Source organism: Ipomoea nil, unplaced genomic scaffold, assembly GCF_001879475.1.
Source record: "Ipomoea nil cultivar Tokyo-kokei standard unplaced genomic scaffold, Asagao_1.1 scaffold3162, whole genome shotgun sequence".
NCBI classification, from domain to species: Eukaryota; Viridiplantae; Streptophyta; class Magnoliopsida; order Solanales; family Convolvulaceae; genus Ipomoea; species Ipomoea nil.
This window is the reverse complement of record NW_017619590.1, coordinates 1,538,255-1,610,343: the sequence shown is the minus strand read 5'-3', so window position 1 is coordinate 1,610,343 and position 72,089 is coordinate 1,538,255. Positions and strand designations below refer to the sequence as shown.

Below are 72,089 nucleotides of genomic sequence, written 5' to 3'. Positions count from 1 at the left end.
ATTATCCGTTTTGAGCGTACAATATATCAATCTCTTCGTCTTACTACGAAGAATCCGAATCCACTTTGACCCGACCAAATCGGTAGTGGACCCCACTGATAATTGTACCACAAAATAGCCACTTAATATGTCATTTTATGCCATTTTAAGCTAATTTTTCCAACATAATCTCCCTAAAAGCCAAATTGGCTAGAAACCCAAAGGGATCTCGCCCTGTAGTTGATTTTTTACAAGATATGAAAAGTATTGCAGATGACCTTGCTTTAGCTCAAAGCCCCATCAGTGAAGAAGATTTGGTCATTAGTATCATTACTCAATTAGGTGATGATTTTCATCCAACCCTGGTAGCTATTCGAGTACGTATAACTCCTATCACCTTCTCAGAGCTTCATGACATTCTCATAGATTACGAACGATCACTGAAACACTCTGCTGATCAACAATTATTATTGGCCACAGCAAATGCCACTCAGAAGCAAACACCTAAGGGCCCGTCGACTGGGAGATCACCAATGTCTACAGGACAATCTCGGGATCATAATGTAAGCTATCGAAACAATCGGGGCGGCTCATCTGGTCGGGGAAATAACTCTACTTATCGTCAAGGAAGATTCTGCAATTTTTGTGAGATTCCAGGCCATGATATTAAATACTGTAGGAAGCTCGCTACACTCCTACGAGAAAACAACCTCCAGTTAAATGATTCCCAAACCTCTCGGAATCATTCGCCAGTGGCTAACACGACCACTTCTTCACCTATGCCAACATAGCAATGGATGTTCGACACTGGAGCCTCACACCATGCTACATCCAACACCTCCACATTGCATGGTTTCACAGACTACGGGGGTCCTGATGAAATCAGCCTCGGTGATGGTAAAACTCTTAGCATTTCTCATATTGGTCATACTAGCCTTCCTACCTCTGCTCGTTCTTTATCCTTGACTGATGTCCTATGTGTGCCTAAGTTACAAACTGATCTAGTCTCTGTTTCCAAATTATGTAAGTCTAATCAAGTTTCTGTTGAATTTTTTCCAACATATTTTTTGGTGAAGGATTTGGGCACGGGGGCGTCGTTTCTACGGGGGGAGAACGTCCATGACGTGTACTATGCTCCAATCGTTTCAAAACCACAAATAAATGTTGCAGTTCAATCATCCCTGATGTCCTGGCATCATCGCTTTGGCCACCCGCCAAATGTCACTCTCAAAAAGTTATCAAAATGTAACAATCTAAATTTCCGGTCTTCCATTATTGATAATTTTAGTTGTTCATCTTGTCATATTAATAAAAGCCATAAATTGCCATTCGCAGAAAATTCCCTAGTCAGTTCAAAACCTTTACAATTAGTCTACACTGATGTTTGGAGTGCCTCAAATAAATCTATAGATGGTTATTTGTATTACGTAATCTTTGTTGATTTTTAGACGAAATACATCTGGCTATATCCTCTCAAGAAAAAAATCTGAAGTTTTCATAGTTTTTCCCCAGTTCAAGCGTCTAGTTGAAAAATATTTTGGCCTTAATATTGTTTCTATTTTTTCTGACAACGGGGGTGAATATTTAAAACTTCTTCCAATGCTTAATTCCTTTGGAATTTCACACTTCACATCACCGCCACATACCCCGGAACATAATGGCATTGTCGAGCGGCGTCATCGCCATGTGGTTGAAACCGCCATGTCTTTGTTATATGCAGCATCTCTTCCAAAGGAGTTCTGGTCATACGCTGTCCAAACAGCAGTTTATGTCATAAATAGGCTTCCCACACCTATTCTTGGAAATAAATCTCCATTTGAATGTTTATATCAAAAGCGTCCAAACTATGAGCGGTTAAAATGCTTCGGGTGTCTTTGTTTTCCATGGTTGAGGCCCTACATGAAAACTAAGTTACAACCCAAATTAGTTCCGTGTTTGTTCCTAGGATATTCTACTTCACAGTCTGCCTATAAATGCTGGGATCCAGAATCAAATCGATTGTATATTTCACGGCATGTGAGATTTATTGAAACAATATTTCCTTCGGTTACTTCTACACAAAAGTCTGATGCCTATGATAAACATATGCCATATTCCCCATTCCGCACAATACTAGTTTGCTTCAACCTCTAGAATCTATTTCTTATAGGAATGGTCCAGGAGATATTGTTTCATATGTCAATAACAATGCTCCAGTACAATCTCTTCAACAAAATTTGCAGGTCTCTCCTTCTGAAAATTTAACTCCATCATATGAGGTGTCTTCTTCCAATAATAATATATTAGCGCCATCTCTTCCACAAAATGTGACCGCTTCCTCCTCTCAGGAACCCACACATCAGACAATATTAAATTCCAATCACTTTGCTTCATCCTCAGAACCTACCTACCATTCATCTAACACTTCTGCGTCCAGTTCCAATCCCACTCCAGCTTCTATTTCGAGTCAACCTTTGTCCCCAACCCGTCCAAAACGTACTCGTAAGCCTAATCCCAAATATTACAATTCCAACTGCATAAATCACACCACTGTTCACCCGTTGCCCAACTCTCTCGAACCTTCTACTGTTGCTCAGGCCTTGAAGGATCCCCTGTGGCGTGAAGCTATGGACAATGAATATGCTGCGTTGCAGAAGAATGAAACTTGGGTTCTTGTGCCAAACACTGGTCAACGAGCTATAGGTTGTAAATGGATTTTTCGTATCAAACGAATATCAGATGGTACGGTTGAACGCTATAAGGCACGTTTAGTGGCTAAAGGTTATTTGCAAGAACCCGGACGTGACTACTTTGAAACCTTTAGTCCGGTAATAAAGCCGGTTACAATCCGGGTAATTCTCACTATCGCGTTAAGTCATCGGTGGCCTATTCGTCAATTAGACGTGAATAATGCATTTTTGCATGGTACACTTCATGAAGCTGTCTATTTGGAACAACCCCCCGGGTATCGCGATGTTCAATTTCCTTCACATGTTTTTAAGTTACAGAAGGCTCTTTATGGCCTTAAACAGGCCCCTCGTGCCTGGTACTTAGAATTATCCGATTTCTTATTGGCATTTGGATTCAAGCGATCAAGGTCTGACACATCTTTGTTTATTTATGTATCAAATGGTACTATGGCTTATTTTCTGGTGTATGTGGACGACATAATTTTAATTGGTAACAATACTTCTTTTTTGGATAAGTTTGTTACCGTTTTAGATCACAGGTTTTCCATTAAGGATCTTGGTGCTCTCCATCATTTTTTGGGCGTAGAAGTGGTACATACCTCCTCCGGCATGTTTTTATCTCAAGGTTAGTATTTAGCAGATATTCTCAATCGGTTCAAAATGGAAGGGGCAAAGGAGGTATCCACGCCTATGGCTTCAGATATTGCACTTCAGGCCAATGACTCTAGTAATGTGATAGATGCTACAGACTATCGGCGTCTAATTGGTTTGTTACAATATCTATTGATCACCAGACCAGATGTGGCCTATGTGGTAAATAAATTGTCTCAGTATATGCATGCGCCTAATGATGTTCACTGGCAAGCGGCAAAACGTGTGCTTCGTTATCTAAAAGGCACGTGTCATCATGGCTTATTCTTGAAATATGATTGTCCTATGGTGCTAACAACCTTTTCAGATTCTGATTGGGGCAATGTAAATGACAATGGTCGATCCACTACTGCTTATATATTTTATCTTGGTACAAATATTATATCCTGGAAGCCTGCTCGTCAGAAGGTAGTGTCAAGGTCATCAACGGAGGCTGAGTACCGTGCTTTGGCTCATGCGGCAGCTGTGCTAATTTGGGTTCAGAGTCTCCTTCGAGAAATTGGTGTTAGCTTATCTCAACCACGAAGCTTGTTTTGTGATAATTTGGGGGCTACATATGTGTGTAAAAATCCCGTTTTTCACTCACGAATGAAGCATGTTGCCTTGGATTACTTCTTCGTTAGGGATATGGTGGCTGATGGTTCTCTTTCTGTGTGTCATGTCTCTTCTCATGATCAAGTGGCTGATATGTTAACTAAGTCGTTGGGTCGTGTGTTGTTTCAGCGGTTTCGGTCCAAGATTGGTGTAACTGATGGTTCCTCCATCTTGCGGGGGCGTGTTAAGCAGTAGTATTCTATGCATTGTTTTAGTTTATTTCTGTTATATTTATTCTCCTTTAGACTAGGACTTTTATGTTATTTTCTCTTCCATGTACAGTATATATATGTGTACATGTTTATTCTTGAATACACATTATCTTTCACATTCTATAAATCAAAGAAAAAACAATCACAATGAGGGGATAAGTGCTTAGCACTTATTTGAACAAACGAGAGGCACAATGGGGACACAAGAGATAAAAACACATGTAAGGACATGTTTAAAGGCTATGGCTAAACAAAAATGTCCTAAATCACTTCAAAACATGCAATACTTAGTCTTTACTTAGGGAGTAATGATGCAAGTTCTAGCAAAACACTCATGATCGGAATCTCACATAAGCCTTCACTAGCAATGCATAACACACAAGATCAAGAATTAATCAAATTATTAAGTGGTTAACAAAGCTATTGGCAAGTGAATAGATCAATTATGTGTTACACCTCAAATCATCAATCACAAATTGAGATGCAGCAAGCACCACTAAATCAAACCACAAACCAACAAGAGAGAGTAATTGCAATTGCATGCTGAGACAAGTAACTTATTCACCAAAAATAGCATATGAGTCATCCAAGCAAAAGCAAAAAATTTTAAAAACTATCCCCAAATTAATGACTCCCCCCCACACTTAAAAATTTGCATTGTCCCTGATGCGAAACAAAAGAAAGAAGAACAAGAGAAACGAGAAAGCAAAAATAACATGAACTAAAAAGCAATAAATAATAAAATAAGACGAAACTAGAAAGCAATAAATAAAACTAAATAAAACGAAACTATAAAGCAATAAATAGGAAAGCAATAAAAGATAACATGGGGTGCCTCCCATGAAGCGCTAAGTTTAACGTCGTTAGCTCGACGTTACCTCTCAAGTACTAGCCATCAAAAGATGTGAAATTGAAAAGCCCCTTCTTTTCATCAATTTTCTCTTCTAAATACTTCTTCAAGTGATATCCATCTATAAACTCTCTTAAGCTCAAACCCATCATATCATTATGTAAGGCACCACATTCTCTCGAATCAAGAATTATGCCTCCATTCTCTTTTCCTTCTTTTTCAACACTCTCTTGTTCAACAAGTAATGAGAGTCTCGGATCATTCACATGAACCAGCAAGTATTGGGAGTCATTGGATATATAGATAGGAAAATATGTGCCATCATTCTTAAGAACTCCAATGCCTCCCAAATTCAAAACTGCCCTAATGTTTTCTCCAAGGGAAGTGTTCTCCATTGGTGAGACATCTTCGTTCAAATCATGTACTCCATCGAAAACTTCCTCATCTAATGGGCAACCCTCCATGTGTTCTTGCCACCATTCACCTCATCCTCTTCTTCACTTAAAGTTTCCATCTCAATGCATTTATCAAATATTTCTTCATCTTGCTCTCTAAGGTCCTCATCCTCCTTTTCATTCCCGTCAACCTCATGACCTTCTTTTGGCAAAAGCAACTCTTCTAGATCCTCTCCAATAAATGAATCTTGAAGTGGCTCTTGAATTGTCAAATCTTGACATTGAGCCATCTCGCGATCAATTTGAGCTTGTTGTTCCAGAAATTGGGAGTACAATTGCATTAACTTGTTGGTCTTTATGGACTTCATCTCAATTGTTGGGTCAAGTGGTTGGCATTCTTGTTGAAACTCATCTTGGTATGGAGACTCTTGAGCTCGCCCTTGATACATGTAATTGGGATCCAAGATGAAACAATTTTCTGCCTCATGAGGTCCACCATATATCATGCACCATAAGGGTTGTGGAGTAGGTGGTGTGCATCTTTGATAAGTGGCTTGACTCATTTTTGGCACAAAATCCCTGAGTACGTTGTCGAGGAACATGGTTGGTGGGGTTCAACATATAACAATTTTCCACAAAGTGATTCCCACCACAAATTGAGCACCATTGGAGTTGTGATATGAATGCTTGAGATGAGCATTCTTGAAAATATCCTTGACAAGAGTTGGCAGAATTTGAGAAAGGGAATTCTTGTTCCATTCCTCCATATTCTTGATTCGTATTCCAACTCATCTCATAACCCTGAGAAGGAGGGTAGATCGGTGGCATGGTTCCTTGAAATTCATATCCATCCATAAACTAAAAAAATTGTTAATAAAGATAAAAATAAAATAAAAATAGACTAGACTTCTAGAATAAAACTTTCACTTATTGTAGTATATTTGCAAACAAATAATACCCGAAGTATCGGGTAATCAATCCACAGGGAAGTGGTTGTATTAAGCACCAATTACTAATTTATTCTATAAAGCTAATCCTAGCGATTGACTTAGATGGTTGCAATAAGTAAATAAATTAAAGCAATGATTCAGGTTTTAAAAACAATATAATAGAGAGAGAGAATGAGATTCCTGTGATTCAAGGGTTTAATCACCTAGTGCCTAACCTAATGTAATAGTAAATATGGGTTTAAACAGGTGTGAGGATGCAAAGTGGTATAGAGCTACTCTCGTAGTCACTAACACTAGTGAATATCCACTCTCGTGGTATAAATACCCAATAAAACAAGAACAAGCATCATAATAAATTCCTAACTACTCACATCTCTAGATGTGCAATAATCAATAATTAAACTCCCTAACAAAATTACCCTTTCTCAAGGTGCAACAGTTAAGTGCAATTGTGTGTGCCCTAAGTTATGCCCAACTCTCGTTGTGACACAAACAAAGCTATGAAGCAAGTAATTCGGGCCCTAAACTACTAGCAACAAGAATGATAAACACAATTGCAACACAAGTATTAAACCCAAATATTAATATATTAAAGAATCTTAGAGCTCAGGCACATAGGTTCATAAACACTTTTACCCAAGAATCTCTAAAGAATTTAGCCTAGCATGGCTAAATTATACATAGCAAATATATAAAAGATTTACAAATTATCAAAGAGAGTACAAGATTGAACTAGACAATTTTCTCAAATCTCTCTAGTTTTCTTGTTGATTCCCAAGATAACTTGTGGCTCTTGATTTCTCTCCTTCTTGTCTTCACAGATCTCTGAATGAATATTAGGTTTGAGGAAGTGGAATTTTATATTCTGAATCAATCCCAGAGGAAATAGGAATTTTCCGAACAAAACTGGGCTGAAATCGCGCTTGGGCTACCATTTTCGACGCGTCGAGTCCGGACTCGACGCGTCGAGCCTTAATCCTCAAATTTCAGAATGCACACTGGAAATATTCAACGCGTTGAGAATTTCCAGTGCCGTAGGTCCGTCTTGAAGGTTGAATTTGACCCTTTTCCCTTCCGATCAGGACTTTGATGTCTTCATAACAGTTGTAGCCCTTCGAGTCTTCTTTCCAATGGACCAAGAATCACTTCTTTGAGATATTCTTAGACTGAGATATGGTCCAAAAACCAAACTGTCGCCAAACTGTGCGAGAATTTTCACTTATTGCTCTTTTGCTCCACTTTTGCCTCGATTTGCCCAAGTGATGAAGACCATTGAAAATACCACTCTTTGGCTCTCTTTTGAAGTATATAAGCCACCTCCTTAGCCTCACATTGACTTTTTATTGGCTCCAAACTCGTCCTAGAACTTCCATTGCTTTTGCACTTGATTTGTAATGGTTCCAAAACACTAACAAACAACGTAAAATATTCAAATCAAGTGTAAAACCATTTGCACAATTACCTAATTCATGAACTTAAGCCTAACAAATAGATTAAAACTAATACTGGAAATATGCACAATTAGGCTCACATCAAAGTGCTGATAGAAAATTAGCCGATTCCGACTTCTGAACAGATTCACTCCCAGATAACGGAAGTGTAAGGATGAACGCTGCATACGCAGGATACGAGACATAGCGGTAGACCTTCGACTAGTGCAGTTATTGGAGGTAACAAAAAAACTCTTGCTATAATTTATTTTCTGGCCAGACACGGTCTGGTACTGCCTTAGAACCCCCGTTAAAGCCCTTAGAGATCTTGATGAACCATTGACGAAAATAACAATGTCGTCCACAAAAGCCAAATGGGTGACTACTGGGCAATTTAGCCCTGATGAGTAAGGAGAAAGTAGGCCCTCGCCCATTTTTAGAATCAGGGAACGAGACAACGCTTCCGAGACAAGGATGAAGAGAAGCGGCGAGAGCGGATCACCTTGCTTGACACCTCTGGACGGCTGGAAACGAAAGAGTCCGGGTTGGCCTTCTTCGGAATCAACACAATTTGGGCGCTTGCCATTGCTCGGGGAATCGGGACTCCCTCGAAGAAGTCTAGGGCACTAAGAAGACATCGTCTTTAATCACCTCCCAACAGTGCCTGAAAAAAGCTCATGAGAAGCCGTCTAGCCTGGCTGCACTATCCGGGTCCAACTTCCATACTGCCTCTTTTACCTCCTCTCGGGAAACTGGGATTGTTAGGGCGGCTGCCTCTGAAGTGTTTAAACCCGCAGGAAGGCAACGTAAAAGGGAATCCATACCATGGCACTCCTCAGCTGAAAAAAGCCTGGAAAAAAGGTAACTACTTCAGCTTGAATGGACGACTGAGATGTGAGAAGAGTACCTGAAACATCTTTGATAGCATAAATCCTCTGCCTGTGGTGTCTGTCCCTTGACTACGGCGTCAAAATAACGGGCTACCCCAGCCCTAATACATTGACCATGTCCACTACCCACTTGTTGAACAACACCCAAACAAAATTGAACCATATATAACTAATATGCATATTTTGATCACTAGTATATTTATAAATGCATGTAATTAATATCATATATATAGTTTTACATTCAAAGTAGTCAAATATATAACACATTAGATTAAATTTCTTTCCACTATTGTGAGAAAACAAATTAATAAATATTGCACTTACGAAAATGGTATAAATCACTGTTTTTTTTTAACCAAAAAAGAAGTTTTATTAAAGGCGAATAGCCCGGTGTGCAGCAAACCCCCTGAAGTCATACAAAAGAGCCAGTTTGGCTTTGAAAGACAAAGCTGTAAAGGAGCTAAAAATCGCGAGTGAGCCGACAGCTAGCCCCTCCGCCGCGCGCAAGGGTGTCGGCTACCTGATTTGCTTCTCTATACACGTGCTTTAATGAAGATCCCCAAGTAGAGAGGTGAGAGCGGATGCAAAAGACCGCCTCTTTGATCCTCCATGGGATTCTGACTCCTGTGGTGGAGGACAAACGAACAAGTTCTAGAGAATCCAATTCAATGATGAAGGGCCTCAAGACCATAGCTTCACACCATTGCGGAGAACGACACAAAGCCACCGCTTCCGACTCCAGAGTCGAAGAGGCTTCCAAATGGAAGTTTAGACTAACAGTTAAAAGACCACGCGAGTCTCGGAGGCAAGCCCCGCCTGCTGCTCCAGTCGCCGTGAAAATGGCGTAGGTATTGAGCTTTAGACGACCAGAGGGAGGAGCCAGCAATTTTATCCAAATCGTGCTGCTTCGCGGCTTTACTGCAAACCTGGCTACCAAGCCTTCAGAGAGGTGGTATAAATCACTTATCCAACATCTAGCTTTTGTGCTCTTCACCAATGCAAGATTGAGCGACAGTGAAATAGAGTAGAGTTACCTTATGGAATGCCAACAGGAGTGAGAAATTTAATATTTTTTGGAGTTATGAGTTCTCTTGCTTAAAACGGTAAATTTTTTTATAGATTTATAATTTGGTCTTGATATATATGCACCAGCAAGTGTATGACTAAAAGTAATGCAAAGTTAAATAGATCAAATATAATTACCTAAAAAGAATATGGGCAATGATGATAAATTCAGTTGCATAGAAAGAAACGAGTTGTTATGTTAAACATTACAATATTACATGGATGGTGCAAAACTTGCAAGTGGAAATTTCTCTCATTTTAAAAATGCTTCCTCTCTTTGATATGTTAGGTGATGACATTTGTGTTGTTTTCGGCATTAGAGTTCAATCCAATCCAGGCAATGATTTTGTGTTGTGATGTGAATATGTGATAGGTCCTAAATCCCATCTTCTATTCTTGTTATTTTGGAATCAGGAGTAAGAGAGATGGGGTTTGAGCACCTGCGTCATCAACACATTTCAAAAGTCCCTGGCAAAATGGGATGGTGGCTTGTAAACAACTATGACCCACGCAGCTCTTGTTTACGTGTGAGGGATGGAAAGGAGCTGCACATCACAGTTAAGGATGTAGCCCAAGCACTGGGGTTTCCTTATGGAAGAATCAAAATTGAGAGAAGATGTAAAGGAGATGACAATAACACCTTACTTGAGGAATGGAAGAAAGTGTTGGCCAGAAAAGATTTGAATATAACACCTCAGAAGTTGTGTGCAGCAATGCTAGCTTGCAAGAGTGGCGGGGAATGGTTCAAACGTCATCTTGCCATACTGATAACAACAATGTTTGTAGAGGGCAGTACAACTGGCTATGTCAAAACACACCTGATAAAGAATTTTGCAAATGTGGATGACATTAGTAAGCTCAATTGGTGTGAGTATCTACTCAGCGCATTGGTCAGCAGCAAAATTGCATGGGCCAAAAATACATCACAAAAGTTCACTGGGTCTATACTATTCCTGGCGGTAAGTGTCTTTATGAACGAGACACACAACTACGAGTGATTACTAAAGCAAAACTAAACATTGTTTTATATATTTTGCAGGTTTTTTATGTTGACAGAGTTGTGCTTTACAACAGAACAGTACCTAGGGCATTGCCAGCATTCAAAGGATGGGACACGCGTCTACTGAACCAGAGGGAAAAGGCTGAGATTAGTTCGGGTGGCTTCGGCTACGGCTACATTGGTGAGGCACAGGAAGAAGTCCTGCAACTGACAGACACAAACAAATCCCAAGATGATGATCAAGACCAGCAGGTAAATATCAATAATCTTATGTTATGCAACTAGATTAAATTATATGTGCATGAAGTTATATGTATTAGTGCACATAGAATTTTGTAACCAAAAAAAGTAATAAACGGTTAACTAGTTGATTAAATACATCCCTATACATGGTTAATACTTCTTGTGTGCATAAATCATACATACCACATCAATATAATGTTTGAACAATATTAAAATGTTAATAATACATTGTGTGCAATTAAATTATTTTGTATATGCATGTACACCCTAGAATTTGTGCACTCGGAGTATTAACACATGTTTTTACTAACTACAAAAAAAAAAAAAAAAAAAAAAAAAGAGTTATATGCACAGGTTTGCCAAAAAGATAAAACTTCTAGCAAAAACAATGCTTGAAGTAATGGAAATGGCGCAAGAGGCACCTGAGCATACAGATGAAGATGAGAACTTCAAGCAAATGGTGGAATCTGCACAGAAACTGCTTGGAATTCCAAACCCTGATGTTACATTGACCCAACAAAATGAAGAGTTCTGGAACAACCCAGAGTTTATTGCTTCATTTGATGCAATTGATGATGCAATCACCAGAAGAGAGCAGTACAGGAACAAGGTGGCAGAGGGACCAAGTTTCACCTTGGGGCTGACTCAAGAAGAGATTGAAAATGCAATTCGAAATGTCTCAAGGACTGCAGCAGATTCAAGCTTTAAAACACCTCTTAACCCTTCACCTGATGAGGCAACACCAGACCAAGATACAAGACAGGAACAAACAGAAGAGCAAACACAGATGACTGTTGATGAGGTAATGAAACTTTAAAAACTTACTTGCATTATTACAATATACTACTTGCACTTTGTGATCAAAGTAGTTGCACTGTATCATTATAAATTCTGCCTGAACAACCACAACCACAACAGGAAGAGCTAGCAGTGGCAGTTGATAAGAATGTACCAAAACAACCTCAGGCACTGCAACCAAGGGCTGAGAAGCGACAAGTGAAAATCACCAATCCATTGAAGTCCCCGTACTTGACAAGAACAGTTGATGTTCACCGAGCATGGAATAACAATGAAAAATTGATTGCCAAATGGGTTCTACAGAATCCCAATGTTGAACCGTAAGACTATATAACTAACTGTGTTGGTCCATCAATATATTAAAGTCTCTAATGTCTTTGCTGATTATTATATATATATATATATATATATATATATATATATATATATATATATATATATATATATATATATATATATATATATATATATATATATATATATATTTTTTTTTTTTTTTTTTTTTTTTTTTTTTACAAATAGGACAAAAGAGATTTTCAAATATGGTGATAAGGCAATCTTATGGGATGACATGTTATCCATGGCCATTGATAAGGAGATTAAGGTTGGAGTCGTAGATGCCTGGTCTACAATTCTAAACTATAAAAAAAGGGCCCTTAGCAATACCTCACCTTTCAGATTTTTTGCAACAACATTCGTATGCATAAGTTTTACAACAACTATAATAACCTTACATATAAAAAAAAATTGTAAAATGCACCCTAACATCTACATTTATTGCAGCTTTTCACGATTGTAGCCCCCTACGGTGACCATGCATTAAGGTTTAGAAGATTTTCAGAGAGATTGGATGGTGAAATTGGAGTGACAGAAGGATTAAGCCTTGAAAATATTGAGTTGGTAAGCTACACACTATATACGCAATGGTACAAATAACTTATATCAATATTGCAATAAAATATATCTATTTGTGCAACTAAACTACTAATTCTATGCTTTCAAACAGTTTATGTTCCCCATTGTACATGCTGAGCACTACTATGTCCTCAACATAAATTTCAAAAATAAAAGATTTGACATCTTGGACAATTCATCAGTTGAAGGCCCAAAGTATGCAGATATCCCACAATCACTGGTAATGTTACTCAACCAATTTCATAAAATTTAATGCTTTTAACATTGATAGTTTGTATACTAACAATTACAAGTAATACAGACAAATATGCTGGCAGAGTACTTCCAATCCAAAAATGATGATGGAAAAAGCAAACTTGTACGGGGACTAACACCATCAAGACTTGAAATGAGCTGGAGAGATGATGAGAACAAAGTTGACTGTGGTGTGTTCGCTATGCGAAACATGGAGACATATATGGGGAAAGGTGTGAGGGGTTGGGACTGTGGGATTGAAAAAGGAAATCGAGAACAGCTAAACAACCTGCGGCGGTGCGGGTGAAGTACCTTGCAGAGATCGTGAATAGCCCAGTCAATAAACAGCGAGAGGAATGCATGAAGCTTGCCAGAAATTTCCAAAAGGCCTCAAAGTCAAAGAAGTGACGGACACCTAATTGTTTTTTTTTCTTTGTGAACGTCTGTGAATGTGTTTTTGGTGCAGGCAACTAAATCTTTAAACAAACCAATTTTTGAGTTGCCTTTGAGTTTAGTAACTACTTTTGGAATGTTGACTATATGAAGTCATACTTGTGTGCAAGTACTAGTAGCATAAGTGCTTGTACTCTACTGTAAGGCATATCTAGTAACCTAGTTGTGGAAGGAATGCACCCAGTTATACTTGTAAGCGCATATAGTTGATATACTGGTGCACCTAACATTTACTGTCAGATCAATGCAATCACCTTTTGTTATAAATGCATGTAATTGTTTATATTAACGCAATTAGATCTGCTATATTTCCATATATGCTAAAAATACTTCCATTTCTCTACTAAGCCACATGTACAACACATCTTCCTTGTTAAAGCAAATAATTTTTCCTACAAGTGCAATTAAATATGCTTTTAATTGCATACAATATACTACACTATTAATAATCATATTTTTATATGAAAGTGCACAAATAAACTCTGCAACCGCTTTTCTTAGTAAATGCATTTAATTGTTTATATTATAACAATTATACTTGTAATCAACTTTCATGTAATCTTCACAAGTAATCATGCAACAATTAGTGCATGTAATCTGAAATAAAACTGCATGTAATCTTCTATATTAGTGCAACAACAATACACAACATCCTAACACGAGATATCAGCACTGGATTATTCCATCTAAGCTAAGAACTACTTCCATAACTACTAAACCAACATTATAAAGAATCCAACGTAGTCATATTTTGACAACAAAAAATGTAAATACAATTGTATCTAGAGTATCTATAAACTGCACACCTTATGTAACACCCCGAAATTTTTAAAACTTTTGAAACTTATATAATAAAGGTAAGTTCTTATTAAATCCCAAAACATAATATAGTAGAGTACGGGGTGCTATGCCACACTTGGGCTAGATAACCCAGGTGCACAAGCTAACTAACTAATATCCTCGATAATGTAAATACATAAGCATGGCACGCAGGCCGAAAGGGAAACTATCTACTCTACGCTCCAAATCTCTAGCGCGCTCCAGTGTCTACTCCTCTGTCCCTGAAAGCCAAATATATCTGTTCAGCGAGAGATGTTGGTAACCCACTCCAACGCGTTGAAATACATTATAGATAATTATAGATATAGATATACGAAAAGTCATTTTGAAGCAGGAAGATATATACTTAGGAGACGCTAGTTTTAAAACCAGGAATAGACTCGACAGATAGGGATAAGCACATTCAACAGTTATAACCAAGCATATAAAGATACTAGCATATATCCTATGGTCACAGATTCACTTCATCTCATTCATATTATCATTCCAATTCGTATCTCATCACACACAAGCACACTTTGGTGGCGCTACAGGACCAATCGCATGCCCATACATGAGGGTCAGCGCATATAGCTCTGACACGGCCCCGCAGCACCCTGCCTTGTATCGCAATACGAAGGGGTCGATCACAACCGACCGATGAACCGCAGCTCATCATGATGTTTGATCGCAACCAAACAGTGGACCGCAGCCCAAGAGTAGTCATCTGACCGCAGCCGGGAATATGAACCGCAGCTCATGTAAAACGTTTGATCGCTACCAAACGGTGGACCACAGCCCGGGAGTGTAATTCTGACCGCAGCCAGCTTCTGAACCGCAGCTCTGGAATAACCAATTTGATCGCAACCAAATTGGGGTATCATGCACACATAACACATAGCAAGCACAAGAAACTCATATTAGCACATTGGGAAAGGGGAGAAAACGTATAAAGAAACCTATGGGTGGTCATCCACAAACTAGGAATAGTCCTGAGGGGTTCATACTTCTTTCACCTGGGCCAACGGGATACCAATTCAACTAGCATGCCATATATAAGACTCATTTATCCTTCGAACGGTACCCGAAACATCAAACTAGACTTTGGCACGATAAACGGAGTCCGTTGGGACACCACGAGGGTCGGGGGAAACGTCAAACGGGGAAGCCGGAGTCCCGAAGTGGACAATTTCCAGCGGGTAGCCGGTGGGTGGAAGGCCACCCCGCCGGCGACCAGTCTCCGGGCAGCGGGTGCCCGGCGGGCAGTCGCCTGCCCGCCGGCTGCTCGCTGTCAGCGACGCCCTTTTCGGGTAGCGGGTAGGTGGCGGGTCCCCCTACCCCCACCTACCCCCCACTGACTCTTTATCAAAATAACGTCTCGGGATTTGTTGTGGAACCCGAAACCATGCTTATACACCTTTAAACGCAATTGATGACACCACGTAGACAATTAATGGATCAAAAGCAAGAATCATATAGCACATATCCTATCATGACTTCTAAGCATAATCAACACCCGAATATGCGAAATCCCACCCAATTATATCAAGAATAACACAATACGAAATTGCCAATTTTAACCTAGGGCTCTAATCATATTTAAATCAATAAAATCATAGTTCATCTTTTAATCATCAAAACATCAAGATTCATCAAGAACATCACATAATCATCAAGAACCTCTTATCATCATCAAGATCATCAAGATCACACATAAAATCATCTCACAATCATCAAGATCATATCATCAATTTCATAAATGATTCATCAAGACACAAGTATAGAGAGGAGGCCAAAGAAGATAATTATAGCATGGAAAATAGGTTTTGTTGAGACATGGGTTACCTCTTAGCCTTAATTAATTTCCTTGGCTATGAAGGGTCTTTCTTTAAGATTCCTTCTTTCTTGATTCCTCCTAGGGGGATTCTTGGAACTTCTTGTGTGGTGAGGGATTATTGCGGTGTGGGTTCTAGGTGCCTCCTATGCCCCCTATTTATATACCTAAGAGTCCCTAATTAGGGTTAGTTCTATTCTTTCTAGAACTAGGGGATTGGGTTTAGGGATAAGGGCCCATGGACTATGGTGGGCCTTTTCTTAATTAATTATTGGAATTTAGTCCTTTCTTTTGGGTAATTGATTAAATGATTAATTGGTTTTAGGGGCCGTAACACGGGGTGTTACACTCCCCCCCCCCCCCCCCTTATAAGAGGCTTCGTCCCCGAAGCCTGTGTGTTAATCCATTCTTTCACCCCTGGACACCCTGTATTTTGGCCTCCTGGTTAGGAACGTGGCCCCACGTGTTGTCCTTGCTGGGGTAGACTGGATTTCTAGTGACGTGGTGATTGGAAAGTTCGGGTCTACCTTGGTTTCCTGCTCCGGAGCTGGATGCCCCGCGAGTGCCTAGGATGGTCTCGATTGCTGCCACCCTATGATCTAAAGCGCGTGTCGCGTGGATTAAGGACGAGAACCCTTCGTCCATGATTTGGTTTTGCCGAGTGATCTGTGCTAGGATGCGCTCATTGATAGACTCTTCATTTTGTCCCCTTGGGTTTCCTCCTGTTCTTGCGGGTGCCGGTGGGTTAGGCTCGCTATCCTCTTCCTGTTTCTCACTTCCCTCTAGTCCCCCACAATCTTGCATTGCTCGTTTAAGCTTTTTGTTGGAGATGTCCAATCGGTCAACCAATTCTCTTCGCTCCTCATCGGGTTTCAAGCAAATCTCTTCGAGGGTGATGTACGGTCCCCCTTCGGTGTAGTAGATATCATTGCGACGGAGGTTCTGGGCATTAAAAACCATGCCATTTGCTGTCTTGATCTCAGTGTGGCTCAGATCCACCCCATTTTTCTCCATGATCCAACTTAGGATCATCCCATAGGGTAGGCTAAGCCGGTTGCTAGTTTTGCAAAATTCCATGTGTTTCAACATGAGGGCCGGTAGGTTGAACTTGATTTTGTCTTTCAAGAGATAGGCGAAAGTGCACTCTAAACTCCCCACGTCCTTGCTTTTATTATTTGTGGGCAAAAGGCTGTCAGTCACAATCATAAACAATATCTTTTGCTCCGCAGTTAGCCACTTCCTATTTGGTCATGTGGCCGAGGTGAACCCTTCCTCCTTTCCGAGTAGGTACCCGAGGTAATCCTTGTACCCCAGGTTTTGGGTGCCGATCCACCCCTTTTGGTCATAATCTGACACACCCGTGGTGGTCAGTTTTAAGAGCTTAGCCAAGCGGCCTTCGGAAAGTAAGATTTCCTTGCCTCGGACCTTGGCGGTGATTTCAAATTTATCACCTCGCTTGACGGCCACCAAGTGACGATAGAACTGTAACACCCCGTGTTACGATCCCTAAAACCAATTAATCATTTAACCAATTACCCAGAAGAAAGAATTAAATCACAATAATTAATTAGGAAAGACCCACCATAGTCCATGGGGCCTTATCCCTAAACCCAATCCTTAGTCCTAAAAGGAATAGAGTTAGCAAACCTATAGTAATTAGGCCCTAAGTAAGACTCTTAGATATATAAAGAGGGAACATAAGGAGGCACCTAGAACCCCCACCACAATAATCCCTCACCACACAAGAAGTTCCAAGAATTCCCCTAGGAGAAATCAAGAAAGACCCTTAATAGCCAAGGAATTAATTAAGGCTAAAAGGTAACCCATGTCTCAACAAAAACCTATTTTCATAGCTATGATTCCCCTCTTAGGATTTCCCCATATTATTGTGTGTTGATGATTTGTGATATTATTATTGATGATTGGTGGGATGATTCCATGGGTGATCTTGATGATGATAGGTTCTTGATAATTATGGCGTTCTTGATAATTATATGAAGTTCTTGATGATTATATGGTGTCCTTGATGTTCTTAATGATTATATGATGTTCTTGATATTTATATGATACCGAATCTTGATCTTAGAAGATGAATTGTGTTCTTGTTGATTTAAAAATAATTAGAACCCTAGGTTATATCGTGGAATTCGTATGGTATTATTCTTGGTATATTGGGTGGGAATTCGCATGATTGGGTGTTGATTATGTTTAGAAAAGCATGATAGGTTATGTGCTATATGTTTCTTGATTTTGATCCGTTAATTGTCTACGTGTGTTATCAATTGCGTTTGAAAGTGTCTAAGCATGGTTTCGGGTTCCACAAAGGTTCCCGGGGCGCTTTTGGTGAAAAAGAGTCAGTGGGGGGTAGGTGGGGGTAGGGGACCCGCCACCTACCCACGGCCAAAGGAGGACTTTGCCGGCGGGCCGGCAGCTGCCCGCCGGGCACCCGCTGCCCAGAACAGTGCCGCCGGCGGGTGACCCGTCACCCACCGGCTACCCGCAGGTTTGTACCCCACCTTGGGATTTTGGCTTCCCCGTTTGATGTTCCCCCGACCCTCGTGGTGTCCCAACGGACTCCGTCTATCGTGCCTATGTCTAGTTTGATATTTCGGGTACCGTTCGTAGGTTGTATGAGTCTTATATATTGCATGCTAGTTGAATTGGTATCCCGTTGACCTAGGTGAAAGAAGTATGCACCCCTTAGGATTATTCTTAGTATGTGAAGGATCACGCATAGGTTTTGTTATACGTTTTCTCCCCCTTCCCAATGTGTTAATGTGGGTTGCATGTGCTTGCTATGTGTTATGTGTGCATGAAACCCCAATTCGGTTGCGATCGGATTGGTCATTCCTGAGCTGCGGTTCAGAAGCTGGCTGCGGTCAGATTTACACTCTTGGGCTGCGGTCCACCGTTTGGTTGCGATCAAACGTTTCTACATGAGCTGCGGTTCATATTTCCTGGCTGCGGTCAGATGACATACTCTTGGGCTGCGGTCCACTGTTTGGTTGCGATCAAACTATGATGAGCTGCGGTTCATCGGTCAGTTGCGATCGACCCCTTCGTGTTGTAATACATGGCAGGGTGCTGCGGGGCCGTGTCAGAGCTATATGCGCTGACCCTCATGTATGGGCATGCGATTGGTCCCGTGGCGCCAACAAAGTGTGCTATGTGATGAAATATGGATGAGTCGTTGTTATGAGTGTCTTGGGGATGTGACTTTGGGATCTATACTGAGAATCGTATATGTTGGGTTATGATTATTTATTGTGCTTATCTTTACCTGTCTTGCCTGTTGTAAACTGTATATGCTTGGTATAACTGTTACCTGTGCTTAGCTATATCTGTCGAGTCTATCCCTGTTTTAAAAGCTAGAGTCTCGTAGGATATATCTTCATGCTTCAAAATGGTTTTCGTATATCTATATATATGTCTATATGTATTGTATTTCAACGCGTTGGAGTGGGTTACCAGCATCTCTCGCTGAACAGATATATTTGGCTTTCAGGCACAGACGAGTAGATCACTGGAGCGCGCTAGAAGCTTGGGGCATAGCTTAGATAGTTTTCCCTTTCGGCCTGCGTGCCATGATTTAGTAATGATACTGATTGAGGTTTTAGAATTTAGCCTGTGCACCTGAGTTCTCTAGCTCGGGTGTGGCATAGCACCCCGTACTCTTTGTATCGTATTTTGGTATTTAATGAGATTCTATCTTTATTATATAAGTTTTAAAAGTCTTGAAAATCTGGGGTGTTACAGTTGGTATCAGAGCCTAAGTTTGACCCTAGGATAAGACTCTTAAAACCAGACTTTAGGACATTAAGCTTAAACTCTAGGTACTTAGGAACATAAGATTTAGGAATCGTAGGACGCGCGGTGAGATTGTGAAACCTACACATAACCCCCTCACTTAATCCCTCTCGGACTTAAAGAAACTCCCCCCTTCACTTATTGCATCAAGGTAAGAATACAAAATAACATCGACCTATGAACACCAGGATGGCACCGAAATGGAGACAGACAGGAACACCGAAACTCCCCACTGAGGAATTCTTGACACAGAATCTACAACGCCTGGCCCAAATTGCCCAGGCACTGAGTGTTACCATTCCCCAACCCTTACCAACAAACGAGAACTTGGAAATCCACCACCAAGTCTCGGCACATCAACCACCCACCTTCTCGGGGAACGAAGACCCCACGGTCCTCGAGGAATGGATCGGAACTTTTGACAAGATATTCCGGGCAACCGAATGCCCAGAAGACCGCCAAGTCAGAATAGCCTCCTTCTACTTCAAACACGAGGCCGATGCCTGGAGGGCCCACGAGGGACCCGCATGTGAACAAAACCACGAATTTAACTGGGAAACCCTAAAAACACGACTACGAGAACAATTCTACCCCAATCATCTAAGAGTCACCGTATATGAAGAGTTCCTCCACCTAAAACAAGGTGCAGCCCCAATCACGGAATACTACCAACGATTCCACAGACTGGCTCGCCTCATCCCCGAGCTAGTACCCACCGAGAGGATCGAGATCAAGAAGTTCATAACAGGCCTTGATCCCGAACACCAAAAAGCCCTGGCCACACAAGAGCCAGGAACCCTCGGGGAAGCCTATGTCAAGGCATCCCAACTACAACAAGTATCAAACCAACCCCGGGAGACACGCCTGGGGTACAAAAGGAAACCTGAAGGGGATCACACAAACTCCACCCGAGGGCATAAGAACCCCAGAGCCATCTCACCTCACAAGGTCTCAACGCCAACCATTCAGGGAAGGATCCTTACTCTAAGCAAAGCCCGGATCGGAGACAACAATATAGTCTCCAGAACCTTCCTGGTACACGCCACCCCCGCCACTATATTATTTGACTCAGGGGCTACCAACTCGTTTATAGCAACCGAGTTTGCCACTCAGCTCGGCCTCAACACCAGCACCAAGGTCCGACTTCAGGTCAAGGTGGCCTCCGGCGAAATCATAAGATGCGACCGCATGTACGAGAACGTAATGATTACCATACAAGGGGTGGAATTCCCCAGCAACTTAATACAATTCAAACTGGATGGGGTACAAGTAATCTTGGGCATGGACTGGCTAGGGAAATTCCAAGCACAAATCCTATGCGGAGAACAAAAAGTGGTCCTACAGGGACCAAACGGTAAGAGGGTATCACATCGCGGGACCCCCCAGGAATCAGGGATCAAATTGGTGAACATGATGAAAATGAAGAAATACCTAAACAAGGGAAGCGAGGCCTTCCTATGCTCGGTCGAGGACCTCAACACCAAAACCCCCGAACCGCAAACCATTCCAGTGGTAAACGAATTCACCGACGTCTTTCCGGACGAAATCCCCAGGGCACCCCCAGCTAGAGAAGTCGAGTTCACCATAGACCTCATACCTGGCGCTGCCCCGATCTCTAAACCACCCTACAGGTTGGCACCAAAAGAAATGAAGGAACTGAAAACGCAACTACAGGAATTGTTAGAGAAAGGGTACATCCGCCCCAGCACCTTCCCCTGGGGGCACCAGTACTATTTGTTAAAAAGAAAGATGGAAGCATGCGTCTGTGCATCGACTACCGGGAACTTAACCAAGTCACAATAAAGAATAGGTACCCCCTTCCCCGGATCGATGACTTGTTCGACCAACTAAAAGGGGCAGGGGTATTCTCAAAAATTGACCTAAGGTCCGGATATCAACAAATACAAGTGGCCAAACCGGACATTCCGAAAACGGCCTTCCGGACACGTTACGGCCACTATGAATTCACAGTAATGCCCTACGGACTCACCAACGCACCCGCCATATTCATGGACCTCATGAACCGAGTATTCCGACCCCACTTGGATGACTTCGTCATTGTATTCATTGACGACATCCTAGTCTACTCCCGAAACAAGGAAGAACATGAAAGACACCTCCGCATAACCCTGCAAACCCTAAGAGAGCACCAACTATACGCCAAGTTCACTAAATGCGAATTCTGGAAAGACAGTGTGGCCTTCCTAGGCCACGTGATAGCCAAGGAAGGAATTAAGGTGGACCCCGCCAAAATCCATGCCGTTAGGAAATGGACCACACCGAGCTCACTCTCAGAAGTCCGAAGCTTCATAGGCTTGGCTGGCTACTACAGGAGGTTTGTACCCGACTTCACCAGGATAGCCCAACCCCTCAACAAACTCATGAAAAAGGAAACCCCCTTCCGATGGGACAACGACTGCATCTCGGCCTTTCAAGAATTGAAGGATAAGCTAACCACGACACCCGTGCTCGCTATCCCCTCCGGGGAGGAAGGGTTCGAGGTCTTCAGTGACGCGTCCAAAAAGGGATTGGGGTGCATGCTAATGCAAAAAGGCAGGGTAATAGCATACGCATCCAGGCAACTCAAAACTCACGAAGAGAATTACCCCACCCACGACCTCGAACTAGCCGTTATCGTGTTCGCACTAAAAATTTGGAGGCATTACTTATATGGGGTGCAATGCAAGATTTACACGGACCATAAGAGCCTAAAGTACATCTTCACCTAGAAAGACCTAAACATGAGACAACGAAGGTGGCTAGAACTCATAAAAGACTACGACCTAGACATCCAATACCACGAGGGGAAAGCTAACATTGTGGCAGACGCCCTAAGCAGAAAGACTAACCACTCCCTCAACACCACCTGGATCCTACCGGACCAGCTATACAAGGACTTCCAAAGACTGAATTTGGAAATAATAGAGCAAGATCAGATCCACCCCGACGTCCACTTATTCAACGCGCAAATCATACCTACACTCTTCGAGGAAATCAAAATAGGACAACAGCAGGATCCGGAACTAGATAAAATCCGTCTCGACCTAACCCAGGGGAAGGAAGGGCCCTTCGAAATACACAAAGACGGCAGTCTCCGTTACCAAGGTAGTTGGTGCGCACCCTCGACGCACCCCCACCTGAAACAACAGATCTTGGAGGAAGGGCACAACTCCCCATACTCAATTCACCCAGGGGGTGACAAACTATACCAAGATGTGAAAAGGTCGTTTTGGTGGCCCAACATGAAAAAGGAAATCGCAGATTTTGTGGCCAAATGCCTGAATTGCCAAAGGGTGAAGGCCGAACGATGCAAACCCAAGGGACTCGTACAACCCCTTGAGATACCACAAGGAAAGTGGGATTCCATATCCATGGACTTCGTCGGAGGGTTACCACCAACAAAAACCGGCAAGGATAAAATTTGGGTCATAGTGGACCGACTAACCAAAACGGCGCGATTCATTGCCATGAACGAAACATGGACAATGACACAACTGGCCCAAGCCTACTTGAGCCGAGAAGTGAAGTACCACGGAGTCCCCCGGAACATCGTGTCCGATAGAGACTCCAGGTTTTTCTCACAATTCTGGAAATCGCTGCAATTAGCCTTGGGGACACAACTAAAACTGAGCACCGCCTTCCACCCCACCACTGACGGCCAAACCGAGAGAACCATTCAGACTCTTGAAGACATGCTAAGAGCCTGTGTGTTAAACTTTCAAGGGACATGGGAGGAACACCTAGACCTTATTGAATTCTCATACAACAACAGCTACCACACAAGCATTCATATGGCGCACTACGAAGCTTTATACAGACAAAAGTGTAGAACCCCCTTATGTTGGGAATACATGGTCGACCCAGTAGCATTAGGGCCCCAATACCTACAAGATACTATAACCAAGGTCAAACACATCCAGGAAAGGATGAAGGCTGCCCAGGACCGCCAGAAGTCCTACGCCGACCTAAGGAGGAAACAAGCCGAATTCAGCACCGGGGACAAGGTCTGGTTGAGAATCTCGCCCACACGGGGGGTGATGAGATTCGGAAGAAAAGGGAAACTCAGCCCACGATTTATCGGCCCCTATGAAGTCATAGAAAGAGTTAGGAACCTAGCCTATCGCCTCGCTCTACCCATTGAACTAGAGCGAGTACACAACGTATTCCACATATCCCAGCTAAAGAAATACGTGCACGACCCAAGCCACGTGCTTCAACCCGAGGTCGTGGACCTCGACGAGTCACTAGTATACGAAGAAAAACCCGTGAGAATCCTAGACACCAAGACAAGAACCACCCGACGTCGAGCCATAGAAATGGTGAAAGTCCTCTGGACCAACCATGGGACCGAGGAAGCGACATGGGAAGTCAAGGACACGATGAAGGAACGCTACCCCAAACTTTTCACACCAGGTAACTAAGAAGAAGTCACTCGACAAGGACCAAGCTTCGGGGACGAAGCTTCCTGTAAGGGGGGGAGAGTGTAACACCCCGTGTTACGATCCCTAAAACCAATTAATCATTTAACCAATTACCCAAAAGAAAGAATTAAATCACAATAATTAATTAAGAAAGGCCCACCATAGTCCATGGGCCCTTATCCCTAAACCCAATCCTTAGTCCTAAAAGGAATAGAGTTAGCAAACCTATAGTAATTAGGCCCTAAGTAAGACTCTTAGATATATAAAGAGGGAACATAAGGAGGCACCTAGAACCCCCACCACAATAATCCCTCACCACACAAGAAGTTCCAAGAATTCCCCTAGGAGAAATCAAGAAAGAAGAAAGCTTCAAGAAAGACCCTTCATAGCCAAGGAATTAATTAAGGCTAAAAGGTAACCCATGTCTCAACAAAAACCTATTTTCATAGCTATGATTCCCCTCTTAGGATTTCCCCATATTATTGTGTGTTGATGAATTGTGATATTATTATTGATGATTGGTGAGATGATTCCATGGGTGATCTTGATGATGAGAGGTTCTTGATACTTATGGCGTTCTTGATAATTATATGACGTTCTTGATGATTATATGGTGTCCTTGATGTTCTTAATGATTATATGATGTTCTTGATATTTATATGATACCGAATCTTGATCTTAGAAGATGAATTGTGTTCTTATTGATTTAAAAATAATTAGAACCCTAGGTTATATTGTGGAATTCGTATGGTATTATTCATGGTATATTGGGTGGGAATTCGCATGATTGGGTGTTGATTATGTTTAGAAAAGCATGATAGGTTATGTGCCATATGTTTCTTGATTTTGATCCGTTAATTGTCTACGTGTGTTATCAATTGCGTTTGAAAGTGTCTAAGCATGGTTTCGGGTTCCACAAAGGTTCCCGGGGCGCTTTTGGTGAAAAAGAGTCAGTGGGGGGTAGGTGGGGGTAGGAGTGTGATACCCCATATTTTCTGGACACTGTACGAGGACCGTACGTGCACTAAATTATTTAGAGTCTCCTAATCCATATTATTGTAGAAATATTATTCTTTGAGTCTAATAGCTTCCTAATCCAAATATAATATGTAAAGGCATATACTTTTCCTAATAATGAAGATAGTTTAAATATTTTCCTAAACTCATATTACTAATTACTAATATAATATAATAACTGATCTTGAAATTCTAAAACTAGTATGTTTTTATTATATATATTAAATATTAAATAAACCTAAAGTTTTATAATATATATGTGTAGTCAGTAAATGGCTAAAGCTAATGTTTTTATATATACATGTATTTATATAGTTATATATTACGTGTACAGATATAGATAGGTGTCTAAGTTAATTATTAAATTATCCAGTTATTATTAGCTAATGTAGATATCCTAATCCTTGAGCACGACTAATATTAGGAGTCTCGTTAGACTAAAATCCTAGACCCATTAGTAATCTCAAATAGTGTTGGTAATTATGCACGGCTAAATAGGAGAAGGCAGAACCTAGCAAATCCTTTATTTTGTTTACTAATTCCCTCAAATAATGTCACCAGTTTCTCATCATCATCATCTTTAGCCGACACCATTAATTCACACCTCGCCTTCTCAATTCGAAGGAGAGTTTACGGAGGGGCAATCATAAGATTTGATCCAAGGATTTTATTAATTTCGGAATCCAGGTAAGATTTATGTCTACTCAAAATGTATTTACCCCAAAGAAAAATCAATTTTCCTATGTGTTTGTGTGATTCATGATTTTAATGAATATGTGATATTTAACGTGAAAAGTTATTTCATTATATTATGCGAATAGATATATGTGTTCAGATGTTTTGAAAACCCTGCATATGTGATATGGGGATTTTGTGGTGATTAAAAAAGGAAAAATTTTACTCAACTTGATCATTGCCTGAGAAAATTCTGACTGGCGCAGCTGGAAAGAAAAATTCGTGAAAATTGCTTCCTAAACTTCTTTTTGCTTGAATTTTTTTATGGAGAACCTATACTTGTTATATTTGATGTTCGTAAAAAGTTTTGGTTAAAAATATGTCTCTGTTTTTCCAGAAAAATTTCGTGAAGTTGAGGCAGTGTACTGCCAGTTTAATTTCTGCCTGGCGCAGTGTTGGGAAATATTTCGGGAAAAATACTTCTAGGCTTTGGATTGACTTGAAACTTTTTGTGTGTAGTCTAGACTCTTTATACTACATATCTGAATAATTTCATATGAAAATGTGTTACCGATTTTTCTCAGTAAATTCTGCAATTCATGTCATAGTTTCTGAAAATTTTTGTCAGTTTCTTATTTGAGATATTGAGAAGTTGCTTGCTTGTGAAATATTTGGTATAAAAACTTACATTTAATTAACTTTGGTCATGGAGGATTTGTACTTGGATTTTTATTGTGAGGTTGGTCTCTCACTTTTGGTTATGGATCTTGTGGGGTTGGTCTCTCACATTTGATTCTGAAATATTATTATATACCTTGTGGGGTTGGTCTCTCACAATCGAGTTCGTTCTACCCATTGGGGTTGGTCTCTCAATAGGGGTATGCATACTTAAAGGATTGATCTCGTGCCAACTGGGTTGGTCTCTGGTTGGTTGGTTTTGGTCACTGGGGCCGAAGTAATGGCTCTTGCCTTGTATTTTTCCTCCTCATTGACTTGGTGGTTAATAAATGATTAAATCCTAATGTTGAGAAAATTGGTAAAATGTGGAAGTTGTGAAATTTTATGTGAAATTATAAATTATATTTATTATGTGGTTGATTTGTTAATTGGTAATTAAATGTTAAGAAGTGGTATTAGGGAATGTTGCAAGTATGACATGATTAAGGGGTTAATGTGGAATTATGTGCTCCAAGGTGTTATGTGTTATGTGAAAAATGTTTTACAGGGTGGAGTAAGTCTTACCAGCTGTTGTATGCTGAATTGGTTCCCCCTTTAGTTATTTTGCAGGTAATGTGGCACAAGTATCTGGAGCATGAGAGTGAATCATCTCTTAGCGCTTTGAATATTTATTTTTATTAGCTAATTTAGAAGTTGTTTCTAGACAATTGTAACATTACACTCAATGAACTAGTATTAGTTTTGGGTTGGTTTTAGTAGTGTTGTTTTAGCCTGTGCGTTTGGATATAGGTTGTTATCTAAACGTGGCGGTAGCATCCCTTTTTCCTTTTGTTTTGTTTAGCTTCCGCAATTAAACAATGAAATTTTAATCAAATAAATGCCTTTTAATAAATTAATTTGGTTTTGGAAAATGGGGGTGTTACAAGGGGACCCACCACCTACCAACGGCCAAAGGAGGACTCGCCGGCAGCGGGCAGCTGCCCGCCGGGCACCCGCTGCCCAGAACAGTGCCGCCGCCGGGCAGCCGGCGGGTGACCCCTCACCCACCGGCTACCCGCTGGTTTGTACCCCACCTTGGGATTTTGGCTTCCCCGTGATGTTCCCCCGACTCCCGTGGTGTCCCAACGGACTCCGTCTATCGTGCCTTTGTCTAGTTTGATATTTCGGGTACCGTTCGTAGGTTGTATGAGTCTTATATATTGCATGCTAGTTGAATTGGTATCCCGTTGACCTAGGTGAAAGAAGTATGCACCCCTTAGGATTATTCTTAGTATGTGAAGGATCACGCATAGTTTTTGTTATACGTTTTCTCCCCCTTCCCAATGTGTTAATGTGGGTTGCATGTGCTTGCTATGTGTTATGTGTGCATGATACCCCAATTCGGTTGCGATCGGATTGGTCATTCCTGAGCTGCGGTTCAGAAGCTGGCTGCGGTCAGATTTACACTCTTGGGCTGCGGTCCACTGTTTGGTTGCGATCAAACGTTTCTACATAAGCTGCGGTTCATATTTCCTGGTTGCGGTCAGATGACATACTCTTGGGCTGCGGTTCATATTTCCTGGTTGCGGTCAGATGACATACTCTTGGGCTGCGGTCCACTGTTTGGTTGCGATCAAACTATGATGAGCTGCGGTTCATCGGTCAGTTGCGATCGACCCCTTCGTGTTGTAATACAGGGCAGGGTGCTGCGGGGCCGTGTCAGAGCTATATGCGCTGACCCTCATGTATGGGCATGCGATTGGTCCTGTGGCGCCAACAAAGTGTGCTATGTGATGAAATATGGATGAGTCGTTGTTATGAGTGTCTTGGGGATGTGACTATGGGATCTATACTGAGAATCGTATATGTTGGGTTATGATTATTAATTGTGCTTATCTTTACCTGTCTTGCCTGTTGTAAACTGTATATGCTTGTTATAACTGTTATCTGTGCTTAGCTCTATCTGTCGAGTCTATCCCTGTTTTAAAAGCTAGAGTCTCGTAGGATATATCTTCATGCTTCAAAATGGTTTTCGTATATCTATATATATGTCTATATGTATTGTATTTCAACGCGTTGGACTGGGTTACCAGCATCTCTCGCTGAACAGATATATTTGGCTTTCAGGCACAGACGAGTAGATCACTAGAGCGCGCTAGAAGCTTCGGGCGTAGCTTAGATAGTTTTCCCTTTCGGCCTGCGTGCCATGATTTAGTATTGATACTGATTGAGGTTTTAGAATTTAGCCTGTGCACCTGAGTTCTCTAGCTCGGGTGTGGTATAGCACCCCGTACTCTTTGTATCGTATTTTGGGATTTAATGAGATTCTATCTTTATTATATAAGTTTTAAAAGTCTTGAAAATCTGGGGTGTTACAAGAACTCTTTCACCAATTCGGTGTATGTTTCCCCCTTTATGGTGAGATATGTATCCAAGAGCCCTTGGAATTTAAGCATGTCGACCAACTCCGGAGAGAATTGGTCGGGTTCGAGAGCTTTACCTCCAATCACGGTGTAGTCGGCGCTGCTCCATTCCGGGGTGCGGGTTCCGAGGGGCTTTTTCGGCATTTTTGGGTGGGTAGTGTTTTCCGATGAACTTCCGGCGAGGGTTCCGGTGAGCTCCCGGTGGCGTTGCTTTCTCGACGGCGAGCGGGCGGCGGCGCGGCCTGGTTATGGCGATGGCTCGGCGTGGTGGCGGTGGCCTTGGGCGGAACCGGGCAGTGGTGCGGCGTGTGGTAGCGGGGTGTGTCCGGGTGGGTGACGGACGGTGGTGGCGTTGCGGGTTGCCTCCGGGTGGCGACGATGGTGTGCGGTGGTGCGTCGCCTGGGTGGCCGGCGGCGACTCGGCTGGTGGCGGCGACGGGCAGTGGTGGTTGCTGGGGTGTCGTTGGGTCGGCGGGGAGGTGAGAGGGAGAGGAAGGGAGAGAGAGAGGGTGAGGGAATGTGGAAGAAGAAGAAGGGTTTTTGATTTGAGGATTTTTGTGGGTTTTAGGGATTTGTAGGGGTTTAAGAAGGGAGTGTTCCCTTAAGTTTTTAAGAAACACTCATGGCTTAGTGGTTAGGGACTTGGGTTTTGAAGTGGGAGGTCTTAGGGTTCAATTCTCATTGGTGACATTAGTCTTCTCCATTGTGTGACCCTTGTCTTTTTCCTTCTTTCGTCTTCTAGTGGTAGAAGACTTGGTCTTTGTCCCCTTTTGTTGTTGACGTGCATAATCTAGTCTTTTTCCCTTATGCTAAAATTAATTTTGATTTAGTTCTTTATTTATAGTAATTCCGAAATAGCTAATCTAAGCAAGTAATTCTACTACGAGGGTGGTTACAAGGAATTTGCCAGTTATCCTAAGCAGAATTCATCTCCTTGGTTTTCTTCTGGTGGGTTTGCGTGGTCCTCATCCCCTGGAGCCATGTCACCTTCCTCGAGGTTGCTTTCGTTCTCGAGTTCGGCCTGGGTGCGGCTTATGATGAACACCTTTCCGGGGGCACAGTAGTTTCCTTGATGATTCGTGCCCCCGTGTTGGCCCATGGTTGTGGGGCGTGATTTCTGGGGTTGAGTGCATTGGAAGGCCTTGTGCCCTTCTTCCCCGCAGTTGAAGCATCGCCAGGGGTTGCCCATGCAATCTTTGCCTCTATGGTTTTTGTTGCATTTTGGGCAAGGGAAGCTCCATGCGTTAGTTTCGTTGTTTCCTAGGCGTGGCCTCTGGCCAACTGGATGGCTTGGCCTTGTGTTGGCGTCGTTTCTCGATCTCTTTATAGGTGGTGCTCCACCTCTTGTGTTCCTTTTTCGAATTTGTTCCTGAACCCCACGTTGCAGTAATTGGATCCAATAGAGATTTGCGGCACTGGAGTAAGCCTCATTGAGGGTCCGGGGTCTGCTTACTACTAGTGCTTTTCGGGCTTCGAAGTTGAGACCCGATACAAACCTTTCTATTTTGGTTGCCTCAGTGGGGACTAGTTCTGGTGCGAAGCGTGCTAGTTCGAGGAATCGTTTATGGTATTCCATGACGGTGGTCGTTCCTTGTTTCAAGTGGAGGAACTCTTCGTGCATGGATGCTTTTACGTGTGTTGGATAGAATCGTTCTCGTAGTCGTGTTTTGAGGTTTTCCCAGTCGAACCCTGGTTCCTGTCTGTAAGTGGGTCCCTCGTGGATCCACCAAAGGTCTGCCTCGTGTCCGAAATAGAATGAGGCTATATCTACACGACGTTCCTTTGGGCATTCTACAAATCCTAGAATCTTGTCGAAGGTCCGGAACCATTCTTCAAGGATTACGGGATCTTCTTCCCCTGAGAACGTGGGTGGTCGATGATTTGAAACTTGTCGGGCGACTTCCGAATTCGTGTTTGACGGAGGGGGTCTGTTGTTGCGGAGAGCTACGTCGCTTAGTGTCTGGGCGACTTGTGTTAGTTGCTGTAGGGTTTGAGTCAGGGGGTCGTGTGTGGCGGGTTCCGGAGTCCTTAATTGTCTTCTGTTTGGTGCCATGCGGCTGTTTTTACTGGGTCAATGTTTATAGTAATGTCGAGTTAGAGTTTTGTACCCTTACCTTGGTGCGATAAGCGGAGGGGAAGTTCTTTTAATAATTTAAACAAGAGTGAGGGGGGATATGTGATGGTGGGTATACTCACAATCTCACCACGCGTCATAAGTCTCCTAAGTCCTATGTACTTAAATACCTAGAGTTCAAGCCTAATGTCTTAAAGTCCGATCTTCGAGGTCTTATCCTAGGGTCAAACTTAGGCTCTGATACCAGCTGTAACACCCCGAAATTTTTTAAAACTTTTGAAACTTATATAATAACGGTAAGTTCTTATTAAATCCCAAAACATAATATAGTAGAGTACGGGGTGCTATGCCACACCTGGGCTAGAGAACCCAGGTGCACAGGCTAACTAACTAATATCCTCAATAATGTAAATACATAAGCATGGCACGCAGGCCGAAAGGGAAACTATCTACTCTACGCTCCAAATCTCTATCGCGCTCCAGTGTCTACTCCTCTATGCCTGAAAGCCAAATATATCTGTTCAACGAGAGATGCTGGTAACCCACTCCAACGCGTTGAAATACATTATAGATAATTATATATATAGATATACGAAAAGTCATTTTGAAGCAGGAAGATATATACTTAGGAGACGCTAGTTTTAAAACCAGGAATAGACTCGACAGATAGGGATAAGCACATTCAACAGTTATAACCGAGCATATAAAGATACTAGCATATATCCTATGGTCACAGATTCACTTCATCTCATTCATATCATCATTCCAATTCGTATCTCATCACACACAAGCACACTTTGGTGGCGCCACAGGACCAATCGCATGCCCATAAATGAGGGTCAGCGCATATAGCTCTGACACGGCCCCGCAGCACCCTGCCTCGTATCGCAATACGAAGGGGTCGATCGCAACCGACCGATGAACCGCAGCTCATCATGATGTTTGATCGCAACCAAACAGTGGACCGCAGCCCAAGAGTAGTCATCTGACCGCAGCCAGGAATATGAACCGCAGCTCATGTAAAACGTTTGATCGCAACCAAACGGTGGACCGCAGCCCGGGAGTGTAATTCTGACCGCAGCCAGCTTCTGAACCGCAGCTCTGGAATAACCAATTTGATCGCAACCAAATTGGGGTATCATGCACACATAACACATAGCAAGCACATGCAACTCATATTAGCACATTGGGAAAGGGGAGAAAACGTATAAAGAAACCTATGGGTGGTCATCCACAAACTAGGAATAGTCCTAAGGGGTTCATACTTCTTTCACCTGGGCCAACGGGATACCAATTCAACTAGCATGCGATATATAAGACTCATTTATCCTACTAACGATACCGAAACATCAAACTAGACTTAGGCACGATAAACGGAGTCCGTTGGGACACCACGAGGGTCGGGGGAAACGTCAAACGGGGAAGCCGGAGTCCCGAAGTGGACAATTTCCAGCGGGTAGCCGGTGGGTGGAAGGCCACCCGCCGGCGACCAGTCTCCGGGCAGCGGGTGCCCAGTGGGTAGTCGCCTGCCTGCCGGCTGCCCGGTGCCGGCGACGCCCTTTTCGGGCAGCGGGTAGGTGGCGGGTCCCCCTACCCCCACCTACCCCCCACTGACTCTTTATCAAAATAACGTCCCGAGATTTGTTGTGGAACCCGAAACCATGCTTATACACCTTTAAACGCAATTGATGACACCACGTAGACAATTAACGGATCAAAAGCAAGAATCATATAGCACATATCCTATCATGACTTCTAAGCATAATCAACACCCGAACATGCGAAATTCCACCCAATTATATCAAGAATAACACAATACGAAATTCCCAATTTTAACCTAGGGCTCTAATCATATTTAAATCAATAAAATCATAGTTCATCTTTTAATCATCAAAACATCAAGATTCATCAAGAACATCACATAATCATCAAGAACCTCTTATCATCATCAAGATCATCAAGATCACATATAAAATCATCTCACAATCATCAAGATCATATCATCAATATCATAAATGACTCATCAAGACACAAGTATAGAGAGGAGGCCAAAGAAGATAATTATAGCAAGGAAAATAGGTTTTGTTGAGACATGGGTTACCTCTTAGCCTTAATTAATTTCCTTGGCTATGAAGGGTCTTTCTTTAAGATTCCTTCTTTCTTGATTCCTCCTAGGGGGATTCTTTGAACTTCTTGTGTGGTGAGGGATTATTGCGGTGTGGGTTCTAGGTGCCTCCTATGCCCCCTATTTATATACCTAAGAGTCTCTAATTAGGGTTAGTTCTATTCCTTCTAGAACTAGGGGATTGGGTTTAGGGATAAGGGCCCATGGACTATGGTGGGCCTTTTCTTAATTAATTATTGGAATTTAGTCCTTTCTTTTGGGTAATTGATTAAATGATTAATTGGTTTTAGGAGCCGTAACACGGGGTGTTACACCTTATCCTTCGTTTTCCTCAACACACAATTCCTACTATCATGATTAGGTTTGTTGCAAGTCTTGCAAGTCCTCTCCTTCTTACTTGTTCAATGGCAATCTCCTTGCAACCTTTAATGCGCCTACCACTACCCTTGTTCTTCGCTTTGTTTGGTGGAAGAATGGAAACTTCGGAAGGGACTGAAGAACCACATATTGACTCGATGACTGACCTCTTATCAACAGTAGAAGAACAGCCACCCTTATCAGCCAAAAGCATATCCTTGTGGTCCTTAATGATCTGGGAAAACACTTTCAAACGATCAATGTCAGACTGAACCATACTAACACAGCATTGAATATCTAACCACACATTTTTCAATATCACCAACTTCTCATCAACACCTCCATATTGATCAACAACAACACCATCAATATCAAAAGTTTGACCTAATGATGCACTCTTGGTCCACCGGTTAACTACATAGACCAATGGAATTGAATCCAAGTTCAAATCTTTGAAAACTACAAAAATATGCCTACAAAGCAACCCTACCCTTTCAAACGGTTTACATCCACATGAAGATTTTACTTCAGCAACATTATGCACCGCCCTAAACACTCGGTCATTTTCGTCTTTAATATCATAATACAAGACCCCTTGGTCATCTCGAACATTTAGAACTCGACATCTAAAACATGTTGCACAAATCTCAGCTTGCACCAAATAAAAAACTGTAAGAGTATACACATATGTAGCATGTTTCTCCATAGACAGTGGTGTCTTCAAATCTGGAAAGCATGCCACCGAGTCACTGTTGAGTTTATTAATAGAATAGCGTTGACTATCAATCGCACGATCAAAATGCATAAAAAATTCAACCAAGTTGGACTGAGGAGTAGTAAAAGAACCAAAGAAACTATTCTCACTCTCCGACCGAGATGTAGTCCTAATTAAACCATTCATACTAACATCACTAAAGTATGCAGGAATCCAAAGATGACGAAGATCATACATCTTGACAAACCAACTATGCTCCAACAACCCAAACTCCTCCATGACAACATTCCATTGATAATCAAATTCAGCTGGTTCCAAATAATGACTCCATACAACAGAATTCAACTTTGACCTAAAAGTCTCATTTTTACTCAATGAAGGGCCAACCTTATCTCCTACCTTAGACATAATGTGCCACATGCAAAACCTATGCTTAGCTTCCTTGAACACACGTGGAAATGCAACCCTCATTGCTGGATCTTGATCAATAACAACCAATACTGGCTCAGTACCCATCGCTTCCTTAAATTTCTCAAACAACCACACATATGACTCAATATCCTCTTTTGTCAACAACTCAGCCCCAAAAGTAATAGACTTTTTATGGTTATTGACACCAGTAAATGGTGTAAACACCATATATATCATACCTGGAAAAAAAATGTAAAGTTTGTCAGAGAGTACATGCGCATTTAGTGTAGACTAGTTGCACCTATAAACATATATACTTGCATTATGACCAAAAATATGACCAATAACACAACAGAATATAAAACTTATGCCCTACACTACCAAAACTAACCTGTTTGTCTGATATTTGGCATCAAATGACACAACGTCACTAAAAAGTTTAAAATTCTTCCTAGAAACCGCATCACCCCAAAAAAATCTGGATAAGTGGTCATACTCATCAACATCAAATGCAAAAAACAAAGCTGGACATACTTCTTTTTTTTTTAAGCAATTAGTCACAATCATCTGTGCATCAACCCCAGCAGAAAATGCGTCCACGTCCCTTTTAATATTACGAAATTCCAAACTTGTTGCACCAACATTTGCCAACCCACTAAACATCTCACCAAACAACCGAAAACTCTGCACTGGCCTAATGTTCACTATTCCACAATCAGCAACGAACCTCATATGACCAGGTCCAACCTTTCTATTCATCTTCAGAAACTGTCTTGACATTACTGATGTCAATGAATGGTTATGACGCTCTTCAAACCTGTGAATAACATAAGTGCCATCACCTCCATATCTAAAAATAGCACAAGCCCCACACCCAACCCTATTTGAAAATCTCCTCCTCTTTTTAACCGAAGACTCCGCATCACCATCCAATTCTGCTACTGACGATTTATCCCTACAAACAACGTGCTTATGGCCCTCTCGATTACAAAGAACATACTTCCAAACAATGGTCCCATCAGCACATTTTGACAAGTGACTTAGTCGAACATCAAACCCAACAATCGATGCATATTTAGTATAAAATGCAACCCTAGTATCCAAATTAGGAAAAACCTTCCCAACAGACGGCTTAACTGAATCTTCATACAAAGGGACGTAATATTTTGTCAAACCAGGAGAAGTATCCAAACGATACGAATCCACTTCACCTGTGTGGACAAATGTACAACTACTGGTAATCTACCATAAACTATATATAATTAAACATTATTGCAAGTACATAAACCATAGTGTGCAAGTAAATAATAAATACAACGTAATAAAATAAAAAAAAAAGCCTGGAATGCGGATGGAACAACAACTGTGTGTGCAATATTCTAGCATTATATACATGCAAATTCAAACTTCAATGCAAATACCTACAGAAACACGATGAATGATTTACAAATTCAACTAAACATGTGAGCCAGATAACAATAATTCATCTTAGACAATGAATATAAATATACCAGTATTGCAAGTACATAACCCATAGTGTGCAAGTAAAATAATATATACGATGCAACTAAGTAACAAAAAAATTGCATCCATTACAGATGGACCGACAATTATGTGTGCAATATTTCTAGAATTAGCTAAATGTAAATTAAACCTTCAATGCAGTTACCTATGGAAACACGAGGACCGAATTACAAATTCAACTAAAACCAGTAACCAAGATACCAGCAATTCATCTTAAGCGATCAATATAAACAGACCAATACCTGGCTCCATTGCGATCGTATGATACACAGGTGATGAATGCCTCCGCAGAAGAAGAATTGCAACGCCTATGCGATCACCAGATCGAGCTTTTGATTTCGAATAATGAAGACGACGACTAATAAACAAGGATAGAATACAAATTTGAAAACAAACGCCTAAAAAGACAAGAATGACCTTACAAACGGCAAAACGCGAGAAAGTTAATACGAATGATGCTCGTTGGATGAACGCCGATCAACGGTTGTAATTAATTCCTATTTCGCGCCTGGGCGAGCCGTTCGCACCCGAGTGCATGTCTATATATATATATATATATATATATATATATATATATATGTATTTATATATATATATATATATATATATATATATATATATATATATATATATATATGTATGTATGAATTCATTCCAAAATATATTAAACCAAGATCGTGTGTAAAAAATTAAATATCATCTAATAGGTACCAGCCATTAAAAAGGAATGAATGTAAAATTTAAAAAACAAAACAATAACGAAGTAAATAATACTCTGTATTAATCTAGAAAAAGTATTTTGTATTAGTGATATAAGAAAGTCGAAATGGTAGCTGGTACACATATATAATGGCTACCATTTGTAATTTTCAATGTCATGCATCAATACAAATATTCTTTTTAGTTTTATATTATTTATTCCTTTATTTCTTTTATATTTTATGTTTCTACTTTCTGATAGAGTGATCCGTGAAATTATTAGTCACTAGTACGATCAAATTTAATTTTTAACATCACACGTTTAAGGCAAAGCCATTGCACCAATAGTTGAGCCAGACTAACCACTTTCTATTTTTAGGAGGTGTGCTCCTAAAAGATTTGGCCAGGCCAGTCATGTCTTAAAAGCATCATATAGAGACCAACTTGACAATATGAAAGAAGACACTACTCATGTATCTACAAAGATATTTCTATTCTTTTACACAATGCCAAATCACTTAATGTATGTGTTGGTTTTTCAATTGCATTTTTTAGTGCAGTTTAAATGAATATCACGTCTGGATGACGAAGTCTAGGTGATAGAGTGACACTTTTCTGGCTGAGTTCTCAGTCAGTTTGGAAAATTCAAGCAGCAGCCACCGGCCAACTTTGAAACCAAAGTAGACTTGCACAAGATTGATGGAAGAGGGAAAAGAGGCTCAGACTTGAGCATTAGGCACATGCAATAGTTGTAGAATGGGAAAAACGTGAAGAAAATGTTGTGAATGCACTGGGTGATGATAATAATGACCGGAAGTAGTTACAATAATATGTTATGTTAGAGCAACCTTATTTATTTGGTTTATTTGCAGGTTGTTTCAGGACGTACGTGTAGGAATTGAATGAAAAACTGAAAGAAAAAAAAAAGAAATGGAATGTCAAAAAAATAGATTTACATGCTCAAATGGGCGCATCTTGCATGTGCATGCACACAACGTGCACAACAATGGGTTGTTTTTAATGTTTATTTTTTAGTGGGCCATACGAAAAACCATTACTTCTAGCTTAGGAGCTCCTTACATTTCTCTCTTATATACTATCTTTCCTCCACCTTATGCTTGACCCAACTAAAAACACTAAAAAAAACCCGAAAACGTTGGTGCTCTTAGATTGTATAGCCTGGTGTAGTGTCATTATCAACCCGGTCCAACATCCTGATCGAGGATTCATGCCTTTAGCTTCAAAATTGAAGTTGTCGAGTGTGCATTTGTTGGTGTGTTGGTTTTTTTTTTAAAAAAAAAAAAAAAAACTGAAATGGGTAAATTTCATGAGGAATGGACATGCAACTTTTAAAATTTAGACACAAGAAGGAAAAACTCATTTGGAAGTTTATGGTAATAAAAAAGGGCAAGTGCACTTGAATTTGTCAAATTTCTGAATTTTTTTCACCTAAAATATGACAAACGCAATACAAATACGAGAACTTGCATTTCTCGTATGCATTCTTGTACAGGAGTTGTACAACATACGACAAATGCAAGTTGGTAAAAAAAAAAAAAAAAAACTCCATGTTGAATTATTGCCATACTAGTATTAAAGTTCATATACTACTGGAAAGTCCATCTTAAATTGAAATCAAAATTTTATGCATTAAATTTTAGGCAAGTGAAAGCTACTAAAATAAAGCAAGTTGGTGATGTGAAATAAAGTTACAAAATCAGAGCTTAGAGCCAAGTGCGAAGATAACGTTGGAATATGACATTTTTGAGTGGTTATTTTGTGGTACAAATGTATGCGTAGTGTCCACTTTCGATTTTGGTCGGGTCAAAGTGAATTTGCACTCTTCGTTGTGAGACGAAGAATTTGATATATTGTACGTTCAAAATGAGTAATAGGTGAATGCGAAATTGATTCTCAAAGTGAACCTATTTGGGAGAAGTCAAAATTACAATGAAATACTAATTATGTTTAGCATTGTAATAAAGTTCTAAGCACTATACGAGTTGTTAAGCTTTGAGGGCTTATGTACCAAAGGTTTTTGAAATTAAGCTTAGGAAGCTTACTTAATGGTGCTTAAGTGCACCTTAATTACATAGCACCACGAGTGGTGCTAAGTAATTAGGCACCAAATTTGGTGCTTAGCACCGAATTGGGGCATCAGCACGAGTCCTTGGTGCTTTTTTAAGCACCCAGTGGTGCTTTTATTTCAGATGCTTTGGTCAGCTCTGAATTGTTAATTAACTTTTCATATGTACGGACTTCTCAGTTACTTAGGTGTTTTGAAATAGGTCATTATGGTCTGTACGAATTAATTGTATATTAATTTTGTGACCGTTGATATTATTTCGATAAGAAGTATGACCGTTGATACGTCGTATATCTTATTAAAATTAAAAAATAAACTTATGACGTCGGCTAGCTGTTTGCATATAGCCGACATCGTATTATGTTTGTTTAAAAAAATAATTAATATACAACATCAGCTATTTGCATATAGCCGACGTCGTATTATTTAAAAAAAAAAACATAATTAACATACGACGTCGACTTTTAAGGTAAAGCCGAAGTCGTATTGTTTAAAAAACAAAATTAATATACGACGTCGGCTTTTAACGTAAAGCCGACGTCGTATATTTATTTATTTTTTATTATACTAAAATTGTTTTATGGTTTCTACCCCAACCTGTATCAATTTTCAGAACCTGCGCAGCTAGCAATTTAACATTCAATATCAACTAATTCATTAAACTAATTCAAGCTACTAAACATGAAACTAATATAAAGAACACAATTCATTAAACTAATTCAAGATACTAAACATAAAACTAATATAAATAATACAATTCAACAAAACTACTAAACATTAAGCCAATAAACATAAACTAATTTTAAACGTAAAGTATCAGCTAAGAAGCGTTTTATTAACCCATTCATCAATAAGAATGGGTTAAACATCAAGCCAATAGACCATTTGTCTCTAACTTCATCAATCTCTTGTTTGTTGTAGGACAATCTTCCTTGTCTTTCCAATGTCTACAAAGTTCAAAAGAAATAAAAATAATAAATAAGCAAGTATTTTTAAACATTTGAAGAAGAAAGATATATTATTAAATTACTTGCCTTATCCATTCCTTTGCTTAGGTTGTTGGAAACAATTTCCAACATGAATTTCATCACAAAATAACTACATTCGGTGGTTCCTTTTTGTATAGCACACTACATTTGAATTACAATAAAATTTAAAAAAATTAATAAAAAACAATAAGTTTGCATGTTTTACAAAGTGAATGAAGTACTTACCGAACATATAGTCCATTTTGGTGAACGATTTTGTTTCTTTCCATTCATCATGCTTGTTGCAGCCATAAACCTATTAATATAAGACATAAAATATATGTAAATACTTGGCATCACTAGTTTAATAATTATTAATTAATTATATAAATTTACATACATTTCCATTATATGTTTAATGTCTTCACGTGGCCCATGACCAAGTGAATCAAACCAAAAAATTTCATTTAGTCGAGGACAAATCGCCATCGGCATCCAATGCTCACTACAAATAAGTAATTTCATAGTTTTAAGTGAATATAATATATAATAAAAATATATTATATATAAGTACTTTTATTTAAAATGTAATTAATACTTACTTGAGAACATATGGGGCTAAGTATACAAATTTCTTACCCCAAAAGGCTGGATCCCCAACCCAAAGGGCCCCCAACACTCCGACCCGACAGAGCATGTGGGAGGATGTAAATCACGGTGACTCCCCAAATACTGCCCACTAAACCATTAAGCTAAGCCCGTGCGGAAAATATACTAATTTCTTCCCATACTGCATGGTGGCATTTACATACTGTAACACCCCGTGTTACGGACTCTAATCCCGGATTAATTATTTAATTAATTCCGTTAATAATAATTAAAAAAGATTTAATTTGGTTAGGATTCCCTTTAATTAATTAATGTGGTCCACCATGGACCGTGGACCCTTGTTTATAATAAGGACTTTAAGTCTATTAGGAATAAAGAAAGTCGGCATTTAATACTCAGATTCTAATTAGGAATCCTAGATCTATATACCTGTTAGGAATAGAAAATAGGTCTTTACTATTCAGACTCTGATTAGGATTTCTAACTCTATAAATAGGGGATTAGAAGACAATTAGAACCCTTATCACCCATAGTTATATTACACGAAATTATTCCCAAGAGATTCCCCACCGCCAAGCGTAGGGAGATCAATCGGATGGAGTTCTTAGAGAAGAACCTTAATAGCCAATGGAGGATTAATTAGGGCTAAGAGGTAACCCATGTCTCAACAAAACCTATTTTCCTTGCTATATGTTATTTATTGGCTCCTTTGATAATCGTATGTGTAATTCTGTGATTGAGTCTTGATAGAGCCCTTGCATATGATTTATATTGTGCATATTTGATAATCTTGATGTTCTTGATATTGTGATTGACTATATGTATGATCTTGTATTTTAATTATGTCTAGAGCCCTGGGGTATATATCGTGAATTTTGTATTATGATTTTCTAGGTATATTGGGGTGGGATTATGCATGATCGGGTGTTGAGTCTAGCCTAGTACTTATGTTTAGGACTTTGCATATAGATTTCTTGATGTTCCTATGGTTCAGGATGCTCTTGAACCGTTATATGATTTATGTTGAGTCTTGGCATGTTTAGGAATCGTGTTAGAACGTATTTTGTATGATTCTTGGTTTGTTTCCGTTAATTGAATACGTGGTGTTGTCGTTATGTGTTTGAACGTGTCTGGACATGGTTTCAGGTTCCACGAGTGATCCCAGGACCGAAAAGTTGTCTATGTACCAGTGGGAGGGTAGGTGGGGGGATGACCGCCCACCACCTACCCGCTGCCTGGCGAGACCTTATCCAGCGGGCAGCCGGCGGGTGGAGGCTAGCCCGCCGGCCACCCGCAGGAACGTTAGCTGCCCGCCGGCAGGTGGCGGGCGGGTGGTCATCCACCAGCCACCTACCCGCTGGAAACTTGTCATGGTTCGTGATGTTTTTCCCCGTTTGTTGTTTCCCCGTGCCTCGTTGTGTCCCGTTGTACCCCGTTTGTCGTGTATGAGTCTCGTTTGATGTTTTGAATACCGTTCTAGGAGTTTATGTGTAAAACGTATCGTTATTGTTATGTCCTGATTGATTATGTGTTGCTTGATTGAATGATGATGAGTATCGTGGTAATTGTGCAATGGCCGGTGTGATTGATGATGATGATGATGATGATGATGATGATGATGATGATGTTGTTGTTGATGATCAGATTGTGGTTGGATGAATTGTTGGCGGTTGGCACCACTTGAGCCCGGTCATTGTACTAAAGGTACAGGCCTAGCGGTTACAGTGCTAAAGGCACAAACCCACCTTCGACCTGCTTGTCGTTAAGCATGGGTCAGGTTATAAGTGTTGCGGTGTCATGTCAGGGCCATATGCGCTGACCCCATGATATTGGCACTAGAGGTGCGGATCATGCGAATGGCACTGCGGCGCTATCTTGATATGTTGGTGGTTGAAAGGTGGTTTGTCGGTGGGGGCATGTAGTTGCCCGGAGGAATATGGGAGGTTATATAAGGGTGGCCTGGAAGTATAGGTTTGAACTGATATAAGGACGGAGGGGAGCTACAAGGTTGGAACATGGTATAAGGTTAGAAGATGGATTGTGTGCTTTGCTGATTACTTGCTAACTGATTGTCTTGAATGCCTTTGTTGTCTCTATTTGTTATTTATATGTGTATCTATCTGTTATGTCTTGCAACGTGTTCTTAAGATGCAAGCTAGTCTTTATGATTGTTCTATATTGTCAAGTCTTTTATCATGTCTTGAGTCTTGATCTTGGATTTAAATTAGAGTCTCGTAGGTTATATACGTATTCCGGTTTCAAAATGATTTTTCTTATATCTACCTATATTGTACTTAACGCGTTGGAGTGGGTTACCAGTATTATTCGCTGACGGTTGTTACACCGCATGTTTTTCAGGCACTGACCAGTAGCTTCGGAGTGCGCTAGACGGACCCGCAGATTTAACATTAGTTAGTTTTAGTCATAGTTGCTATGGCCTGTGTGCCTGAAATTGTATTTGAATATTAATGGTGGATTATGCTTGGATTAGTTAGTTGTAACCTGTGCATCTATGTTCTCAAACCTAGGTGTGGCATAACACCCCGACTCTTATGATTAATTTATGCTCTCTTTGGATGATTAATAATAGATTTCCCTTGATTTCATAAGTCTTAAATGTTTTAAAAATTAGGGGTGTTACAGTTGGTATCAGAGCCTAAGTTCAACCCTAGGATAAGGCCCTTAAGACAGGACTTTAGGACTTTAAGCGTGAACTCTAGGTGTTTAAGTTCTTAGGATATAAGAATCCTAGGACACGCGGTGAGACTGTGAGTTTATTTATCGCTTTCTGTTAAGTTCCCTATATATGTTCCTTGTTTCCTACGCTTGCTCCAAAGTTGTGATGTCCTTGCATACTTTTACATACTTTGTCACATATCATTCATTGATTATTAATAATTTACCGTGACATGGTATTGATTTTGTTTCTTAATAAATGCTGGACTTGGTTATTTGCTTAAGCTTGAAAGTTGGGTTATTTCCCTAATTAATTCATTCATACATCGGCTAAGGATTTGCATATTATTGCTTAATTATTTGGTCAATATGCATTATTTGTTATTTGAAAGAATACTTTGGAACTTACAATTGGCGACTTTATTTGACTGATTATTACTCACTTTTCTTAATTGTGATTGTTTGATTATTTTGATTGTTAACTTACTCATAGCTTGATAAGTACTTGCATGAGTTTGCCTGAAAGTTGTGGGAACATAGATTTATTCTTTAGGAGGGGAGGAATGTGGTGTGTGATCCTTATGATGTCTTCAACTTTCGTTTAAGTCTCCTGTGTTCCTTGTTGATATCATAATAATGGTATTCCTTGATGTTTACCATGTATTCAAGTCCCTTTTGTTGTTCATATGAGTGTGGAATTGTTCGGACATGAATTTGTGCATTCTTGGGACTTTCCCAGAAGTGATTCCTTCTTCATAGTCACGTTCCAGTGGGACCCTGGCAGGAGGTCGACCTCCCACCACGTGCCTACTGCCATGTTCCAGTGGGACCTTGGCAGGCGGTCGACCGCCCACCTCGTGCCCACTGGTACGGTATGTTGATTTCTTGACTTCTCATTTTATTGATCCATGGTGCACTTGTATGTCTTCCTTGATGATTCCTTATGTGTTTAATATGTGAATAACATTCTATACTTGAACATGAAGGTTGGATTATTTCCTAATTATATATATATATATATATATATATATATATATATATATATATATATATATATATATATATATATATATATATATATATATATATATATATATATAATTAATAGATAAATGCATAGGTACGTAGGAGCATATATATGTACGTTATATAGTAATCCTTGTCCCGTAACTCTATTACCTAATATCGTCATAAACCCTATTACATGTTGGGCCCAATACTATACTTGTAGTTCTAATATACGTGTACATAGTTATACATATATGAACCAAGTTTTGACCCAGAAGACAATCTGAAAGAAACCGGGAGAAATCTGGGCAACCTAAACAAAGTGGTCACTTCAAAACTATTTTTTGAAGATAGAAATCCATCTTAACCCCCCAAGCTATTTTAAAACTATCTTTCTAGACTTCGGTCCATGTTGCATGGTGGACCACAAGCTTCCAATGACTTGTCTAATACTCTCGATCATTAAGATAAGAACCCCTAAACAAATATTTATACATAAATAGGTATATCCCTACTATTCTAAACATACTCCCTAAGCTTCTATTGTGTATATATATATATATATATATATATATATATATATATATATATATATATATATATATATATATATAGGGAGAGCTTCAGATGAGAACCATCTTAAGGTAGGAACATAAGAACCAATCCAGGCCTTTGAATTCCATCTAATCAATGGGTTAGATTAATTAAACAGTAATAAGGAGACCACTAATATAAATAATTAAAAATAATTGAAATCATCCCAAGAATGTAGGAGATGCAACGATCAAGGTCTCTAATTTGACTCCAATCCCGCTACGACAACCCTGCTCCAGAAAACTCTCCGACAAACACCTGCGAATTCCGGCCGTTCAAGTGCAGCCTGAAGCATCGAAAGCCGCGGACCAAGTGATCTTCGACGGTAGGAATGATGACAAGAGAATACAACCACAGTAAGTACAATCTATGGATACGTATCCATGTTTGAGTATGCAATTTAAATTGAAAGGGAATGGTAATGGAGTGTTTACTCATACACTCAGGCATCACATTAAATGCCATGGCACTGTGCGCGTTTGCAGTCAGAAATGATGATGTGCATGTCATGCCCAACTGGGCTCGCATGCCTAAATGGCATCCCCTAAAACGCTGAAGTGCACACACAGCCCTAGGCATGTGCGGCTGTGTGCCCCCACACTTACGAGACAGTGCATAGATGAACCCACGTGTAGCATTCTGTGCACAGCAATCCGCCCGTAACTGCACAGACATACCCACAAGGGCAGAGCAGTGCTACTAACATTTTTCATGCCATAATATCTGTAGCCGTGCCGACTGTGTGTGCACCTGCGGTCCCATTAATGTGCCAACACGGTGGTGAAACCCAATGGCCATGCACTTTGGTCATAACCTGAGTGCCACACAAGTCCACCACATATTGAACTAACAAATTTGCAACCCTCGACAAGTGAAGACGGCTTAACAAGGGGACTAACCGGGTGTTTGATGAACATCTCCCCCGGATCAACGAAGTACTGGACCCCACAGTGTGAAGAGGCCAAAAAGCCTTTCGAGGGACAGTGTGTGCATATGTGAAGTTCTGAGTGTGCCAAACAGGATATTGCATGAGCACGTACTTGTATGTGTCCGTGCACCTCTGAACAAACGACCCAAACACATGGCGCCAAGAATTACTCTACTCAAGAATTAATAACAGAGTAACAAGGTGACTTCCCCATATCCACCCGGGTTGATAAAATCTCTAGGCATACACACATCATGATAGCCACAACTGCGAGCTGCAACCGAAAACCCAAAAATTGAAATCGAAGAAAACTGCGTATTGGAGTGAGGCCATATGCTGACAGTGAGCACCTGAGACTGACAATGTGTGCCATTCAGCCCTACTGCATAACAGTTTTCCCCTCATTCTTTTGGTTAGTCTATTTGTGTATGAATAATTCTCACCGAATTTGTTTATATATATATATATATATATATATATATATATATATATATATATATATATATATATATATATATATATATATATATATATATATATATATATCTATATATGTGACATCATGAATCCGTGAAAAAAACAAAATGTTTCAGATGTTGCTTTGTTAGTAGGAGCTGTACATGGCAATGTGCACCCCTAGTAAACAGAGTGTGCCACACACATCAAACTGGGTACGGGGTGCTCTTGTGCACCCGATCACAGTACTGGGTGCCTTCCAACGACACTAGAGTGTAGTATTTTCCCCCAAACATTATTATTTCAGTTTAGGATGAATAACCGACTGCTAACATCATTTCTCAGCACTAGATATATGGCTGCGTAAATCACGGCCAACAAATCCCAGTAGATTCTGTAGTAGACGAAGGTATAGCATACACGTGTGTGCATATCTGAAGTTCTGAGTGTGCCGAGCTGGACATTGCGTGAGCACGTACTTGTATGTGTCCGTGCACCTCTCAACATACTACCCAAACGTATGGCGCCAAGAATTACTCTACTCAAGGATTAATAACAGAGTTACTAGGTGACTGCCCCATACCCACCCGTTTTGATGAAACCTCTAGGCATACAAACATTAGGACAGTCGCAACTGCGAGCTGCGACCGAAAACCCAAAAACAGAAATTGAAGAAAAATGCGTAATGGAGTGAGGCCATATGCTGATAGTGAGCACCTGAGACTGACAGTGTGTGCCATTCAGCCCTACTGCATAACAGTTTTCCCCTCATTCTTTTTGTTAGTCTATTTGTGTACGAATAATTGTCACCTAATTTGTTTTTACATATATCTATATACGTGACATCATGAATCCGTGAAAAGACAAAATGTTTCAGATGTTGATTTTTTAGTAGGAGTTGTACATGGCAATGTGCACCCCTAGTAAACAGAGTGTGCCACACACATCAAACTGGGTACAGGGTGCTGTTGTGCACCCGATCACAGTACTGGGTGCCTTCCAACGACACTATAGTGTAGTGTTTTTTTTTTTCAAACATTATTATTGCAGTTGAGTATGAATAACGGACTGCCAACATCATTTTCCGTCAAACGTGAATAAGTGCGCTGACCTTGTGCACCTTACCACAGCAATGGGTGCCTTCCTACGATACTAAACTGTTGGGTTTTCCCAAACCTTATTACTGCATATGAGAATTAAAAATAGACTACCAACATCATTTTCCATCGGTAGATATGCGGTGGTGTAAAATGCAGGCCAACAAATCCCAGCAGACTGTGCGGTGGCAGAAGGTATAGCATACAGGTGTGTGCATATGTGAAGTTCTGAGTGTGCCGAGCTGGACATTGCGAGAGCACGTACTTGTATGTGTCTGTGCACCTCTGAACATACGACCCAAACGCAGGGCGCCAAGCATTACTCTACTCAAGAATTAATAATAGAGTAACAAGGTGATTTCCCCATACCCCCCACAGGTTGATAAAATCTCTAAGCATACAAACATCAGGAGAACGTGATTTTCCAGAAAACAAACTAGACCAAACTGAGCACATGCACAGGATCCGAGGATGCCATTGTGTGAGATTCCAGCATGTGCTCATACTGCACCAATTGAGTGCACATGAAGGAACAAAACAGGGAATTGGGCACATGCGAGGGGCTAAAGGTGCAAAATGTGTGATTCCGGCATATGAACACACCAAACGCACTGAGTGCATAAAGACAATACGAGCACGTGGTAGTTGGTGTATGTGCACCTGAACATGTTCAAATGTATAACAATTCAGCACGCGTATAAGCTGGAAATCTAACACCAAACAACATCACCCCACCATTTATTAAGAGAAAAATGTGCCAAATGAATCAAAAAATAAGGTCTGTAATACCACAAGCAGGCAAACACAATAAAATAGATAATGGACTAGCTACACACGAATCTATGTTGCACCCCCATCGTCACGATATTCAAGCGCGCTTCGAATGTTTTTGGAATGGTGTATGTTTAACTCAGCAGTCAGAATTTGACGCATATTACTTGCCCTCAACAAATCAAGGCCCCTACTATCACCCTTGCGCAGATCACAATCCCATTCATTAACGGGCTACCCCAATAAACACTCCATGTGCCACATAGCAAAGACTCCACAGTCCACTTTTTTATGCACATCCGGCCAACGCATCTACATTCTCCTAGGGATATTTCTCCGTACAACAAACCCACACCATTCGTCAACCACGTCATCGAGGAATACAGACAAGAAATCTTTCTGTCAAAGCGCACAACATCGTTAGGAAGCCACGGAAAAAAAAAAAAAAAAAAAAAAAAAAAAAAAAGCACACAACAAACAGCATGACTAAGGACACAAGTGATGGGAAATGAAACCCATTAAACAGCAGTGTGAGCATATTAGAGTATCTGTGCGTGCCAAACCATATAAACCCCACAAAAACCCAGAATGCCGAGCCGCACACCGTGTGCACTTTAGTGTACAGCTGTGTGCATCACAGGCAACTGTATGCGTATACACAGCAGGATAGAGTACAACACAATATTGCCCGTAACGACTAGCAGAAGAACATAACCAAAACTTAACGTAGTGGGAATTCAATAACATACCAGCACATCAGGTGTAGCCCCGTACTTTTTCCCATTAGTCCCACTAGCCGACGAATCGCAAAAAATCTGCAGAAAATAGTGCATAACGATACGCAATAAAGAAAAAGCAAAAACTAATCAAAAAACAATAAAAATGCAAGAAACAATTGACTAAACTTAACATAAAAATAATTGACTTGATAATTTAAAGTACTAGAATCAAATGTCAAAGTAGGATAAAATAATTAAATTAACAATTTAAAATGCTAAAAATGTATATGAAAGATAAGAATCAACTCTCAAGTGCAAGATAATTAAATTAAAATTCAGGAACTAATCAAATGAATCACTAGGACTCATGAAATAAAAACAGTTAAATAGGAAAACTTAGGAACATTAACAAATTTAATATGTTGTTTTGAACAGGATTGCAAATAAAATTGAATATGCAAAGCAGTAAAGAATCACCATTCCCCTATTATATCATAACTAGGCTTATTGGAGCTTTCTGCTACTGTGTTAAATATTATGTTGGTTTGCCTGCCTTTTTCTTCTGTTTTCTTTAGCTTTAGAACTGGTAGTCTCTATTGTACCCCCTACCCCCTACCCCTTTCATTTTCATGTTGTGTCCCAAACTTTAGGTAGAGTTTGTGAAATAAAATCTTAGTTTGCTTATTACTGGAGTGCATATACCAATCCCTATTTGATGGTTTTAGTTAACAGCTGTTGTTTTCTTCATCATTCTCTTTTCTCAAGAACATGCAATGAATCATGAATGTTGTTTGATCATCTAAATGTGATAGTGATTGAATGGACCAGATGAATGGTATCCATCCTCAATATAGTTATCGATGAAATTTCTAATACTATTACTGAACCCGGGAGCGATGCACCAAAAAAAAAAAAAAAAAAAAAAACAGATGCCACCGCACCCCGCCCTACCGGTAGTCCCCCACCCATCCCAAAACCAGACTCCCCCCTGAAAGACAAAGGACGGCATCCCCGCCCCACCAAAACCCACCACAGTATAGGCAAAACCCCCAACCAAGACCCCTCCACTGCAAAACCCAACACGGAGACACCCCACAACTACCACAGTAATCGGCACCACCACCTAACCAACCCCCAAAAACCCAAAAAAACAAAAAAAAAAAAAAAAAAACATCCCCGCCTAAATAAAAAACAATCCACCTTAAAACTAAATTTTAAAAATAATAAAACATACACCGTAAATTAATTTAAATAAGCGGCTTAGATTAGTTCCTATGTTCCTACCTAAAGATGGGTTCTCATATGATTGTAATTCTATATATATATATATATATATATATATATATATATATATATATATATATGTGTGTGTGTGTGTGTGTGTGTGTGTGTGTGTGTGTGTGTGTGTGTGTGTGTGTGTGTGTGTGTGTGTGTGTGTGTATGTATGTATACGTTCCTAAAGTATGTAGTAATCCCAATTATATTCGTATGCTACACTTACACGCATATTATTATTATTATTATTATTATTATTATTATTATTATTATTATTATTATTGTTGTTGTTGTTGTTGTTGTTGTTGTTGTTGTTGTTGTTGTTGTTGTTGTTGTTATTATTATTATTATTATTATTATATCCTAACCCTAATCACTTTGCCTAATCCTAAATAATACATATGTACCCTAGCTATGCTAATCTTATATGTATCTACAAGTTTACACATAGCGTATCCTAACCCCGAAATATTATTCCGTACAAATTACATTACTCTTATTTATATATACACATATCCTGAGATAACCCTAATTCAATATTTCCCAAGCTTCCAATCGGTCTTGGTTCACGAGGCGGCGGTACCGTAGCATCACTGCGAGGCTTACTCGAGTAGACGTACCACTCCTGATCCATTGCTCAATGACACTGGGAGTGTTGCGAACTCCCGCCACCTTGGGTTTCTTAGCCACTTTGCTAACATCGTCAAGCGATACCGCACGTTGGCGAGGCGGCGACATGACAAAGTTTCTATAACAACAACAAGGTTACGATAGGCACAAACAACATCGCACCCTTACCTGGCGCTAACTAAAAGAACACGAAGCTAAACAGAAACAACAAGCAAGCAGAACAAACTATAAGCAACCCACAGCTCACCATGCGACCTAAAAGTCCTAAGTCCTAAAAACTTAGATACTTAAGGTCACTTAGGGTCTCAAACCACACTTAACTTCTTAAAAGTCTAGACTCTAACATCCTAGGTTCAAACCTAGGCTCTGATACCAACTGTAACACCCCCGATTTTCATGCCATTTTAAACTTAAATACGCAAGGTAAACTAACCAACATATATCATAAAATGTAAGCACAGCGGAAGTCTAATATAAAAACCGGGAAAACCAATGAGTGTTATGCCACATTCACCCCCAACATGAATGCACAGGGATGAGAATTCAAAATTCAATTCAGTACAGAAAGATAGGATTACAGGAGAGTATATCTGAGTCTATCTCTAACTGTTCCTATCTAACAGGTTACAAGCAGAAGACTTATTCTAACCATACAAAACTAACTATAGATTATAAACATAAAATAATAATAACAATAATATTACTCAACACCCCCTCAAGCACACGGTGTAAGAGACACAACGTTGAGCTTGTCTCGAAGAGTAATAAACCTGGGCCCAGCAAGCGGTTTGGTGAACATATCTGCGAGCTGATCTTTAGTCGACATAAAATTAACCACAAACACGCCACTGGCAACCTTGTCACGAACAAAATGATAGTCGATTTCAACGTGCTTCGTTCGGGCGTGAAAAACTGGATTAGCGCAAAGATATGTCGCTCCTAAATTATCACACCATAGAGTAGAGGACTGCCCAGAGTGAAGACCTAACTCACGAATGAGAGAAACAACCCAAGTGACCTCAGCTGCCACATCAGCTAAGGCTTTATACTCTGCTTCAGTCGAGGAGCGCGCAACTGTCCCCTGTTTCCGTGAAAGCCAAGAGATGAGATTTGTTTCAAGGAACACTGCATACCCACTGGTGCTCTTCCGATCTATGGGACAGCCGGCCCAGTCGGAGTCGGAATACGCGTGGATAGAAGAAGTCGGCGAAGAACTAAGCCGCAGCCCGTAATCCAACGTGCCTTTGACATACCGTAAGACTCGCTTGACCATGCCCCAATGATCAACAGACGGAGTGTGCATAAACTGACATAACCGGTTGGCGGCATATGATAAATCCGGCCGAGTGATAGTAAGATACTGTAAGGCCCCAATAATCTGACGGTACTGCGTGGGATTATCAAACGGCTCGTCTGACGGAGTAACTGGCTGAGTTGTTGAAGCAGGAGTGGCTAGTGGCTTGCAGTCTACCATACCAGCCCTGATCAGAAGATCATTCATATAACGACGCTAAGACAAAATCACACCTTCTGGTGTGTCAACTGTTTCAATCCCCAAGAAGAAACCTGGTTTTCCGAGATCCCTGATTTTGAAAGCTGTTGCAAGGCGGCGTAATAAGGTGTTAATAAGTGTAGCACTACTTCCCAGCATAATAATGTCATCAACGTAAACTAGTAAGAAAACTTGACACCCATATGAACTGTAGTAGAAAAGGGATACATCCGTTTTTGAGGCACTAAAACCGGTGGTAAGGAGGAAGTCATGAAGACGCTTAAACCATGCTCGCGGTGCTTGCTTAAGACCATAGAGAGATCTTTGTAAGTGACAGACATGATTAGGATGAGTCGGGTCTTCATATCCTGGAGGCAGTTTCATGTATACAGTTTCAGCTAAATGCCCATTTAGGAAGGCGTTATGCACATCTAACTGTCGTAGTGTCCACTTGTTGGTGATAGCCAATGAAATAAGAAGACGGACAGTTGTCGGCTTGACAACCGGACTGAAGGTGTCGAAAAAATCTTCCCCGGTTACTTGATTGTAGCCCTTAGCCACAAGCCGTGCCTTATGCCGTTTTACTGAGCCATCAGCAGTCCGTTTGGTGTGGAACACCCATTTACACCCGATAATATTCATGGTGGGATTAGGTGGGACCAAACGCCAGGTGTTGTTATGTAGGAGGGCATTAAATTCTTGATCCATAGCATCCCGCCACTGTGGGTGGCCAACAGCTTGGGAATAACAAGTTGGATCAGCAGCAATGGCTGTGAGAGCCTGAAAAACTTCATCAGTGCCATGAGTCTGACAGCGGAGACGCATGACATGGCCCCGTTCCTGCGGTTGGGCCCGCCCCCGACCCCGACCCCGTCCCCGAGTAGCTGGGACAGCGGGCTCAATTGCTAGAGGTGGCTCTTCTTGAGCTATTGGACGTGGGTCAGAGTCCTGCGGTATAGGGGTGATAGGATGCACCGTAGGCTGAACATGAACTGGCACAACAGGTCCAGACGCCCAAGGTACTGGCTGGGCCTCAATTATACGAGGTGCTACACCTGTGACAAAGGGAAAAATGGTTTCATCAAATCGCACATGGCGACAGACATAAGTTTTCCCACTAGTTAGATCCATGCATCTGTATCCTCGAAAAGATAGAGGATACCCCAGGAAGACACAAGGGGTGGAGCGAAACTCTATCTTATGCCGATTGTAAGGCCTAAGATAGGGAAAACACAAGCACCCGAAGACACGTAGAAACTGGTAGGGTGGTAGCTTTTTATGTAGACGGAAATAGGGACTTTCAAACTTTAGGACAGTGGAAGGGAGATAATTGATGTGACACGTGGCTGTCTCGAAAGCATAATCCCAGTATTGTTGTGGGACAGACCCTTGAGCTAGAAGAGCTAAGCCCGTTTCGACAATGTGTCTGTTACGGCGTTCTACTCTTCCGTTCTGCTCATGTGTGTAGGCACACGACTGACGGTGATTAATCCCTAGGGACTGAAACGTAGTATGGAGTTTGCGGTATTCACCCCCTAAATCCGATTGTATGGACTTGATAGAGCGCGAGAATTGTCGCTCTACCAAAACGCGAAAAGCATCAAAAGTTTTATAGATGTCTGATTTTACCCTTAATGGATAAAAACAGCAATAACGTGAAAAATCATCTATAAAGAGAAGGAAATATCGAAAACCACTAGACGAGATAACTGGTGCAGGCCCCCAGGTATCTGTATACAATAAATCAAGCACATTATTACTAGAATCATTTATTCTATCTAATGGAAAACGAGAAGACTTGCCGAGGTGGCAAGCCGTACATGACCCGAAACTAACATTATTTTGTGAATTTTGTGTAACTGAGCAGTGTTGCAGAATTTTATTCTGGACAAGATTGTGAGGGTGGCCGAGCCTGCGGTGTCAAATCATGGGCGTTGCACGGGAACTGACGAACGCAAAATGACTTCGGAAAATGGGTAACTTGTATAGACCTCCAGAAGTCAGCCCTTTAAGAAGCACCGCCTTGGTTTTGGAATCCTTCACAACGAAACAACTGTCATGAAACTCAAAAAACACAAAATTTTCTTTAGCGAATTTTTGTACAGATAATAAGGGAACAGTTAATTTTGGGACATGTAACACATTAGATAGAAACAGGTGTTTTGATACAGAGGGGATCGATGCATGGCCAACCCGCGAAATTACTAAACCTGTACCATTTCCCACTCGCAACGTATCCGGACCATTATAGTCCTCCGAGGATGTTAGCATGCCAGCTTCAGGAGTTGCAAGAGCCATGGCACCCGTATCAAGGTACCATGCGTCAACCGGTGGTGTGGTTGTGACCGGAGTCTCGCCAAAAATGGCCACATGAGCCTGCGCGGGGGGTTGCATTGTATATCGTTTGTAGCAATAGACCATGGTATGCCCCTGCGCTCTACAGATTTGACAACGGGGTCCCCCGCGTTGATTTCGGCCGCCACCACGCTGGTTCCGGCCACCACGGCCACCTCGCCAATTATTCTGTCGGCCTCCATCTGTATTACCGTGACTGCCGCTGGAGTGCCGACCTCCGCTGCCACTGCCTCGGCCAGCGTCGAAAGCCGTAGGCGCGCCGTTGCCGCCTCTATCTGCAAAGTCATCAGCCAATATGAAATCTGCTGCTTGCAGATGATTTGCAAGGTGTGGGAGGGAGACCGGCGTGTGTGCAGTCAGTGAAGCCGTGTACGCCCTGTACTCCGGACGCAAGCCCCGCAGCACGTACAAGTTCTGCTCCACCATGGAAAGTGGTTGCCCGGCCTGCGCAAGGGCTTCTACCAACAACTCCGCCTTCCCGAGATAGTCACCGGGAGTAGACGCCCCTTGCCGGAGCGCCTGGAACTGGCCGTGCAAGCTCAGGCATCTCGCCTGCGTGTTGGAGCCGAGAGCGGTGCAGATGGACCTCCAAACGTCGACGGCGGTATTCTGGCCAACCGCGAGATGCAGAACCTCATCAGACATCGATGAGATTAGCCGGCTGAGGATCGATTAATCCTGGAGAGTCCACGCTTTGTGCGCCGGGTTCGGAGTCGATGTTGCGGTGGTGGTAGCGCCTGAGCCAGACTCGCCGGAGACGGCGGAAATCATCGCTGGCGGGCACGGATTGGAGCCATCGACGAACCCAATCAAGTCTTGGCCCCTAAGAAAAGGGAGGAGCTGTGTTCTCCAAAATAGGAAATTTTGGGAGGTAAGTTTTATTGAGATGAAGTGATGGGCTCCGGCCAAGGGGTTGGCAGTCGCCGGAGAGGAGCCGCCGGCGGCGGACGGAGTTATCTCCGATGAATGCGACGACATGGAGGGTAAGGGGGGGGGGTAGGTGTTTTGCGGTGGAGGATCGCGTTTAGGCTGATACCAGATGGTTGGATACACATTAATGGCTATATGCTCACACGCCCCCTCATGTGTGCGGTGGGTTCCAAGCAACACGTGGACCGGTGAACCGTAGTTGCTTACGAGTGGCTCTGAGTTTTGAACCCATGACCTTTGGTCTGGCTCTGATACCAGATGAGAATTCAAAATTCAATTCAGTACAGAAAGATAGGATTACAGGAGAGTATATCTGAGTCTATCTCTAACTATTCCTATCTAACAGGTTACAAACAGAAGACTTATTCTAACCATACAAAACTAACTATAGATTATAAACATAAAATAATAATACCAATAATATTACTCACAACAGGCAAAAACTAAAACCATCAATCTAATTGTTCAACAACTGTGGCACACAGGCCAAAACACTAACTACATTGTTCACAGGATCTAAACTACCAACGGCTAACGCTCTCGCCATGTCTACTCAGGACCTATAAAGCACATAAAGAAATGGGACGACGCCTGGTCAGCGAATATTGCTGGTAACCCATCAATACGCGTTCAATAGCTTATATAGATAGTATAATACAAAATCATTTTCGAAACGGAATACAATATAAATATCAGTTCAAAATCGTAAAGAGAGAAGTCAACTGCAAAGACTCTATTTCACTCTAAAAAGAACAAGGGAATCAACATCCCAAGAGAACATCAAGACAAGAACAACAACAGAACAACTCAACACCACTCAAGATGTAATCTACTGATCACAAAGCAGAAAACATCAAGGCAAAGACAACAACAATAACAAGTACAACTCGAGGTGTATTCTACTGATCACAAAGTAGAATACCACTCGACATGCTCATCAGAAAAGGATAGACATCCACACATTGGCACTACATGCCACAATGACACTTCATGTAACAAGTTCCAACCTTATGCCCGGTTCCAACCTTATGCCTACCCCCTGCCTTATTACAGTTCCAACCATTACCTCCGAGAACCCCTGTACTTCTGATTCCAACCTTATGCCTCCGGGAACCGTCATTCCCCACCTACAACCCCAAATCATCAACCACCGATTTCACAGTACACGAGGGTACCAATCATTTCAATCACACAACCACCAATCACATGAGCCTGAAGCCCAGCTGAGCTTGAAGCCCAGATCACATGAGCCTAAAGCCCGGTTTACAACTCCATTATCATTTCATGGCCACCACGAGGACCACATCTGTACCTTGGTGATTAATGTCCCATACCATTAATCGTGCAATCCAGGTACAGCCAACACACACATTTCTGTCACAGGAATCAATCAATGGATCACAACAAAGATATAAAACCATACTCAATCAAGGAAGGATTACAATCCAACACCAACGATAGTCAACACAAGTTGCTATCCACAATAGGAAAGAACAAACCACACACGCTAGCATTTCAACTTCAAACTAGCATGCTTATCAAACGGGTAAAACAAAACATAGTTCCGAAGAACATACAAGACTCATCATGGTTCAACGAATCACAAGGTTGAACACTTAGCACGATTCAAGACACCAAATCCTACATGGATTCCTACCACATCGTTCTAGACATACGAAACATCAAGAAGACATTCAAATAGCCCAACAAACAACATTGGGAAGTCAAAACATCAATTACCAAGTCAAAAGAATCACGGGGAACAAATCCCCAAAACAACCCCAAAAGGTGTTCCCCGCGGGTGGGGCCACGGGTGGACCTCCACCCGTGGTTCCGCCCGCGGATACGAAGCCACATCTCATTTGTACCCCGCGGGTGGGGCGGCGGGTGGTGCACTACCCGCGAGTACCGACCCTGTACCAAAATAATCCCTTCGGGGATTTTCAACTCCAAGTCCAAATTCAAGTCCAAAACACCCAAAATCTCACAAAATACAACAATATGACTTGAATCAATGAAATAACCAAGGAATGGCATACAAGAACCCTAATAACAAGCTCTTGATATGCATTCTCACAAGACAATGCATCAAATCTCACATTTCATAGCAAAAATCCCAAGTAGAAGTCAAGAAATCATCATATAGGTAAGAAAATAGATTTTGTAAAGCATGGGTTACCTCTTGTAGCCTAAACCTTCACTTTTCACACCCTTAAAGAATCTCCTAAAGCTCTCCTTCAACTTCAACTTCAAGAACACACCAAAAGACAACAAAGTTTCTATCTTTTAGAAAAGACACCTAAAACGGTATTAAAAACACTAAGGGACCATGGATCTTACCCTCTCTTATGCTCAAGGTTAAGAAAGTTTGAATCTTGGAGACCAACTTGAAGAATCTTGGATTGCCCAAACTTGGCTTGAAGAAGAAGCTAACAATTTTCTAGAGATAATGAGGAGATTTGTGTTTAGGGTGTTAGGGAAATGAAATGAAGGATGACCTTAGGTTAGCTTGGGACACAAACATAAGGTGAAAAGTCTTCTTTACCCTTACTAAAGTGGGAAGATGTAAGGAGACAAGGGAATAATTCATAAAGCATAAAGTACAACTCATTACTTAGATTGACTAGTCAATTTCTAGTCCTCTGACTATTGAATTTTCAGGATTTTAGGAGTAAGTTACCAATTAAACTAGGATTAATTATCTAATTAATCCTTAAATAGATTTTGGACTTACGGGGTGTCACAAAGGGTCTTCAATTCTAAGTTGTTCAGGTATTCTGGGCTTCTAGAGGTAAGATTTATGCCTACCTAAAATTTATTTACCTTGAGATAAAATTGATTTTCCTAAGTGCTTGTGTGATCAAATTCTGTCAAGATTTCTCAAAGATAAATCTTTTAGTATTTATGAACCTAGGTTATTTTACTCGTAATTATTAAGGAATATTTGTATACTAATTGCATGTTCAAATTGTAGGTGGAAATTTATATTTTCATGGTGTATGTATTGTGTGTCAAATCATATAGCTCGCATGTTTGTGTTAAAATACATACTTATACACATTTATGTATATATAAAGCATGATAGACAAAACTGTATGTTATAAGGCATCCCACTATGCATATATACATTATTATTAATTGCAAGCAATCTGCATATATGTGCCAATACTTGTATACTTAGTATGCCATGAACAATCTCGTATAACAGCTCGTGTATTCACGGCGTATGAATTAGACATAAAGTATTCGTCTATGAAATCCGGTGAAATATTCCATATGTGCTAAACGTTAGTATTTATGTAAATACTTGTTATGTAATTATCCATCATTATTCGTGATGTGCAATATGAGGGTCCTAATTCTATCGTCTCCCCAAAAGTTTATTTACCCCATAAGAAGCAAGAACCTTTCTCCTAATTGCTTACATGAAGATCTTTTCATCAAAAACTGATCTTTTATTAGTTTGGGTAATTGTTATACGATTTATGGCCTTCCTGAATTTATATGACAGTTGTTTGGTTATCCCACGATGTTGACTACGTGAATTTATTTGTTAATCATGCACTAGCTTAACATGTTGGACAATACGTATATGTGTTGCGTGATTCATAGGACTAGTTATTATTTAAGACTTGAAATATGTTCACGTGCCTTCATACTCTATGCCTATAGACTTAAGAAAATTGCATATCTAGCATAATTACGACCGTATACATATAGGCACACCAACTTGAAGGTTCCGCATATAACATAATAGTTAATTATCATACGTGTTAGGCTTGTTATTTTGTAATTATGAGTATTTGGTATAATCTGTTTAGCACAATAATCAGGTATAGATCATGTATATATGGCATTTAGCTCACGACATGTTACACTACATATTAATTGTTTGCATCCATTCGTAAATGTGGTTCGCCTGTGTTGATATATGTGCATATGTGCTTTACTACTTTATAATGATTATGTAGTTATTCGAATATGCAACCGCGTGGTATTAGCCTCTTATTTAGGTACATAAATAATTATATTTGCATGTTCGGTGCAACTTGTGATCCTATATGTTAAATCATTATAAATTATTTAAACATTGAATATGCCGTGGGTAAGACTTCTATGTTATTTTTCATTCATAAAAGTAACGTGATGGGAGATGCATATTCATAACCTTATTATTTGGTGCATTCTTCTAGCACAACAGTTAAGCTTAAACCCAGTACATTTATATGTGTATATGTATATATTTCCCATATAATATTTTCCTTACGTACTATTATACTAATTCTGACTCTTTATCCGCAAAATGAACTCTAAGCTTCGGGGACAAAGCTTCTTGTGAGGGGGGGAGGGTGTAACACCCCGTGTTACGGACTCTAATCCCGGATTAATTATTTAATTAATTCTGTTAATAATAATTAAAAATGATTTAATTTGGTTAGGATTCCCTTTAATTAATTAATGTGGTCCACCATGGACCGTGGACCCTTGTTTATAATAAGGACTTTAAGTCTATTAGGAATAAAGAAAGTCGGCATTTAATACTCAGATTCTAATTAGGAATCCTAGACCTATATACCTGTTAGGAATAGAAAATAGGTCTTTACTATTCAGACTCTGATTAGGATTTCTAACTCTATAAATAGGGGATTAGAAGGCAATTAGAATCCTTACCACCCATAGTTATATTACACGAAATTATTCCCAAGAGATTTCCCACCGCCAAGCGTAGGGAGATCAATCAAATGGAAATCTTAGAGAAGAACCTTAATATCCAAGGGAGGATTAATTAGGGCTAAGAGGTAACCCATGTCTCAACAAAACCTATTTTCCTTGCTATATGTTATTTAGTGGCTCCTTTGATAATCGTATGTGTAATTCTGTGATTGAGTCTTGATAGAGCCCTTGCAGAGGATTTATATTGTTCATATTTGATAATCTTGATGTTCTTGATATTGTGATTGACTATATGTATGATCTCGTATTTTAATTATGTCTAGAGCCCTATGGTATATATCGTGAATTTCGTATTATGATGTTCTTGGTATATTTGGGTGGGATTATGCATGATCGGGTATTGAGTCTAGCCTAGTACTTGTGTTTAGGACTTTGCATATAGATTTCTTGATGTTCCTGTGGTTCCGGATGCTCTTGAACCGTTATATGATTTATGTTGAGCCTTGGCATGTTTAGGAATCGTGTTAAAACGTATTTTGTATGATTCTTGGTTTGTTTCCATTAATTGAATACGTGGTGTGACACCCCGTAATCCGAAATTCAACTAAGGGATTAATTAAGTAATTAATCCTAATCCAATTGATCATTTAATTCTTTAAATTCCTGAAAATTCAATAGTCCGGGACTAGTAATTGACTAATCAACCCCAAAGTCAAGTGTTGTACCTAAAGCTTTATGAGTAGTTCCCTTGTTCCCTTACACCTCTTCATTTTAGTAAGGGTAATCAAGACATTTCACCCAATGTTAGAATTGCAAGCTAACATAGAGGATCACCCTTCATTCTTTCCCCTTACACTTCCTAAACTTGAGCTCCTCCTTCTCTCTAAAAGTTAGATAGCTTTTCTTCCAAGCTAAGTTGGAGCTTTACCAAATCTTCAAAGTTTGTCTTCAAGATTCCACCTTTCCTACCTTTGAGCATCTAGGAGGGTAAGATCTATGTTTATCTTGTGTTTTTAGTATTTTCTAAGGTGTCTTTCCTTAAAGATAGAATCTTTATGATCTTTTGGTGTGTTCTTGAAGTGGGTGTGGAAGGTGAACCTTATTAGGAGCTTGGTGAAGTGTTAAGTGAAGGTTTTTGTCTACAAAAGGTAACTCATGCTCTACAAAATCTATTTTGCTTACCTATATGATGATTTCTTGGATTCTACATGTGATTTTGCTATGAAATGTGAGTGTTGATGCATTGTCTTGTGAAAATGCATATCTAGAGCTTGTTATTAGGGTTCTTGTATGCCATTGCTTGGCTATTCCTTTGATTCAAGTCATTTTGTTGTATTTGGTGAGATTTGGCATGTTTTGGACTTGAATTTGAGCTTGGAGTTGAAAATCGCCGAAGGGATTGTTTTTGGTACAGGTTGTGTACCCGCGGGCGGAACGGCGGGTGGGGCACCACCCGTCGCCCCACCCGCGGGGTACAAGGCGTCGTAGGAGTGGTTCCTGCGGGCGGAACCACGGGTGGAGGTCCACCCGTGGCTCCACCCGCGGGTACATATATGGTGTTGTTCGGGGATTTGTTCCCCGTGATCCTTTTGACTCGGTATTTGGTCTTTTGACTTCCCGATGTTCTTTTGTGGAACTATTCGAGGGTCTTCTTGATGTTTCGTATGTCTAGAACTATATGGTAGGATTCCATGTAGGTTTTGGTGTCTTGAATCGTGCTATGTGTTCAACATTGTGATTCGTTGAACCGTGATGAGTCTTGTGTGTTCTTCGGAACTATGTTTGGTTTACCTGTTTGATAAGCATGCTAGTTCGGTGTTTAAATGCTAGCATGTGTGTTGTTTGTACTTTCCTATTGTTGAAGATGACTTGTGTTAATCATCGTTGATGTTGGACTGTGATCCATTCCTTGATTGAGTATGGTTTCATATCTTCGTTGTGATCCGTTGATTGGTTCCTGTTGTGGTGTGGTGTGTGTGGTTGTACCTGGATTGCACGATTAATGGTATGGGACATTAGTCACCAAGGTACGGCAGTGGTCCTCGTGGTGGCCATGACGTGATTATGGAGTTTGTGACCTTTGTGTAAGGTTCACGTATTTCTTGGGTGGCATGTGTTGCCATGTGTGTTATCGGTACCCTCGTGTATTATGAATCGATGGTCTTGTTGGTGGTCGTTGGTGGGGGACGACGGTCCCAGGAGGGAAATTGTTGGACTTAGATGTACAGGGTCCTGGAGGTAATGGTTGGAACTAGACATAAGGTTGGGGGTAGCCATAAGGTTGGAACCGGTCATAAGGAAGGCATCTCAATTCGTGATGGGTGATGTCACGAAGGCTTGTGTAGCCATTGTGTGTGATTCTCTATTTTGTGACATGTGTTGTCATAAAGGCAATGTGTTGCCAATGGTTGTGTCCTTATTCTCTTGTGTTATGCATGTCGGGTGTTAATCTACTGTGTGATGGTAGATTATGCCTTGAGCCGTTCTTGTGAGTCGTTATTGCTTCTTGTTGCATTGGGATGTGTTCCCTTATCTTTATTGTGAGTGCAAAGAGTCTTGTGTTTGACTTCTATCCTGGATTTGAACTTATATATACTATATCCCGTTTCGCAAATGATTTTGTATATATAAACTATCTACATATGATATTTCACATGTATTGGTGGGTTACCAGCATCATTCGCTGACCGGGCGTCGTCCCATATATCTATGTGTATCTTTCAGGTGCTGAGTAGATGAGAGCGCGGTTTAGAGGCAGTTAGTGTAGACCCTTTCCCTTGTGATGGTTTGGGCCTGCGTGCCTTTGATTAGACTCTAGACTTTATGTTGTTGACCTTGCTTTTGGGATTGATAGATTACGTTGCAGATGTTTAAGCCTGTGCGTTCACCGTTGTGTGAGCGTGGCATAACACTCTACGTTTTCCATCTATTTCATGCTTAAGTCTTCTGCTGTGTATGCTTTTATGGTTAGAATTATCTGCATGTTTAAGGTTTAAATTAGTATGGAAATCGGGGGTGTTACACGTGGTGTTGTCGTTATGTGTTTAAACGTGTCTAGACATAGTTTTGGGTTCCACGAGTGATCCCGGGACCGAAAAGTTGTCTATGTACCAGTGGGGGGTAGGTGGGGGGATGGCCGCCCACCACCTACCCGCTGCCTGGCGAGCCCTTATCCAGCGGGCAGCCGGCGGCGGAGGCCTGCCCGCCGGCCAACCGCAGGAATGTTGGCTGCCCACCGGCGGGTGGTCATCCACCCGCCACCTACCCGCTGGAAACTTGTCGTAGTTCGAGATGTTTTTCCCCGTTTGTTGTTTCCCCGTGCCCCGTTGTACCCCGTTTGTTGTGTATGAGTCTTGTTGATGTTTTGAATACCGTTCTGGGAGTTTATGTGTAGAACGTGTCATTATTGTTATGTCTTGATTGATTATTGATTGATTATGTGTTGCTTGATTGAATGATGATGAGTATCGTGGTAATTGTGCAATGGTCGGTGTGACTGATGATGATGATGATGATGATGATGATGATGATAAGAATGTGATTGGTGGAAATGAATTGTTGGCGGTTGGCACCACTTGAGCCCGGTCATTGTACTAAAGGTACAAGCCTAGCGGTTACTGTGCAAAAGGCACAATCCCCCCTTCGACCTGCTTGTCGTTGAGCATGGGTCACGTTATAAGTGATGCGTTGTCATGTCAGGGCTATATGCGCTGAACACCCTTGATATTGGCACTGGAGGTGCGGATCATGCGAATGGCACTGCGGCACTATCTTGATATGTTGGTGGTTGAAAGGTGGTTTGTCGGTGGGGGCATGTACTTGCCCGGAGGAATAAGGGAGGCGATATAAGGGTGGCCTAGAACTACTCCTGGAAGTATAGGTTGGAACTGATATAAGGATGGAGGGGAGCTACAAGGTTGGAACTTGGTATAAGGTTGGAAGATGGATTGTGTGCTTTGCTGATTACTTGCTAACTGATTGTCTTGAATGCCTTTGTTGTCTCTATTTGTTATTTATATGCGTATCTGTCTGTTATGTCTTGCAACGTGTTCTTAGGATGCAAGCTAGTCTTTATGATTGTTCTATATTGTCAAGTCTTTTTTCATGTCTTGAGTCTTGATATTGGATTTAAATTAGAGTCTCGTAGGTTATATACGTATTCCGGTTTCAAAATGATTTTTCTTATATCTACCTATATAGTACTTAACGCGTTGGAGTGGGTTACCAGCATTATTCGCTGACGGTTGTTACATCGCATGTTTTTCAGGCACTGACCAGTAGCTTTGGAGTGCGCTAGACGGACCCGCAGATTTAGCATTAGTTAGTTCTAGTCATAGTTGTTATGGCCTGTGTGCCTGAAATTGTATTTGAATATTAATGTTGGATTATGCTTGTATTAGTTAGTTGTAGCATGTGCATCTAGGTTCCCAAACCTAGGTGTGGCATAGCACTCCGACTCTTATGATTAGTTTATGCTCTGTTTGGATGATTAATAATAGATTTACGTTGATTTCATAAGCCTTAAATGTTTTAAAAATTTGGGGTGTTACATATACGATTTCCTCTCCTCCGTATTATTCATTTGTGGTTGAATCCAATATGGATCTAGGAAGCCATACGTGTCTTTTGACGCCAAATCAAAACTAATGTAAATACCCCTATTCACAAACACAACCAATTATACATAGATTACCAATTATATAAATATAAAACTATTATGAACAAATAATACTAAAGAACTTATTACCTTATAAAGAACTGAACTAGAGAAACATCGATGGTCTCCATATTTAAGAAACGCATTATCTCCCACTTTCAAGGTACAAGTCGTACTCAATGTTGCCCATAATACCACGAGCCACCTGGACCACAAGATTGTGTTCAAAACGGCGAGCTATTGTAAAGGCATTTTTGCATCCACCAGTTAAAGAATCTGGATAAGCTATAGTGAATTCTTGATGTACAGATTGCACACCTGATTGAAAAGTCAATTTGGTCTTTTCTTTTAACTGTGAATTATAATACAAGTACGAATTATTATTTTAAAAAGTAAATTACTTACTATTTTAAAATAGAAATATTTTCAGTGTACATACCGCATCAGCTTCAGTACATAACTCTACCAGCTTCTTTGGCCAAATAATAAAGTGTTGAATTGCATCACCTATAAGCTGAACCTCACTGGTGGGGATTGGTACATGTGCACTTGGATCACTAAGTTCATTTACGCTCACCTTCACGTGATTTACATCCAGTACAACCCCATGAACATGTCCACCACTGTAAGTTATCCCATATGCCACTAGACGTCTAATTGGATATTCTAAGAACAATTGACATCGTGTCCCTAACTGCATTAATTTTTAATTAAGATTCTTATAAAATTTTATTGATAAATAATAATAAGATTAACTATAAACGAATACTTACAGCCGGTAAATTACTAAAAGGGTCCGGGGAACTAGCTTTGTCACTTTGAGATGGTGGCTCAACATCCACATATACGTCATTCCCCTGCTTTGATTGTACAGATTGGTGAACAGGAGTCTGCAAAGAACTAAATTGTAGCATCATCTGAGCCATGCGTGCCTCAAATTGCTGAGTTAATCATTGACTCAATTCATCATTGTGAGAAATATTTTTCTGATTTTGTTTTTCTAACGCGTGTGCAACAGCAGCATCAAGACGTGCATCAACAACAGCATCAACCAATCGTTGAATATCTTCAGGAGTTTTTTGGCGACGTTTTGCATGGCCAAATAAACTTTTGATGCCATGTCCTCTTCCCATGGCTCTAACACGTCCAGAATGCTCATCAGTACCCAATGCAACAGTCAATGAATCTTGTCTTCCATCCTCAACAAATTCTCCTTGAGAAATTTGCAACTCAAGAGCATCCTAACATATATAAAAATTATTCAATAATAATTACTATTATTGTAGTAAATGACAACATATTTACTTACAATTTTTTCCGCTACCAATCTAGTTGATTCAGTGCGAAAATTTCCTAACATGTCAATTCTTGCTTTCTTCCACTTTTCAAGCGCTACGTGGAGGACTTGGAGGCACTACTACAAAATTGAGCATATAATATGACTTTCCACTACACCTCTTGAATAAAGGTGTAGTGGATATTCAAAAACATAGATGCGGTGGCAGTACCGTAAATAAATACATAAGAATACACTACACCTTTTATAAAAAGGTGTAGTGGATAAAAAACGTGTCAACTTTCTACTACACCTACCACGGGTAGGTGTAGCGGAAAGTCAACTTTCTACTACACCTATCACGGGAGGTGTAGCGGAAAGCCGAAAAGTCAATAAATTAAAAAATAATAATAATGGAAATGCTCTCCCCCCCCCCCCCCCTAAATTTTCCTGCCTCATAAATATCTATTTTTCATAATTAAATTAAATTATTCATAATACCACTAAAACCCCCCAAATCAATTAGATCAGATCACATAAATATGTTACCACGCACTTAACCTATTCAAAAAAAAAAAACAAACATAATTTATGATGTGTTCTCATTTATATATTAAATTGTTTTTTCCCTTTTTAATAATTTTGAGGTTATTTTGTATGTGCAACCAAGCTATACGCCATGAAGGTTCGAAGTCGAAGGAGCAAGTATAAGCAATTGAACGAAATAAGTTGATTTTCGTTCACAGTTATGTACTACAAAAGTACCATGAATAAGTTGATTTTTTGACATGTTCACAGTTAACCTTTGGTTGGCAATCCTTTAAATTCGGTTGTGAATTTTCATTTTATAAACAAAAAAAAAAAATTATCAAAAAAAAAGACAAAAAGATAAATAGTGATTATAAATGTCAACATAATAATAATAATAATAATAATAATAATAATAATAATAATAATAATAATAATAATAATAATAATAATAATAATAATAATAATAATAATAATAATAATAATAAATGAATGATCTAGAATCATACATTCACACGGTCACACCATCATCTTACCTAGTCCCAATTCAACGCATTCACGCCTAACCCACATCAGACATCACCATTTTCTCAATTCAACATTCTCTCTCTATCTCTCTGTCGCCCATCTCTCTCTCTATTACCATGGGTGAATCTTGCTTTCCTAACATCAAAACATCACAAATCTTTGCTTCTTCAGCGATTCATTTGCTCCATCGATAAAAAGGCACTCCTCAGATCCATCTGCGATTTCTTCCGCCAACTTCCATTTTAGCGATTCATTCTCCATTTCTTCCGCCAGCTGCTATACTACCGCGACGAATTCGGCGACCGCGCTTACATCCCCGGTCGATCCGCAACGCTTACATCGCTATCTAGGCCTGGAAGCAGGTCATCTCAGATCCGGTGGCAGAAATCTAGATCCGGTGGCGGAGAGCTCAGATCTGGTGGCAGAGAGCTCACGGAGGATGGTCGCTGGCTTCTCTTCCATTTCCGATGCACAGAGCGCAGGATGGTAATTTTTTTGATTTTTTTGATTTTTTTTTATTTCACGACTTCTCTGAGCAGTACATTTCTTTGTATTTTTGTTATAGTACTTTTCTTTGTATTTTTGTGTTCAGGGGTTGAAGATATTGAAAAGAGGAGATACTGTAATGAATATGGATCCAAGATTACAAAGAAGTCTAGCTTCCATTGAGGCGGCGGCACATCTATGTGTTGCGCCTTCAAGATCGGTATTGTATTTTTTTCACAGTATTTGTTCTTTCAAATACAATACAATTATTTTTTTCACGATTTTTGGCCCTTTTAATTTGGTTTTGTTTGAATTTAGTTTGTAAAAGAATTGTTAAGACATTATATTGTATTGTATTGTTTTTTCTTTAATTTCTTTTTCATTTGTATATTCAGAGTTGATGAGTGTATTAGTGTATTGTATATGTGCGTATTTTATTTTTAAAATTTGGTATCTGAGCCCGTATATCAGTGTATTTTTATTTTTTTTAATGTTAACTTTCCGCTACACCCTCTCCAAAGAGGGTGCCGTGGAAAATCATTATTTAAACAGCTTCCACGACACCCGATGCTATGCGGGTGTAGCGGAAAGTTTGTATTAAAAAAAATAAAAAATACTTTCCGCTACGGGTGTAGCGGAAAGCTAGTAACGCTACACCGCTACAAGGTATAGCGGAAACACTTTTAGAGGTATAGCTGATGTGGGTTTTTGTACTAGTGAGGATTCATTGTATACGATGGATCTGCATTAGCACATGCTTGTTTTTATTTCAACTTCTCTTCCATCATCATCTTCTCCAACCTTTTATAACCTCCACGAGCTAAAAGATGTGGATGAATATTCTTAGCTTGTATGCCTTGATATTTTTCTCTTTTTGCCTACATAAATACAAAATATTAATCAAACTCATTCCATGTCCCTTGTTCAAAATATTGATAGAATAATAATGATACCTCATATTCTGGACCTGTATGTGATTGTACAAACTCATCCCATGTCTCTTGTTCAAGGAAGTCATATTTTTGACAAGGGTTCATACCTGCAAAAGAACCGATTATATACTTGCTCACCAATGTTGTTTTAGAATCTTTCCACCGGTCACCCACATAGCTTATCCAATGTCTCTTCATATCAAATTGTGTCGGAATATCATAAGTATTCTACAAAACAAGATTATTTATTAGTAAGAAATGTAATTATATTAACTTTTTGAATAAATCTAAATCTTGAAAAATTAAAAGTTACCAGGATTTGTTTCCAAATAGTAGCCTTAATCTTTTGTGGGACATTCGACCATTCATCTATTGTGATAGGAGTATTGATTCGTCCCACTAATGCAACATAACTTTTAAATGCACTGCCAGCTGGCCTGTAGATAGGCTCCAATCCATCAAGCTGAATTTGATATTTCCCCGAAGTAGAACGCTGCAGAATGATTTTTTGCATACGAGTGGCACCCCTCGTCTTAGAAGTAGTATTACTACTTTTAGTAGTATTTGTATCTTGTGTAGTACTATCTTGTGTAGTACCATCACTATTTGCTGAATCCATACGTTTGTTTAGAAACAAAAATTATTAGAATATATAGAAGTATTAGAATAAGAAAACTAAAAAATAGAATAAATACGTAATTAAAACATTATAATCAATTCTCCCATATCCCTTCATGATGATCATCTCGTGATGCATGCACTTCATCTATCTCATTATCAATAATAGCGGACAATAAACTTGAAGAAAATTATGGTATCTCCTCAATATCAAAATTAACATCTTCATTCTCATCTCCAGTAATTTGTTTCTTTCCATGAAGAACAATTGATCATTTTTTGTCACAAGGATCACTAATACAAAAAACTTGTTTTGCTTGGGATGCCATTATGAACTGCTCATTTTTGTGCCCTTCACGATTAAAATCTACAAGTGTAAATTCTAACTCATCAACTTTTACACCATGTTTATTATTTACCCATCTACATTGGAACACCGGCACCCTAAACAAAACATAATCAACTTCCCATATTTCTTCAATCACACCATAATATGACAACTCTGCAAACACAGGATTTGTATCTTTCGAACTACTGAAATGCATTGAATTTGCAACCAAAGTAACTCCACTTTTTTGCATAGTGCTCTTTTCATCTTGAGCTTTTGTATAAAAAGAAAAACTCATTAATGTCATATCCATTATGACATATGACATCTAAACCAGGACCATGTGCTAACCATGAAACAGTTTCAGAAACATTATTCTCTTCAAGAACTTTATTTTTGAACCAACGAATAAAAGTTCGATTATGTTCGCCCACAATCCACATGTCTGTCCTTCTGGGATTTTGCTCCCTAATCAATGCCTTGTGTTCATCTAAATACGGTTCGACTTCACTTGTATTATGCAATATGACTCAACATCTTCACGAGGCATAGTATTCACTTTGACTCCTCGAGTACCCTTCCCAACAATTCTTCCTTCATGTCGATTCTTAGAAACACCAATATCCTCTACCCCTGCCAAATATTCAGTACAAAACTCAGTAACCTCCTCAGCAACATAGTTTTCAACTATAGATGCTTTCGGCCTATATCGGTTCCTAACATAACCTTTTAATACTTTCATGTACCGTTCAAATGGGTACATCCACCTCAAATAAGCTGGACCACAATGTTTGATCTCTCTCACCAAATGAACCATGATATCAAAAAATGAAGGTGGAAAGTGCATCTCTAGCTGACACAGTGTAACAATAATGTCATTTTGCAATTCATCTAATTTGTCTGGATCAATAACTTTCCCACATATTGCAATGAAAAAGAAACAAAGTCTTATGATGGTATATCTCAACTTTTTAGGCAATATGCCTCTAACAGCCACTGGCAATAGTTGTTGCATTAAGACATGGCAATCATGAGACTTCAACCCCACCAACTTTAAATATTTCATATTAACAAGTCTACTGATGTTTGATTAATACCATTGTGGTATCTTTACTCCACGTAAACACTCACAAAAACTTATTTTCTCCTTTTTTGATAAAGTATGACCAGCCGGAGGCAAATATGTTTTCTTATCCCCGCAACGTGGATCTAATGTAGGTCGTATACACATTTCAACCAAATCCAATCTAGCATTGAGTCCATCTTTAGTCTTACCTTTTATGTCTAAAAGAGTTTCAACAAGACTATCACATACATTTTTCTCCACATGCATCACATCAATACTATGTCTCACATCTAGTGTCTTCCAATATGGAAGATCAAAGAATATAGATTTCTTTTTCCACGGACTCTCTTCATTTGTAGGTATCTCAACATTATATTTTGACCTCTTACCTCTTTGAGATTTAAGCTTTTGAGTCTAACCAAAAGTAACATTGATGCATTCAACTCGTTCATAAACTTAATTCCCAGTCAATGGTTGTGGGGCATCTGTATAGTCTTGTACCCCATTGAATGCCTTTTTTAATTTTCAATAAGGGTGAAATTTATCAAGAAATATCTGATGCCCCATGTATACAGTCTTTCTACCATGAACAAGTTGATGATAACAAGTATTATCTTCACATATGGGCCATGCCTTATGACCTTTGACACTATATCCAGACAGGTTTACATGAGCTGGAAAGTCATTGATTGTGCAAAAAAGCATTGCATGCAACTTAAAAGTCTCTTTCCGGTATGCGTCAAACACTAACACACATTCATCCCATAATTGCTTCAAGTCATCAATCAAAGGCGCCAAAAAAATATCTATATCATTACCTGGTTGTTTTGGCCCAGAAATCATAAGCATAATAATATGTATTCGTGTTTCATACACAACCAGTGGCGGACCCAGAAATTTTGTTCAGTGGGGGTGAAACATTAGAACAAAAGGGATAGCTTAAAAAAGATGAAATAGTTAAGAAATTAACCATAAATATTGTTAGATATAAACAAAAAAAAAATATGTATAACAAAATATGAAACATAATTAATTTGATAAAAATCTAATAGAAAACACATTATAAATTACACATTTTATTATCAATAGGAAACACATTATAAATTACACATCTGATGTTAATTAGCCATAAATATTGTTAGATATGAACGAAAAATAAAATAAAAATATTTATAACAAAATATAAAACATAATTAATTTGATAAAATAATTCTAACAGAAAACACATTATAAATTACATATCTTATTATTAATATAAAACACATTATATTATTATTAATATAAAACTATATACATATATTTTGAAAGTATTATAAAGTATATACACATATTTTGAGGGTTTAACTATGTTGAAGCCACTATTATTCAAATTGTCAAAAGCCAAAATCGAACACCTGACCTTCCTTAAAATCACACGCACGTTCTACCATCTAAACTAACTTCAATTTCGTTAATATTTTCTCTTTTCATCTACTTATACTTAAACCTTGTACTATATTTACATACATATATACAT

At 40.1% G+C, this 72,089-nt stretch overlaps 1 protein-coding gene and 1 long non-coding RNA gene across 2 annotated transcripts; one reads left to right on the top strand and one right to left on the bottom strand.

The window, feature by feature from the left end:
* Positions 1-33,511: 33,511 nt before the first annotated feature.
* Positions 33,512-34,891, bottom strand: LOC109167440 (protein FAR1-RELATED SEQUENCE 5-like). Its single transcript, XM_019316455.1, has one exon. The coding sequence runs from the start codon at positions 34,889-34,891 to the stop codon at positions 33,512-33,514; it is 1,380 nt and encodes a 459-aa protein (XP_019172000.1).
* A 32,259-nt stretch (positions 34,892-67,150) lies between these two features.
* LOC109167456 lies at positions 67,151-68,053 on the top strand. Its single transcript, XR_002051861.1, has 2 exons — positions 67,151-67,629; positions 67,736-68,053. It is a non-coding gene; the product is annotated as an uncharacterized LOC109167456 (long non-coding RNA).
* Positions 68,054-72,089: the final 4,036 nt, after the last annotated feature.

Coding starts and splice junctions, on each gene's coding strand:
- LOC109167440 (XM_019316455.1), bottom strand. CDS start 34,891: ATGGTGTTTACACCATTTACTGGTGTCAATAACCATAAAAAGTCTATT.